Below are 72089 nucleotides of genomic sequence, written 5' to 3' on the forward strand. Positions count from 1 at the left end.
CACTTACTGGGTCTCGGCGGCGGGGAATCGCCCACGTCTTCCATACCCTTCATACGTAGTAAAAGGAGACACAGGAGCTTTTGTCTGCAGGAGGAACCCAGATTTATTCAAATAGCCCGGGCTATGGAACAGAGTCCCAAGCACGTCAGAAACAAAACAGAGGAGGCAGCTGCTTTACTCCGCAGCTTACAAGCCTTTTATACTTTTTCATTCTGGTCTTTTGGCTGTTAGTTCATTGTTCAATCAGGGCAGTGTTTACAGTTGATAACCAGATCCAGACGGCGTTTGTAGAAGGCTCGGTCTTTCAGGTCATTGTTCCCTCAGCTTGATCAAAGCCCGGTCTTTCAAGTCATTGTTTATTCACCCTGATCAAGGCCCAGCAGTCAGACCATTGTCCAGATAACCTGATCACGGTGTCAAGGATGTTTACCAGGCTGGGAGCAGGAGATGGAAAACAAATATTTTACAGAGGGTGTGAGTGTCTCATGGCTTTCTGTTGAACTGCAAGAACAGGGGGGGTTTGGTGTGCGACAGTTCCTGGGCAGAAATGCAGGCTGCAAGATGGCTTTTGTTGTGTTAGTTAGATTTTCCTCAGGCATCAGCAGAAACGACCAGGTGTGTCGTGTGGAAGTGTTTGACACGAGATGACAATGAAAAAACAATGGAGTCCCGGTACAAATTATGCCGATCAGAAGAACACTTTTCCTCAGACCCTCCTTTTGCCATTGAGTGGCAAATACTTTAGGAAATGTCAATGTTCATAAGGCCATCGGTTTCTTGTTGGAGCATCATCATCATATTGGTGTTGTGAATGTTAGAGGGTGGAGGCTTGATGGTATGGACACACATTGTACAGAGCACTGGCAGGCACTGAAAGCACAAACAGCAGGAGACCAGGACAGTTACTCCCAAGGCAAGGAAGATAAGGATCCACCACCCCCACTGGGAAAGGAGGCCCCAGATCCAGCCTGTGAGGGACCAGTTGCCTTCATCCAGATTAATTTCGGAGGAAAGGCGATGCAGACGTTGGATGGCATTGTACACTGTAGGTGCATTGTCTGGGATGTACACGCAGCAGCTGGAGCCGATCAATTTACACACACCGCCACAATCAGAAAGGATGACGTCTAGGCGCAGGCGGTTCTGAAGCGTTATAAGGCGGTCTGCCTGTAGCTCTGCAGTGATGTTGGAGAGGGCACCAGCTGTTACTGTGATGGTGGCTTCAAGGACCCTGGTCAGTCCTCGTGCAGGCCGACTGTTGGCCATGGGGCCCCAGAAAGGAAGGAAACCTTTAAAGAAGTCCCCGGTTTCCTGGCCTGCTGTATCCTTGGCTGATATGACGCCCCTACGTGAGCGGCGCAGAGTGCCCTTCATTGACAGGGGATAACCTCCATGGGTAGAATGCGTTGGTGGAAGGAGGAAGGCCAGATAGCAGGTACCAGACTAGTTACGGGGGAGCCAAGTGTAGGCGGTAGTGCCACAGATGAAATAGGTGTTGGGGGATGCCACCAGCTTCGGACGAGATGTAGAGTTTAAAGCTTTGTGATAACACACTTACTGGTACCAACTTTCTTAGTCCCTGGGCCATGGATGCAGACACGGCCTTGCACATTTATGACATTCACAGTTTCTCGTTCATCAGGCAGTATCCTTCTTGTGTGGAATCTGGAAAACGTTTGTCGATTAGTTGAGTTGAATACTACAATCTCACCGAGTTCATCTGGTGATAATAGCGATGTGGATGAGCTGGTCGGACAAAAAGGAGCATTGACATGGTCAGATCTGTTCTGCCAGAAGTCATCCTGAAATGTTCCAAGGGCAGAATTGGCAGTACCATTGACAGTGTAGGCCTCCTGCATCAACATCCACCATGCAATACAAGACCCAGAGATGGAAAAGGGGTAGGGAATGAATGGGGCTGGGTGTATCATGGAATGCGGTATCAGTCCACAAACCCAGCAGTTGGAAGTGTTCATGATCAGCTGGTGATGATGCAACATTTGGATGAAGGTGTTATTGAAGAACTCTGCACGGCGGGGTAATTCGTGGGCTGGTAGCGTGAAATACTGGTGTTCTGCAGGAGTAGGGGTAGGAGTTGGTGAGGTAACAGGGTGGTAGATCAGTAATAGCCAACCAAGGATAGACAGGATGAGGGAGACAAACAGTGTCACCACGGTGGCCATGAAGCATTTACTATGTCGGGACTAACATATTGTTTCTGGATTCTGGTGTTTTGGACGGCAGCCATTATGCTAAGCCAGGGACCTCTAGTGGCTGTCTGTGATTGGTGGTTGCTTCACTGGGCGCAGGTGCCAAGGGCAATATGGCGTACCTTAGTCTGACACACCAGCACTACTCTCAGCCGGGGAAGATCACAGCCGTACAGCCCATAGGCACTTGAGGAAGTCAAGGGCATGCCTTCCCTTGGGGGCGCAAGTTATATCGGTCAGAAGTAGAGACAGTATGGTCGGGAAACAATTGTTCTTGGTGTTGAGCAGAGTTAAGGGAGGGTTCCACCCTTCCTTTCAGTATGCTGTCACTCTCTGCTTCCGTAGATATAGAATGCAGTCTGGCATCGCTGCATGGGACAAACGTCGGGACTATTTCTGTTTCTGAGTCTCGTTGTCCTTCCCTCACCCACTGATCATAGGGGAGGGGCAGAGGCACACGCCTGCAGTGCGATGAATGCACACAATTCTTCTGACCTTCGATTTTCCCAGCGGTGCGGGTGGCCAGCAACACCTGACGGGGCTGTGTCCAGCGGGGCGCGAGGCTCTTAGTCCGTTGAAAATGTTTCACCAAGACATTTTCACCAGGTTGGATGACGTGTCCTGGGCCCTCGCTTTTGTCAGGTATGGCCTCATGCACCTGGTGATAAAGAGTACGAAAGGTATTATTTAAACTGTACAGATAATCAGTTAATACAGGGTGTTCAACATCAGACAGTTTCTTAGGTCTTGGGACGCCCCATACATTGGCAGGCCTCCCGAACACAATTTCATGGGGAGATAGCCCTATTCTGGTGTGGGCCATTGATCTTGTGGAGAGTAAGCATGGGCGTAAAATCCGTTACGCTCGCGGATTTTTCGTATTTTCGGAGAATCCGCAATCCGCGAACTCTCGCGGATGCGGCGAGAATACGCAAATCCGCGCGAAGCGGATTTTTGGTTTGTGTTCGCACTGCTCGCGCTGCTCGCGGTCCGCGGCGCGGGCAGGAACAATCTCGCACTAGCGAAAGTACAAAAATTAGTAAAGGAAGTGGCCCAGTCTCCAACTTCCTGTTCCTGTCCAGCAAGCTCCTCCCATAGGGGTGGGGTGAAGGAAGTGCCCCAGTCTCCAACTTCCTGTTCCTGTCCAGCAAGCTCCTCCATTTCCTGGCCACTTTGATTTCGATCTTGACTGGGAAGGATTACTTTTTGTGGTTGCTGCTGGATATTTGGATTTGAGGCCTTTTGGATTACTTTTGGATTCGAAATTTGATTTCACAAAGAACACAAAGAAGTAAGTTGATGTTGTTTGTTTGTGGTGATTTTTGTGTGTGTTGCTTTTTTTTCGACTTTTTTTGGGGGGAAAATCTGCAAGTTCGCGAGCTGAGGATGTTTTTGCTTGTGTTCGCACTGCTCGTGTCCCGCGCAGCAACAATCTCGCACTCGCGAAATTGTAAAAATTACAATTCTGCTGCACATGAATTGAAAACCACCAGGCTTATTTATGGGTGCATGCATGATACAACTGTTTTGTTGAATTTTTTTTTAACATGATTCTGGCCAGGGCATGGATGGCATTGGATTGTGCTGATTTTTGTGTGTTTTAGGACTTTTTGGGGTGGTGTTGGGGGCTTGCTATGTGGGTGGGGGCCATTTTATTGTCTGGTCCCGTGTGGGTGGGGGTCTAGGGGCCATTTGTAAGCCAGTTTGTGTGCTTTGTGCCATAGGCCTGCACCCACTGTGCTCTGATGTCATCCATTATGCCCAGGGGGGCCCAGAATCGGTCTGTTTGCGGATTTTGCGGGTTTTTGCCACGTTCGCGCCGTAAAGCAACAATCTCGCACTCGCGAAATTGTAAAAATTGCAATTTTGCACCGGAAAACCACCAGCAGGCAGCATAAGCCTTCTGAAAATTGATGGATGGCATTGGATTGTGGTGATTTGATTTGTGTTGTGTGTTTTCACTTTTTGGAGTAGGGGTTGGGTGCTGGCTATGTTGGTGGTGGCCATTTTGAGGCATGGTCCTGGCCATGTGGATGGGGGGGTCAAGCGGCCATTTTGAAGGCAGGCAGTGAGCTTTGAGACATAGGCCTGCACCCATTGTGCCTTGCTTTCACCCATTGTGCCCAGGCGGAGTCAGGGGTACATGAAAGTACAACCCTCTGTGTGTGTGCTCTCTTGGATCAATGTTAAATTCCTGTTTCCCAAAAATTTAGCAAATCCTAATTTTGAAATTTCCATATTGTGTGGTGTGCACGTGTGTATTCATAAATGCCTACTTGCAAACTGTTTATTCAAGCGCTACATATGCAACATTTATATTTACTGATGTTCCTCTGTCTTCGTTTGCTTTTAGGTGCACAAAACTCTGCATCATCGTTGAGCATCAGTGCCAGGAAGAAGTGCTGCTGCGGCCTGTTGTTCCGACATCTGAAGAAGATGGCTCCAAAAAGAGGTGCCCATAGGTCCTCTTGCAAGAAAGATGTCTCTACTAAGGAGAAGAAGAAGCAAGTGGCACCACTTACCAAGGAGACTGGTGGCTCGCCCACTAAATTTTTTGGGGAAAAACAACAAAAAAAACAAAGGCCCACCATGAGTGCTGCACAGGTAGCCTGTTTAGTTGTTGAATCACCAACGACCAGTGATGTTGGATCATCGCAAGAAAGTAGCAGCACGCCATCAACACAGGTTTTAACTCATCTCACAAGTACTATTCAACAACCAAAGCCGCAACAACAACTGCATGGGCTACTAGTACAAGCAGAAGTACATGCGCAAGGAGCTGTCCAAGAAGGAGCTGTCCGAGAAGGAGCTGTCCGAGAAGGAGCTGTCCGAGAAGGAACTGTCCGAGAAGGAGCTGTCCGAGAAGGAGCTGTCCGAGAAGGAGCTGTCCGAGAAGGAGCTGTCCGAGAAGGAGCTGTCCGAGAAGGAGAAGGCCGAGAAGGAGAAGGCCGAGAAGGAGAGGTCCATGGAGACTTGCAAGTAGAGGTCAGTGAAGATGCCCATGTAGCGGCGCATGGAGCGGTGCAAGTGCCCACAATGGTTGTTCTTCCAGAAGTAGGGGCACAGGAGGAAATTGACTTTGGAGCCGGGGTATCATGTCAGGAAGACGAAGCCACTCCTCCTGATGATTCATTTTCTCCCAGCTCCCCAGCAAGGAAAAGATCAAGGAGGGTGTGTAGAAGTTCCTCTTCAAGCCCCGCTCCATCAGATGATGATCTGGATCTAGATTGGCAACCATCTCTGACGTCTGAGAGGGAGGCACACCATGAGCTGCGAAAGGTATCACATGTTAAAAGGAAGGGCCCCGGAAAGCTCATACTTATGGATCCGAACGTCGGACTTGATGAAGTGGTGCATTCTGATGTTGTTGAACAGGATGACAGCAATGACCTAGTCATCACACATGTCAGTCCAGCCACACCGGCCATGCAGCAGACAGACATTTATACCCTATCCCGACGTCATGCAGAGCGTGACCCTGGCGACGTGGCACTGGTAGCACCACCAACGCAGTCAAGTAGTACCACAAGTTCAACAAAACCTACAGCTCCCATATTTTCTACCCAGAGGGGGACTCCATCCAGCTCGACTCCCTCAAGTAAGGTTGCTGCAATAATTGCACAACCCAGTAGATGTCTGCAAGGCTCATCCACCACTGCTTCATCTGGCATTGGCAGCAGTATCACCTCGTGCGGCAAAACCAGAAGTTTCCAGTCCCCAGTTTGGAACTTTTTTAGTGTCCATGAAAAGTATGATAACATAGCCGTTTGTTGCATTTGTAAGACTAGCGTTAGCCGTGGTAAGACTGGTACCAACTATGGAACCGGAGGCCAGATAGGTCATCTTGAAAGAAAGCACGCTGTCGAATGGTTTCCGCACCTAGCAAACGTCAAGGGAAAGCGATCCCAAAGGGAAAGTGGCCAAAATATACCCATAGTAGGTGTTTCATCTGAAGATGATGGGGAGGTAGAAGAAGCGTCAGACATGTGTCCGGTTGCACCCAGTACCCCTGGCAGCACCACACCCTCCGTAACACATAGCAGGCACACTGAGAGTCTGGGAGACACACCAATGCGGAAAATGTCAACACTGATCAGAAGTGGGTCGAAGAAGGCATCAGCATCATCCCGTAAATTTGTCCAGCGCACCATTTCAGCCATGTTCTCCTCAGATGCGCAATTTCAACGCAACCACCCAACTGTACGCCTGTATAACACTAAGCTGGCAAAAATGCTAGCGGTGGACCTTCTCCCTTTTTCGTTTGTCGAAGGTGTGGGTTTCCTTGAACTCGTGGCAACATTGGCCCCTAAATGGAAGGTTCCTAGCCGGTACTATTTTGCCAGGGTTGCTGTTCCAGCACTACACAAAGAGGTGCTTGAGTTGGTGGGGGCAGCTTTGCAGAAGAGTGCTGTTCACACTATACACTTGACAACAGACATGTGGACCAGTTGCCAAGCCCTTGATTACATGTGCATCACTGCACACTGGGTCTCTTTTTCGGGGGTTATAAAACAGATAAATGCAGGTGGTGACTTGGTCGAGATTTTTAATGGTGCTCGTAAACATGCAACATTAGCCATGTTTGGCATGGAGAAAAGTCATACTGCAGTCAACATTTTAGCTGACTTCAACAAAAAGGTCTTGCAATGGCTGCGCCCAAGACATTGCAAGGTTGGTTATGTTTCTACAGATAATGGCAGTAATGTAGTTAAGGCCATGGCGGACGGTTTCTATTTCAGAGTGCCGTGTTTGGCGCACTGTATCAACCTTGTTGTGCAAAATTTTTTGAAAAAAGAACTTGCAGTCGACAAAACACTGACCATCTGCAGAAGAATATGCACACATTTCAACCATTCTTTTAAGGCCCGGAAGGAGCTGAGGCGCAAGCAAAATGAACGTAGAATGCCAGTGAAAGCACTTATCCAGGAGGTGGCAACACGTTGGAACTCAACCTTCTACATGCTTGAGCGTCTGCATGAGCTGTTTCCAGTAGTCAATGAGTATTTCTACAACATGGGTGGTGATACGACAGAAATGATGCTAGCGGTGGAGCAATGGCAGCTAGTTAAAAGCCTGACAGACATGCTTCGGCCTTTTGAGGTCTTCACGCGTGACGTCAGCAGGGAGGACTGTTCTTTGAGCAAAGCTATCCCACTGTTGCTGAAGCTCGAGCACCAAGTCAAGGTGGTGTCTTCACAATTAAAGGACGTTGGAAAGAACGAAGCACATGAGGTGGCGCAGAGATTATTACAACGCCTAGTTAGCAATGAACGGCTTGTAAATATCAAGAAACAACAGCACTACATTTGTGCTACTATTCTGGATCCACGTTACAAAAAGCCATTGTTTGGCAAAGTAATAATTCCTTTTGAAACATCGGATGTTACAGAGTACAAAGGTTGGCTAGCTCAGTCAGCCATTCGTTTTGAAATAGAGCGGAAGGAAACTGTAGGAGAAGACAGTACTACTAGTGAATCAGCAGGCCATCAGGCGTCCCAAAAAAGCACTTCTGCATCTGTGCCTGTGGCAGAAGTGAGTGACTTTCCCTCTGAGCCGTTAACCACACCAGCAACCGTATCATCTGCACCAGGCGCAGGCGATATGTCTGAAGCGAGTTGGCTAACTCAGCTAGGGTTTCCTGGTCCTAGAAAGGACACAGAAGTGCAAAGTACAGGAATCCGGGAGGACATTCTTTCAATGGTGCAGGCCTATCTGGATGACTCAACAGAGGTCAATATTACTGAGGACCCATTGGCGTATTGGCATGGGAAAAGAAAAATATGGCGAGAGCTCACCAACCTGGCTATCAATTACTTGTCTTGCCCACTCGCAAGCGTGTCCTCAGAACGTGTTTTTAGTTCTGCTGGTGGCATTGTGACTTCCAAAAGGTCCCGCCTCTTGCCCGCAAATGTGGAGCGGCTCACCTTGATAAAGATGAACCAGCACTTCATACCACCAGATTACAGAGTACGAGAATGCACGCAGGAAGAAGAGGACACCGCCCTACCTGAGGAAAGTTCTCCTCAGTTACCAGAAGTAACCCCGACTGATGATTTAGCAGAGTATGAGGACGAGTTCTGCTTCCCTGACAGCGAGTTCTGAAAATGACTCAATCATTCATTAATTGTAATTAGTCCTCCTTATTCACTTTTATTCCTGTGTGTCTGTCTTTCTTTAGCAAGTGCTTCATTACATTCCCAACAAAACTGTAATCAACCAATAAAACAACAAGCCCATCAACAGAACTGTCTTGATTTTGATGCCGCAGCATTCCTCAGGTTCACAACAGTTAGTTGACAAGAACTCAGTCCTGGTCGTCTATCCTGAGTCCTCCTCCTCTAGACTCACCCTATCCATTACCCATAATGCTGATGCCTGGATTCTGCACAATGAAGAAACTTACTTAACGTTGACGAGTCCCCCACTGTGAATTCCAGGTGGAGCCAGCCCTCAAACACAAATTACAGGTAAGATAAGCGTTTGGATGAGAGGTAGTATAATGGAGTATTCGGAGAGGCGAGAGAGTGACAGTGGTACTAGCAGTAAAGTCCTAGGGCTCTTGTCTTGAATTAACAAACTCTGTGACAGGCATTTACTTTGGAAAACATTTGGCCTATTGCACGTGAACGTGTAGGCGTTATTATTGCTCGCTTGCCTGTCTCAGGGGTGCTGTCTCTGGGGCTTCTAGGTTTTTGGGTTGTGTGAGCACCGCTGCCACATTTCTAATGTTGATTGCTTTTGCTTTGCAGAAAATCCACGCCGGGAAACTCCAGTTGTGGCCCTGCTGCAGAACGCTTTACGACTCTGTGAATTCCAGGTGGAGCCAGCCCTCAAACACAAATTACAGGTAAGATAAGCGTTTGGATGGGAGGTAGTATAATGGAGTATTCGGAGAGGCGAGAGAGTGACAGTGGTACTAGCAGTAAAATCCTAGGGCTCTTGTCTTGAATTAACAAACTCTGTGACAGGCATTTACTTTGGAAAACATTTGGCCTATTGCACGTGAACGTGTAGGCGTTATTATTGCTCGCTTGCCTGTCTCAGGGGTGCTGTCTCTGGGGCTTCTAGGTTTTTGGGTTGTGTGAGCACCGCTGCCACATTTCTAATGTTGATTGCTTTTGCTTTGCAGAAAATCCACGCCGGGAAACTCCAGTTGTGGCCCTGCTGCAGAACGCTTTACGACTCTGTGAATTCCAGGTGGAGCCAGCCCTCAAACACAAATTACAGGTAAGATAAGCGTTTGGATGGGAGGTAGTATAATGGAGTATTCGGAGAGGCGAGAGAGTGACAGTGGTACTAGCAGTAAAGTCCTAGGGCTCTTGTCTTGAATTAACAAACTCTGTGACAGGCATTTACTTTGGAAAACATTTGGCCTATTGCACGTGAACGTGTAGGCGTTATTATTGCTCGCTTGCCTGTCTCAGGGGTGCTGTCTCTGGGGCTTCTAGGTTTTTGGGTTGTGTGAGCACCGCTGCCACATTTCTAATGTTGATTGCTTTTGCTTTGCAGAAAATCCACGCCGGGAAACTCCAGTTGTGGCCCTGCTGCAGAACGCTTTACGACTCTGTGAATTCCAGGTGGAGCCAGCCCTCAAACACAAATTACAGGTAAGATAAGCGTTTGGATGGGAGGTAGTATAATGGAGTATTCAGAGAGGCGAGAGAGTGACAGTGGTACTAGCAGTAAAGTCCTAGGGCTCTTGAATTAACCAACTCTGTGACAGGCATTTACTTTGGAAAACATTTGGCCTATTGCACGTGAACCAACACGATGACAGTGTTCAGTTAAATGAAATTACTGCAAAACCACCACCCACCACCAAGCTCAAAAGTAGTAAAAAAAACAGGTATGCTCAGATAAAGTTTGAAAAAGTATATTTATATCCCTAACAAAATAATCTCCCGCAAGACCCTCCCTAACCCCAACAAATAAATAGTCCTTCAAAAGTCCCGCAAAAACCCAACTCCCAATTCCCACCCCCCAAAAGTTTCTAAAAAAGGGGCAAGGGACACTCTAGGGATGCAAGCTGTTAATTTTGGCCTCCAGGGCATCATGCCTTAGGGCCAGGGCATCATACTTCTCCTGGAGGATGGCTTGATCTAGGCGGAGGCCCTCCACCACATTCTGATATTTGTTCCATTTCTGGACCTCCGCCTCTAGGTCGGACACTCTGCGGAGTGCACGGCGCAAGCGACCCTTAACAGTACTGCGAGGTGCAGCTTTTGCTGCTCGGCGGTGGCGTCTTCCAGCACGGCTCCGGTTCGCTGGAGCACTGTGCTTACCGGCAGAACGTGGGGTAACGGAGGAGGATGTAGATGATGTTAGATTTGATGCACTGGAGTGCGTGTCGTCCCCCTCCAGTTCCACCAGCCGCCGATATTCGGCAACAGTTGCTTCCAGCCTCCGTTGCCGGGCCAGTACAGCCAGCATACTCCTCGTTGGTTTGGAGGTTTTAGTATTGCCAACTATATGAAGAAAGAAAGACATAATATGTAACCAATGCTCTTTAAGAATATGATTAACACAAAATAATTCAGCAGGAAGTTGTGTCACAGTACAACTAGCAACTAGCCAGCGCAGTACAAAACTATTCAAGCCAGTATCATGGGCGTCCGCAGGGAGGGGCAAGGGGGGGCGCTTGAATCACCATTTCCCTTCCCACAACTCACTTGTATCCTTGGTTTGATGCTCTTTCATATGAAAGAGATCTGGCAGAAGCCCAGGCGATATGTCTGTTTCCCTCTCTCTCTCTCTCTCTCTGTCTCCCTCTTTATGTCTCCCTGTGTCTCCCTCTACCTCGCTGTCTCTCTCTCTCTGTCTTCCTCCATCACCCTCCCTCTGGCTCCCTCCCTCTCTCTCTCTCCTTCTGTCTTCCTCTCTCTCTGTCTCTGCCTCTATCTGTCTGTCGGTCCCAGCCTGCTGTAATTACCATATTGTAATTTGTCACTGGGTCACCACTGGATACACATCATATCCTATCTAAGAGTCAGATAGTACCATGATCCAGCTTACCTGTACTCGCCACCGCCACTGTCTCCTTCCTCACAGTCTGTACTTCTTGCTCTTGGTCCGACTCCTCTAGCGCCGCCTCCTCCCCAGATTGATCCTCGGACTCCGAGTCAATGATGACCACCACATCCGAGCTGGCCCCGCCACCAGATGTTCCACCTACAAAGTAGATTTAAGAATGTTAGATTACACCACTCCACTAGTATTTGGTCTATGAATGAAAAAATGTGAAAACAACAGAAAAATTAATTGACTGTCTACTCTAGTCTAAAGTAAAAATGTCCCTCCTTCCAGGGAAAGCTGTTGTCTTGCTTCATTTTTTTGTCACAATTGTTGAATGCTTGCTTAATTTTAACACACACTATTTTTCTCTGAACAGACAGAAACTGGACTTCTAAGGACAAGAGCAACATCAACTTCAAACCAGGTGAAAGCTCGGCTCGACCACAAGAAATGTGTTCCAATCCATTACTCATCAACTCAGCACCAAGCACTTTTCCATTTCCAACTAACTTTATTTTAATATATGTGTTTACTTAAACTTTTAATATTAATAAAGCTTTTAAACTTGAATAGACTCTGTGGTTTTTAGTCCTCCAGACTAGAGTGACTGAGCGAAAAGTTTTGCAATTTTTGCAAGGAGGAGTCCGTGCTGCTGACACTACCAGGTTTATTTATACAGTGTGCCAAACACGGCACTCTGAAATATTAGTACTCTCGTCTTTGGTGTCCATAGTTCGGTTTGTGGAGAATTGTCCCTGCAACAGTAGTATTATTGATTTTGCTCCTATCTAAACCCTTTTTCGAAACAATTAAATTAGGAATGCTTGGACAACAATAGGTCCTCTATATTTAAATGAAAACTTACTGGGGCCAGCAAAGGAGCACTCGCCGCCCTGGCCTGCATCCTCCTCCTTTGGAGCCACTGCATCCGATTTTTCGGTCCGCTTGCCCCTGGGCGGACCTGACGTACAACATGAAAGAATTAACAGAAAACATTGATGATTGCTGCTTGCTGATGTCCTTGTCAACCAAATCAAACATTTAGAAAGAACAAGAACCTACTATTTCATCCAAAAAGAGGGCTACAAAGGAAGGACTGCACCTGAGCCTCTACTCTAGGGGCAGATTTACAAGCCCCTTGCAGCTCTTTTGCTCCATTCTTGCGTCAATTTTGTGACGCAGCGCCACAACAAGAGAGGCGCCATGGTGTGGCGTATATTAACAACGTGACGCATATGGGAGATGCATCCCATTCTAAAGCCCTGCGCCATTAGGGAGCATTCCATCGCAAGGGAGGGCGTTCCTGCGCAGGAACGCATGCTAAAAGTGGCTATGGGGAATATATAAAATTTCAATCAGTCATTTAGGACAATGATGCGTCACTGAAACCCTGCGCCTGCATGAAGCAGACTTACGGCTTGACGCAGCATTGCTGGAGCTGCGCCATCGTTGCAACGCAACTCCATCAATGAGCCGCCTTTACGGCACCGATGCGTAACGCTTCGGTGACGTTTTGGGACCATGGTGTGCCGCATTGTAAATACGGCGCACCATGGGTGGTGCTGCCGTGCCGCACACTTTGCAGGGATGCGCAGGTAATTGCTAATCTGACACTTAGGGGCATACTTACGAGTTCTGAGTTGGACACCTCCAGATGTGCACCAGAACAAATGCGTAACGCAAAACTAACCTTGCGTCACGGCAGATGCGCCGCTATTACAATGCGGCAAACCCTGGCGCAAGGGTAGGTAGATGCGTCACGCATCTCGTGACGAAAGAGGGGCGCATCTCTAGAGTCGCGTCGCGGGCGCGATGCAACTATAGCAGTGCTCAGGGCTGCCCAATACTCAACATACCGCATCAGTCCTTACGCCTGCTTCAAGCAAGCAGGCATAAAGAATTGACATAGCAGCGTCGCGGAAGTGCCTGCGTTAAATCTTGTAGATTTCACGCAGGCACTTTTGCGAGGCACACATCTGCCTGACCGGCACCCCCCACCCCCCACCACCACCCCTGCGTGGGAACGCACCCATTGTGGCGCAGGCCCAGGCCTTCACATGGCGCATCTCCTTAGATGCATCACGTTGTACATGACTCGCAGGGATGCGCCACGTTTACGTCGCTGTGCGTCAGGTAAGGCAGTGTAAACGTGGAACAAGGGGCTTGTAAATCTGCCCCTTTGTGTCTAGCATTACGCAGTTCTGTAAAATACACTCATACATTACTCAGCCCAATTAAATGAACACAAAATAGAAAACAAATAAGCAGTGGCACCGGCACAGAGAAGGAGAACAGTGCACCTGAAATGCACAGAAGATTTTGAAATATTAATTTACCTCTCTTATCAATGTAATCACCAGCAGCATTATTGCTCTTTGTAAAAAAATTAAAGCAAACATTTGCAATATAACACAGTCAGACAGAGCAGGAGAAAAAACAGAGTAGTGAGTGATGAAAAAATTGCTACTACTACTCACCAAGCCCGGGGACCTCCACTCCCAGCACGTCTAGCAGGTCACGCTCTCGGTCCAGGATGTCGGTCCAGCGGTGGGTGACTTGATTGTAGGTGCGCTGGACCCCCGTGATCTTAAAAAGGGCCCGGCACACCTGCCCCCACCGCTTCCGTCGCTCCTGGCTGTTGGTGTAACCAGCAGCGATCCTGCCGCCTGCCGCGATGGTCCTGGGGAGACGGCGCTGCACATAAAAAACAAGTGCGCCCACCTCCTCAGGGCTGAAGATCTCCCGGGGCACCACCATTTCCGCTCTCAAGCGACCACACGGGAGCCGGGCACGGGCTGCGGTGGCCTTCTTGGGCAGCTTGACAGCTGTCTTGACCATGTTCTGGGCAGGTGTTAGCAGTAAAGAAGAGACAAAATGAAAAAGAATAAGAGTAGGGAAGAAGGAAATAAAAGTTTAAAAAAGTAGTTGAAAAGTAAACAAAAGTAGCCTAAAACACAAAAATATAGATCTAGAAAAATAGAGGGATAGAAAATAAGTTAAATAGATCAAAAAAATATTAAAACAAGCAAAGGATGGCAGAGATATACAGAGGATAGAAACACCATACCCAGACACATAGGAATGAATGAAAAACAAGATGGCGGCCCGATCACGTGCGCGTAAGTAAGTTCGCACGCGATTTCTCTCGCGAACTCGTGCGAACTTGCATTCGCAAGGCGCGCATTGCGCGAGATTACACATAGCGGGCGGAAACGGAAATACGTCACGCAAACAAAATGGCGGCGCCCATACTCAACCTTGGGGTAACTCGCACGAGTTCGCGGCTTCCAAGGGCGAGTTCGCACTACGCCGCGCCTCGCGAATAGGGCGAAATTACCGAAAAACAAGTTTTGCAAAAGCAAAACGAACGAGCAGGTGCAAAAGTTCGAGCTCATTATTTGTAACCATTTACCTGTAGTGCTTCCTGAAGGGGCCCTCCAGAATCCGGTTGCCTACTTGCAACTATTGTGTGACCCTGCTCTGACAGTCACAGAATAGTTACAAGTATGCCATTGCATCCTGTTAAAAAAAATTATTTACATTGCATTTGCAACAAAAAGGAAAGGGAGCAGACAAGCAGGTGCCAGCCTTCATTAATGTCAGTTGGGGCAGGGCAGGTGTTGTTGTTTGCAAAACTTAAAGCACTTAGCAGGTGTTCACTCACTGGTCAATCAGAGGGTGTTGTGATGACACCGATGGTGGCATGGGTGTGCCAGCCAGAGGGTGGCATGGGTGAACCAGAGTGCCAGTGTTGACAGAGGATGGCAGTGCTTTGCTTTGCCCCAATAATGTACACTGGTGAACTAGAGGGTGATGTGAAGTTTCAAAGTTTATTTATTTATGTTTTGGCTCTCGTAGAGGGCCACATAAAAGAAAAAAGAAAACACTTATAACATGTTCAGGGATAACTACAAATTCAAACATAATATTCCATAAACATATGTTATACAAGTCCATGAATCATCCATTAACAAGAGTACCACAAGAGGCTGACACAAGTTAAATTAGATAACATATTAATAAATATCTAAAAATCCTTTAAAAAATTTAAAAATGTAGAAGCAGAACATTTCATTTAAGGGCGAGTATAAAGATTGTAGGAAGATATTTACATTGGAAATACCCAAGCGGATGCAAATTGGTTTTAGCCATTTAAGGCGCAAAGTGCGAAGTGCCGGACAAATCAACAAAACATGCATACGATCCTGTATACTTAGGTTACAAAAATTGCACATTTTAGATGTTCCATACCATTTGGATAGAAGTACATTTAATGGTAATAGGTCATGACGAATGAGGAACCACAACCTTCTAATGCCATGAGGTATATTCCATAATACGTAGGCTTGGGCTTTCTTGGCAACATATGAGTTAATAAGAAGATCACAACCCCCTTTTCTTTGTATTTCATTCTTATCTAATTGAAAGCCTAGTTCCCAAGATGCCTGTTTTAGCAGGATTTTTAGTTGCACTCGAGAGAGCTGGAACAGAGTACTTTCATCTAGTTTCAGAAGAGTCACCGCTTTTCTGAAATTCTTTACAAGTTGTGAAAACTCTTTAAAGTTGCCTAATAATTCGCTTTTAAGTAGAGCTCTCATCGTCCCCGGTTCTGCTCTGGCAAGTGAGGCCACCCAACGTACCAGAGCACATAATCCCTGCACCCAACTGCTCCTTAGCCCAAACTCAAGTCTGCAAGCTGCCAAAGAGCAATTGGTGTTTAATGAAGCCAAGGATCTTAAGAGTTTCCCTTCAGTATTGTGGCAGAAATCCCAGAGTTTTAACTCAACGAGTTCAATACCATAAAGAAGGGTAGCGGGGATCTTAGCCCTATAAACCTCAAGCATACAAGAGAAATGTCTTTTACCGGTTGCTACGTATAGTGAATTTATGCCTTTACCATGTGCGAGGGCTTTTCGAGAACAATGATCAATATGAGGCCTCTCGCTCAGGTTGGCCGCAATAATTTTTCCCAAGAAGGTGTAGGTTTTGACTACCTCCAACTTTTGACCGCCAATGGTCCACCCAAAATTTTCCGAACGGCACAACTTTTTCCCCCCTAGGCACATGATTTTGCTTTTAGATATATTAATCTTCATAGAGTGGGAAACTGCAAAGGCATGGAGTGCTTGCAACCTATTTTCCAAACCTTTAGGTGTTAAGTCCAAAACAAGAACGTCGTCGGCATACATCAGGCAGGAAATGGAGGCCCCCCCTATCACTGGGGCAATGCCCTCACAGACAGATACGGCTGCAGGTAAATCCTGCGTATATAGGGAGAATAGCAGAGGCGCCAAAAGGCAACCCTGTTTCAGGCCGTTTAAGGAAGGGATACGGTCAGAGAGACCCCTTTCTCCCCCCTGCAACACCCTACACCAAGTATCCGTATGTAATATGCGAACAAGTTCTAACAAGTATGGGGGTACTCCAAGAGTTGATAATTTTCTCCACAGTGTTCTACGATCCACTCTATCGAACGCTGTGGAGAAATCGATAAAAGCTGCATACACAACTCCTCCTCTCACCTGCGTATACTTGTCCAATATCACATGAAGGGTGGTCAGATTGTCTAGAGTGCCGTGCTCCCTACGGAATCCCGTTTGTTCGCGTGGTAAAATATTATTCTCCTCCACCCAGTCCGAAAGTAGATTTAAAAGACACTTCGCAAAAATCTTACCGACTGAGTCGAGGAGAGCAATCAGACGATAATTGCCAGGGATATCCCTTGAGCCCTTCTTAAAGATAGGAACCAAGATACTACCCCTCCAGGATGCTGGAACCTTCTTTGAATCAAAACAGGATTTAAATAGAGGATAAAGTATTTTACTCCAGAGGGTGATGTGATGACACAGAGGGTGACATGGGTGAGCCAGAGGGTGGCATGGGTGACCAAAGAGAGTGCCAGTGGTGACAGAGGGTGGCAGTGATGAAGAAAGCTTAGCAAACAGGCTGGGCACGTAGAAACAACAAGTTCGCAAAACTGGCGACCCGACAAGTAAGTTCGCAATTTGCGAAATTATACAAAACCCTCGCGAACTTGCAGAAACCCGTGCGAACACACACACCCCCAAAAAATACGCAAATCCGCGAGGATTCGCGGATTTCGCGTATTTTCGCAATCCGCAAATACGCAAATCCACAAATTCGCGGATTGCGAATCCGCAAAATCCGCCCATGCCTAGTGGAGAGTAGGGCTAAGGGCAGAGCATCAACCCAAGTGACACCTGTCACGGCTATTTTGGCCATTTAGTTTTTAGGATGCCATTGTACACCCCCACTAGACCTGCTGACTGGGGGTGGTTAGCTGCATGAAATTTTTGTTTTATGCTCAATGCTGTACAGACATATTCCATCATTTGAGCCGTAAAGTGGGTCCCGTTGTCACTCCAGACCAAGCGGGGCAAACCGAATCGTGGGAGGTACTCTTTTAATAGCACTTTGGCGAGAGTGATAGCGGTGCAGTCTTTGATGGGGTAGGCCTCCACCCATCAGCTGAAGGTACAGACCACCACTAGGACATATTTCAAGTTGTTACATCGGTCCATCTGGATGTAATCCATTTGGAGGACTTCAAAATGGAAGGGAGGAGGAGAGAATCCTCCCTTAGGAGTAACTGTGCCTTTTTCTGGGTTATACATTAGGCAATTCATGCATGTTTGAACCAGTTTGTCAGCATATGCTGGTATCTTAGAGTTGTACCATGTAGGTTCCAACAGTTTACATATCTCTTTTGCACTGATGTGAGCAGGACCATGGGCCATTGCAACTACTGGTAGCACGTGACTGTCAGGTAACATCCATTGTCTTTCCATAGTCGTACGGACCCAACAACCATCAATTCCCTCCTTTGCTAATTGCTCCTTCCACACCCTTAGTTCCTCAGTAGTAGTATGGGACTGAATATCAATCACACTCTGTACTGTGTTTTCAACCATGCCCTCATCTGCCACCCACCTAGCGGGACCTCCTACATACATTCTTTCCCTTTTCCTAAGAGCTGTTTGTCTAGCCGTCTGGTCAGCCAGGGTATTGCCTTTTCCAACATCATCTGTCACTTTCTTATGGGCTTTACATTTTATGTTGGCCACCTTTCTGGGGAGTGTCAGGGAGTCTAACAGTCGGTGAATTAGGGGGCCATGTTGAATCTTGGTCCCATGGGAAGTAAGGAAATTCCTTTCTTTCCACAACCTCCCGAAGTTGTGGGCCACCCCAAAGGAATATTGGCTGTCAGTATAAATAATTACCGTCATCCCTTTGCTTAACTCACAAGCTCTAGTGAAGGCCACTAATTCTACTGCTTGAGCAGAGCACTGCGTAATCTGAGCTGTTTCTACTACTCGCCCTAATGTCGTGAGGGCGTAGGCGGCTAAGGTGTTACCATCTGACCCTCTGAGACATGATCCGTTCACATACAGTGTACCTTCTCGTTCTGCTTTCGGGGTGTCCTGTAAGTCAACCCGTCCCTTCGTCTCCTCCTCTGTCCTTAATATGCAGACATTTGAGTCTAAGCGGGCATCCTGAGTATCCAGTGGGAGTAATGTGGCGGGGTTTAGTACAGTGCATCTTTTGATGTTATTGTGGCTGGCAAAGAGTGTCAGTTCATATCCTGTGAGTCGTGCGGTAATGAGGTACTGTGTCTTGGTGTTATTAAGGAGGGTATCTACAGAATGGGGGACCATCAGAGTCAGGGGGGAGTTCATGACGATCCCTGCACTCTGACGGACCATGAGGGTGGCTGCAGCAGTCACCCGTAGGCATCCTGGGAGAGCCCTTGCAACAGGATCTAAGGTGGCTGAAAAATAGGCACATGGCCGATGGTGACCTCTGAACATCTGGGTCAAGACAGCGCATGCACAGCCGTCTGTCTCATTTACAAAAAGAAAAAATTGTTTGTTATAATCACGAGTACCGAGGACTGGAGCAGTACACAGAGCCCTCTTTAAATCTTGGAAGGTGTGCACATGCTCTCTAGTCCAAGGAAAGGAACTGTCTGATATGTCTTTACTATCCCTTGGAGGGAGTTGGGGTTGAGGTCTGAAATTCCCGCGGGCATCGGGACCTGGGGGAGGGTAAGCCTACTGCAGATGTGCCTTAGTCTTAAGATCCCTAAACTTCTTACATTCCATGTCTCTATCTTCATTCTCCCTATTCTCGTGATATTGTGCCATAGCCAAGATACCAGTCATAGTTTGGGCAGACCACGTACTTTCAACTTTCTTAAGCCTTGAGGAGATCTCAGGAAGCAAGTTGCTGACAAACTTATCAACAAATACTGGGCCAGAACCTGGGGTCCGGGAATCCAAACCACTACGTCCCTTGTATTCTGTCTCAAAACGGGTAAAGAAGTCAGCCACATTCTCATCTTTTCGCTGCCTACAGGAGTTTATTTTATCCCAGTTAATGACAGTTTCCGGCAAAAGTGTTTTCATAAACGTCATTATTTTACCGGGCAAAGTCAGGATGGCAGCTTCTGGTTTAGTCCCTCCTACCCTTGCTTCTTCCATAGCCTCTATGTCAGCACATTTACCTCCCAACGCTACTTCATTGTCAGTATGTCAAATTTTGTCCCAAATTTCAGGGGGAAAACTGTACCAAAAAGTAAATCTATATCCTCAAGAACGAGAGTACCTGCAGATATAATCTGACCTAATTCTCTGTAAAATGTAGCCGGATTCTTCCGGGGATCTGGTAATTGTCCTTTCAATTGCATTACTTCTGACCTTTTCCAAGGAACATGAACCCAAAGCCTGCATCAGTGTGCCTCAACAGCCCCTCTGCCATTATTTTGGGCACCGGTAAGTGCGTTAACAAAGACAGGGGCCGCCTCTCTCATTGGCATAGCTGTTTCTAGAGGGGTGTTGGGAAAAGCGGTCTTAAGTAACCCTGGGCGAAGAACTACGCTCCGTTCGCGGAGCTTGCGGAGTTTCGGCAGCTCCGCGTTCCGCGGAGAACGCGTAGCTGTCGATAACTCCGCGATCCGGTGCGTAGCGTAGTTCTCGCGCGCTGAATAACATTATCGCGTGCGCGGCAATGGCTTACCTTCGTTCTGCGTTCGTTTTTTCCTGGTCGCTTGTGCCACCATGTTTGGAAACACTCTCGCACAGTCCCGTGCGACTGTGCGAACGCGATAACGTCATTTTGATGCGAGATAGCGTCATAAGGATGCGCGAGGATGCTTTTTGGTAAGATCGAGTTGCCGAACACGCAGAAACTGCATTCTTGCACAGAATAACTCGCGAGCATGTTAAAACCATAATAAATTACCATTTTGGTTAGGAAAAAAAAGCAAAAAACCTTAAAGTTGTACCTTTGGCTTTATTTTTAGGGGGGAAGGACCCCTCTTTTTGTTTCTACTCTTGTTTTGCAGAGTAAGGAGGAAGGGCTCTTGAGTTTACAACTTCCTGTTCCTGTCCACCAGGCTCCTCCCAGTGCTTTGTCCATGTGGTGCTCACTTTCCTTTGGATTTTGAGCTGGAAGGATCACTTTCTGTCTGTGTTGGCTGCATTACTGATTTACCTTGGATTTAATGAGGACTTTTTGAATTGGAATTCTCTTTTTCAAGTAAGTTTGTGTAATGTATGAGTGATGTAGACTTGTGCTTGTTTGATTTGATTTTTTTTTTAACAACAGTATTCAATCCTGGAATGAAATTATTGATGGAGGCCTGTACTTTCATGAGGTCCCAAATTGTAATTTTTTTCTAACATTGCATTTTGTGGAATTTAAAATGTTTCTAATTTTTAAGCCAATATGTGACCCTAGTACCCCATGTAGTTAGTGTGTAGGCATGCATGAGTTCATTGTATTAACTTTCTGTGGTTGGCCTGGCCATGTGTTGGCGGCCATTTAATGTTTCCAGCCACTTTGCTCTTGCCATAGGCCTCCAACCTTGTGGCCTACTCTGGCAGTAGGCCATAGGTACTACTCATAGGGTCATGAAAGTTAATCAACTGTTTTTGTGGTGTACCCTTAATGTGAAAAACATGGATGGCTTGGATTGATATAGAAAATCTTATTTTTATGTGTGGGGTATTTCTGGTTTTGGGTGTGTTTAAACTTTAAATACTCTGTCAATTTCTGCCATTAGGTAACCCTAGGAATACAGCTTGGGTAGTTTTGGTAACTTCGCACCATGTGAGCACGTGAACTTACATTTTTTGTCTTGTTCGCGCACTCAATGTACTTGCTCGGGAACGCGAACACGACTTTTTATTCCGTTCGCGCTGCCGAACATGCCGATTTAGCATTCTCGCGGACAATATGTCCCGAGTTGCATAAAAGTTTCTCAAAAATGTTGCAGGTCTTTCTTGTGCACCTAAAAATTCCTCATTTATGTTATGTTCTCATTTTGGTAGTACTTTTCTCTTTTTGGAGCATGGACCACTTCCATTTTCTCTCCTCTGTTATTTTTTTTTTTTTTTTGGGGTGGGGTGACCAATTTGGGCGGTGGTGTGGTGTGTCCATTTTCTGAAGCAAAGCATTGTCCCTTTGCCATAGGCATTATTGTCTGTCTTCTCTTTCTTGTCATGTTGTTGTTGGTATTTTTTATAAATGAAAAAGCACCGCTGCAAAGTTAAATGTCCAATAATTCGTTGAAGAGTATTAACTCGTTAGGCCGTTCACATTCATACAGACGCTGAATCGTGAGCAATGATGAAAAGGTATATGGAATTTAATGTTCCTTTAATAGTCCATACAAACACCAGCCAACGCGTTTCGTTCCGTTACCGGAACTTCTTCAGGGCTGTAAATCACAAAAGACATACAAAAACCACCATAAGTGCCACAACAGAAAACCAACATGTATGCGTACATACATACAATAGTGTCTAAAAACAATGCAATTCTACACAAACAGCGACTATGGGTAACCTTTATAACTTTTATAAAAAATCTCTCTTCTAACTGGAAAGAGGATCATTTCTTATGTCCCAATTATTTTTCAACGTATTTACATATCCCATATCGCATATTGTTGACTGTATTCTTAAATTCGCATTAAAATTCATACTTTGATTGTGTGTATCAGCGTCATTCATTTCTATTAGCTTATTCTGTCATTATCAGTTGTGGGAATTTAGCATAAAATACATTAATTTATAAGAAAAAATCAAGTCACTTTGCGGGAGATGGCTTCTCCCCAAGCACATTGCAATTCAAACTTGCAGGTCACGGAAGGACAATTCCTACATGAAGTTATCAATATCGTCATATCAACATTAATATCTGCAAGAGTAGTAAAAGTGCACACTCCAGCACAATTCGTTATCACATAACATTTCTCTAATAGTTTTCACCAAAATAGTTCGTCAGACTGGGAACCCACTGAAAGGAATTAGTTTATATATGTGAACTCAAGCCCACAAAAGACACACACAATGTCTGGCTCATAGCCCAACCCATTCCAATGCTACATATCCTGTATGCTAATCAATAGAGTAGCAACTTGTACTGTGTCTATACATTTTTAACACACGCGAAACACCAAATATTTTGAGTCATTCGACAAGAGTCCTACCTAAATAATTTTCCAGACGCTAGGTGTTTCTGATCCGAAATCCTCATCCATAAGTATATATATATTTTTCTGGGTTCGGATTACCTCGCTATGTTGGACTCATCTTAATGGTCCTATTCCATTCCATTAGGAGAACATATATATCCGATATTGTACCAGGTATTAACCTAAGAGTTGGGATAAAAACAGAAGAAATAGTGGGATATGGGGGATGGGTCTCCACAATTTTATAGGTACATGTCCAGACCAATATCATTGGTATATATGGACAGACGGTCCCATCCGGACATTGGTTGTTTCCAGTGGCATTAGCTGCCCATATTAAAAACGCCTACCTTTTCAATATGTGCAGGGTCCCTTGTCTTCAATTAAGAATGTCTCCCCTTAGCTCAATATTCAATTTTGAAAGGTAATATAGATTTATGGTAGTTGCCTATAAAAAACAGAAATATATGAAAAAAGTGTGTAAATATAATCTTTATATATCCAAAAGAAAAACTAGGATCTGCTAAACCTGTTGATATATTAATATGTTACTAAGTCCACATGTAATTCGTGCAACCTGGTTGTTGGTCTGCACGCATATACACATCCCCTATGCTTCGAAAAAGATAAAGGGGGTAGTTATACGGATGCACGATTTAATTAATAAAAGAAAACGTGTCAAGAATCTAAAACTTGCACTCCTTATCGATTTTAACCATAGAGAGACAATGGACATGGACCCCACCGCCATAGAGCACTTATGCGAGGTGTCTAGTAAGTTGCTCGTTTGGCATGCAGATACAATCCCCTCCAGCAAAGCAAATGCGTATAGATAATTAACGCTTAGCAAAAACGGGGATAAACGAGAGGAAAGGCGAGGTGGGGGAAAGAGTCTCGTCATGCACGAGAAACTATGTTATGGATAATCAAAAATAAAAATTAGCACGTACCCGTATGGTCAATAAACCATCCTCGATGGTAACTTCTCGGATCACCGGCGTCAGTAACAATCCAACTAAGGATAGGCGGCCCGATCGCCCGCCATGAAGTTTAAGCGTGATTCACGTCGATCACGTGTGTGGGGCCGCAATCGTAGCGTATTCTACCTCGGAGGAAGCCACAAACGTGACCGCCATCTTAGCCTAATCTTTAGTTAGCAGTTTGAAACCCACGAATACGTTATCAAACCAGCTTATGTCACTTAGTGTAAGGTAGTAGTTGAAAGGATGACATCCTCACTAAACGGTGAATTAGTAAACATTCCACTCGAATAAAAATCATTTGATGGTTAATTTTTTGACAAACAAAGGGAAAAACGGCAACTGATTTGTGCGTGTTGCTAATTAGCCCCAATGAAAATCTATCAACGAAAAACCCAATGAATGTGAGTGCATCGATGGGTCAAAGAAATAATATAGCATGTCAAGTTGTTTTAAAGTTGCATCCCTTTGAACAAAACACATTTGGAACAACAACCATTCAAGTGCCTTGGCAGAGGGGCGGACCATGTTGTATAACCTCAATAGAGACAAAGTAAGCCTCTCAACATTTGACACATGTTATGCAGGTGGCAACGAAGACTAAACATTATATCTAAATTCGAGCCAGTTCAAGAGCGCAAAAAGTTCAACAGTTAATTTGTGATCATATTACCACAATAACAAATGTGTAAATTATAAAAATTATAATGAAATACTTGTCATAGATAATATCATTAAAAACTCGTTGCATGAGCAACTCATGACTATGGGTTCCAAATAATTTGGGAGAAGGAAGCCAGTAGGGAGGCCCCAGCAACATTGTGTGGTGCACATCAAACATATACAATACCTTTCAGTGTGTATTCATGAAACAGTTGGCGACATAGATAAGACATAGCAGATCATTGTAAGTAGTAGTGCATCTCATCTTCGGTATTGTGTCCTTTTTCCAGACACCTCAAACGACAAATCCAGGATGCTTCCTTCCTCCTCAGGGTAACTTCGCGGTCGCCACCTCTAGGGTGTGGAGGCACATGATCAATACCCTGTACCCATATCTTGCAATTATCTTTATGGTGTTCTCTCATATGATATATCATTGGGTATCTTAGGTCGAAGTTTTTGATGGCCCGTACATGTTCTTGGATCCTCATTTTCAAAGGTCGTATCGTACTACCGACATATATCTTGTCACATCCACAACCAATCACATAAACTACATAGCTGGTATTGCAGTTTATGTAATGCCTTATCTCATATTCACAACTGGTGTTATATTGGAATTTTTTAGATTTATTTTTTCCCAAAGGGCAAATGTTACATCCCCCACAGGTGAAGAAACCCTAGCAACCTGTACCGCAAGAGTACTTCTTGCAATAGCTTACTGCACGCCTCAAGTGCACACCCTAGCTCCACTATTAACAACATACCATATGGAGAAATGGTGCGCATTAGACGGAATTGCAGCACTGACAAGTCATTCAGAGAAAATCTCAACGACACGAAGGTTAGATTCACCAATAGAGGGTATGATACTAAGGTCCTGGAGAAAGCGGAGAAACGAATACTCACTGTGACTCGCAAAAATACCTTGATCAAGAAAGCTAAGCTCTCTAAAAAAACTCAGAAATCGCAGTTGGCATTTGTCACTCAGTACACGCAACATAGCACTGAAGTTTTCAGGGTACTCAGACGTCATTGGAGTCTCCTCACAGAGGTACCCAGTTTGAACAATGAGGTCAATAAGACTCCTAAGGTCACTTTTAGGAGAGGTAAGACTCTACGGGATGTCCTATGTCCGAGTTACCCTGTAACTAGAAAACCTAGTACCTGGATGTCTACCAAGCCTAAGGGTTTCTTCACCTGTGGGGGATGTAACATTTGCCCTTTGGGAAAAAATAAATCTAAAAAATTCCAATATAACACCAGTTGTGAATATGAGATAAGGCATTACATAAACTGCAATACCAGCTATGTAGTTTATGTGATTGGTTGTGGATGTGACAAGATATATGTCGGTAGTACGATACGACCTTTGAAAATGAGGATCCAAGAACATGTACGGGCCATCAAAAACTTCGACCTAAGATACCCAATGATATATCATATGAGAGAACACCATAAAGATAATTGCAAGATATGGGTACAGGGTATTGATCATGTGCCTCCACACCCTAGAGGTGGCGACCGCGAAGTTACCCTGAGGAGGAAGGAAGCATCCTGGATTTGTCGTTTGAGGTGTCTGGAAAAAGGACACAATACCGAAGATGAGATGCACTACTACTTACAATGATCTGCTATGTCTTATCTATGTCGCCAACTGTTTCATGAATACACACTGAAAGGTATTGTATATGTTTGATGTGCACCACACAATGTTGCTGGGGCCTCCCTACTGGCTTCCTTCTCCCAAATTATTTGGAACCCATAGTCATGAGTTGCTCATGCAACGAGTTTTTAATGATATTATCTATGACAAGTATTTCATTATAATTTTTATAATTTACACATTTGTTATTGTGGTAATATGATCACAAATTAACTGTTGAACTTTTTGCGCTCTTGAACTGGCTCGAATTTAGATATAATGTTTAGTCTTCGTTGCCACCTGCATAACATGTGTCAAATGTTGAGAGGCTTACTTTGTCTCTATTGAGGTTATACAACATGGTCCGCCCCTCTGCCAAGGCACTTGAATGGTTGTTGTTCCAAATGTGTTTTGTTCAAAGGGATGCAACTTTAAAACAACTTGACATGCTATATTATTTCTTTGACCCATCGATGCACTCACATTCATTGGGTTTTTCGTTGATAGATTTTCATTGGGGCTAATTAGCAACACGCACAAATCAGTTGCCGTTTTTCCCTTTGTTTGTCAAAAAATTAACCATCAAATGATTTTTATTCGAGTGGAATGTTTACTAATTCACCGTTTAGTGAGGATGTCATCCTTTCAACTACTACCTTACACTAAGTGACATAAGCTGGTTTGATAACGTATTCGTGGGTTTCAAACTGCTAACTAAAGATTAGGCTAAGATGGCGGTCACGTTTGTGGCTTCCTCCGAGGTAGAATACGCTACGATTGCGGCCCCACACACGTGATCGACGTGAATCACGCTTAAACTTCATGGCGGGCGATCGGGCCGCCTATCCTTAGTTGGATTGTTACTGACGCCGGTGATCCGAGAAGTTACCATCGAGGATGGTTTATTGACCATACGGGTACGTGCTAATTTTTATTTTTGATTATCCATAACATAGTTTCTCGTGCATGACGAGACTCTTTCCCCCACCTCGCCTTTCCTCTCGTTTATCCCCGTTTTTGCTAAGCGTTAATTATCTATACGCATTTGCTTTGCTGGAGGGGATTGTATCTGCATGCCAAACGAGCAACTTACTAGACACCTCGCATAAGTGCTCTATGGCGGTGGGGTCCATGTCCATTGTCTCTCTATGGTTAAAATCGATAAGGAGTGCAAGTTTTAGATTCTTGACACGTTTTCTTTTATTAATTAAATCGTGCATCCGTATAACTACCCCCTTTATCTTTTTCGAAGCATAGGGGATGTGTATATGCGTGCAGACCAACAACCAGGTTGCACGAATTACATGTGGACTTAGTAACATATTAATATATCAACAGGTTTAGCAGATCCTAGTTTTTCTTTTGGATATATAAAGATTATATTTACACACTTTTTTCATATATTTCTGTTTTTTATAGGCAACTACCATAAATCTATATTACCTTTCAAAATTGAATATTGAGCTAAGGGGAGACATTCTTAATTGAAGACAAGGGACCCTGCACATATTGAAAAGGTAGGCGTTTTTAATATGGGCAGCTAATGCCACTGGAAACAACCAATGTCCGGATGGGACCGTCTGTCCATATATACCAATGATATTGGTCTGGACATGTACCTATAAAATTGTGGAGACCCATCCCCCATATCCCACTATTTCTTCTGTTTTTATCCCAACTCTTAGGTTAATACCTGGTACAATATCGGATATATATGTTCTCCTAATGGAATGGAATAGGACCATTAAGATGAGTCCAACATAGCGAGGTAATCCGAACCCAGAAAAATATATATATACTTATGGATGAGGATTTCGGATCAGAAACACCTAGCGTCTGGAAAATTATTTAGGTAGGACTCTTGTCGAATGACTCAAAATATTTGGTGTTTCGCGTGTGTTAAAAATGTATAGACACAGTACAAGTTGCTACTCTATTGATTAGCATACAGGATATGTAGCATTGGAATGGGTTGGGCTATGAGCCAGACATTGTGTGTGTCTTTTGTGGGCTTGAGTTCACATATATAAACTAATTCCTTTCAGTGGGTTCCCAGTCTGACGAACTATTTTGGTGAAAACTATTAGAGAAATGTTATGTGATAACGAATTGTGCTGGAGTGTGCACTTTTACTACTCTTGCAGATATTAATGTTGATATGACGATATTGATAACTTCATGTAGGAATTGTCCTTCCGTGACCTGCAAGTTTGAATTGCAATGTGCTTGGGGAGAAGCCATCTCCCGCAAAGTGACTTGATTTTTTCTTATAAATTAATGTATTTTATGCTAAATTCCCACAACTGATAATGACAGAATAAGCTAATAGAAATGAATGACGCTGATACACACAATCAAAGTATGAATTTTAATGCGAATTTAAGAATACAGTCAACAATATGCGATATGGGATATGTAAATACGTTGAAAAATAATTGGGACATAAGAAATGATCCTCTTTCCAGTTAGAAGAGAGATTTTTTATAAAAGTTATAAAGGTTACCCATAGTCGCTGTTTGTGTAGAATTGCATTGTTTTTAGACACTATTGTATGTATGTACGCATACATGTTGGTTTTCTGTTGTGGCACTTATGGTGGTTTTTGTATGTCTTTTGTGATTTACAGCCCTGAAGAAGTTCCGGTAACGGAACGAAACGCGTTGGCTGGTGTTTGTATGGACTATTAAAGGAACATTAAATTCCATATACCTTTTCATCATTGCTCACGATTCAGCGTCTGTATGAATGTGAACGGCCTAACGAGTTAATACTCTTCAACGAATTATTGGACATTTAACTTTGCAGCGGTGCTTTTTCATTTATAAAAAATATAGACTATTTCCAACCTTTTTGGATATGCCCTTGGGGACAGGGGGCATTTGAAAATTGCACGCCAGTACCTTAGAAATCAGTAACACAAATTATATTGGTGATATTAGGATTGGTGCTTGGAACAGGAGTGGTCCACTGTCCGCAGTTCTGTTATATTAAGATTTCATGTTGTTGTTGGTGGCCAGGCCATGTGGTGGCGGCCATTTTGTGTATGCTTCCTTTGTGATTTATTTTGCCATGTTGTTGTTGGTGGCCAGGCCATGTGGTGGAGGCCATTTTGTAAAGTTGTCCATGTTGTTGTTGGTGGCCAGGCCCTATGGTGGTGATCTTTTTGTGTATGCTTCCTTTGTGATTTATTTTGCCATGTTGTTGTTGGTGGCCAGGCCATGTGGTGGAGGCCATTTTGTATATACATCCTTTGTGATTTTGCCATGTTGTTGTTGGTGGCCAGGCCATGTGGTGGCGGCCATTTTGTGTATGCTTCCTTTGTGATATATTTTGCCATGTTGTTGTTGGTGGCCAGGCCATGTGGTGGAGGCCATTTTGTATATACATCCTTTGTGATTTTGCCATGTTGTTGTTGGTGGCCAGGCCATGTGGTGGCGGCCATTTTGTGTATGCTTCCTTTGTGATATATTTTGCCATGTTGTTGTTGGTGGCCAGGCCATGTGGTGGAGGCCATTTTGTGTATACATCCTTTGTGATTTTGCCATGTTGTTGTTGGTGGCCAGGCCCTATGTCGGCGGCCATTTTGTGTGTCCTTCCTTTGTGCTTTTGCCATAGGCATAGGCCTCCAACCTTGTGGCCTACTCTGGCAGTAGGCCATAGGTACTACTCATAGGGTCATGAAAGTTAATCAACTGTTTTTGTGGTGTACCCTTAATGTGAAAATCATGGATGGCTTGGATTGATATAGAAAATCTTATTTTTATGTGTGGGGTATTTCTGGTTTTGGGTGTGTTTAAACTTTAAATACTCTGTCAATTTCTGCCATTAGGTAACCCTAGGAATACAGCTTGGGTAGTTTTGGTAACTTCGCACCATGTGAGCACGTGAACTTACATTTTTTGTCGTGTTCGCGCACTCAATGTACTTGCTCGGGAACGCGAACACGACTTTTTATTCCGTTCGCGCTGCCGAACATGCCGATTTAGCATTCTCGCGGACAATATGTCCCGAGTTGCATAAAAGTTTCTCAAAAATGTTGCAGGTCTTTCTTGTGCACCCAAAAAAACAGAATTTGTCATTTGGTTGTTGTTTTGGGAGCCTGGGCAGGGGTTTCTTTGTATGTGTTTTTGCGGTGTTATGTTTACAACCTCTGTCTTAGCCATGGGCTATTTATTCCTTGCACATTAACCTGTCATGTGCAGCAGGCATCCTCGTTTTTCTGTCCATATTGGTATCTATAGGCCTGCTTCACTTTATTGGTTCTTTCTGGACTTCATGTGGCCTTTGAGCTGTGGTGCTGCTGGACTGGTATTATTAGTCTTCTGTTTTGTCTTTTATACATTGACCTGTGTGTCTTTCAATTGTTCATGTTGCCTTACTGCTTGTTTGACTGATGTTGTTCTGCCTTCTTTACTTGTAGGTGCACAAAAAAGACTGAGGAGGTGCTGGTTGTTTTTTCATCCATCGCTCGTTCTACCGCCAGACGGACTTCCTTCAGTTGTACGCCACGTGTGGTGTGTGACTCATCTGACCAGACATCTCTGCAATTTGTGCTGCTGTGAGCTGACTGACATCAGAAGAAGATGGGCCCTAAGAAAGCTACCAGGTCCTCCACCACAAAGAAAGTTGCTGCGAAGAAGGAACAGCAGAAGGAAGTGTCACTTAAGTCTGGTATGGACCCCAAAACCTTTTTTGGCACCCCAAAAGGTACGCCTGCAGCAGCGGGGTCTGGGGTGCAAGCTGGGACCAGCACATCTGCATTAGTGGGGGCAAGCCAGCATCCCAGGGCCAAGCACATGATGAGGGTCGAAGAGGTAGCCAGCCTTCTGCTTGCGAGCAGTGATACTGAGCCAGAACTAAACTTATCGCTGTCTCAAAGTAGTACACAATCCACGCAAGATGGAAGTGCTCAACAACCACCGCCAGCAGTAGATGTTCAACAACCACAACCACCGCCCGCAATAGGAGTTGTTCACCCACAACCACAACCACTTCCCGCAACAGTTGTTGAACAACCACAACCACCGCCCGCAACAGTTGTTGTTGAAAAACCCCAGCCCGCAATAGTACTTCCTCAAGAACAACAACCACCATCTCCGCACCAAATAGTAGTAGTTGTTCCTCCCGAAGTCGGGGCAGTTCAGGAAGTAGAGCCTCCTTCCGAGCAAGAAGAAGAGGAAGCCACTTCTGTAGGTGATCTATTTCCTTCGAATTCACCAAGGGAAAGGAGGGTTAGTGCATCGAGTTCTTCGCAAAGCATCCCTTCCGATGACCTTGATACGGATTGGCAGCCACAACTATCTGTGCATTCAAAGGAGAGACATCCCAAGAAGACCATGCTAGGAAAAAGGAAGTTTCCAGGCAGGCTTGAACTTATGGAGGTCGATGTAGGTGAGCAGGATACTGCTGGTGATAAAGACGGGTCTGACACTGTCATCATCACAAGCGTTATTCCTGGTGCAGAGGATGTAGAGACAAACATTTTCACCCTATCCAGAAATGCTGCAATGACTGATGAGCAGGTACCACGCATAACTCCTACACACTCAACACCCACAGTAACACCAGCTCCAATTTTTTCAACAGCGAAGGCCCGGCAGCATCCGACATCCAGCAGAAGCGCCACTTCAACAGAAGGAGGTAGTGGCAGTACTAGGACTGAGCTGTCCCATAGTGAAATTCCACAATCCTCCAGTCCATCCGGCATTGGCAGTGGGTCCTCCTCTTCCTATGGCAGGAGACAAAAGTTTACCTCCCCAGTGTGGGACTTCTTTACGGTTCACCCAGTTCAGGAGAACATTGCTGTATGCACCATTTGTCATGCCAATGTTAGTCGTGGTAAGCTTGGTACAAACTATGGGACTGGAGGCCAAACGACCCATTTGAAAAAAACACACGTGATCAGGTGGGAGAACCACCTTGCAAGCTTAAAAAATGTTAGCACTCGTGTTGGTGGGGATACAGTGGTACAAGGTCCACTCATGGTTGATCAGGAGGTAGAAGAAGAGGGAGACGATGACCTTCTATCTAGGAGTGGTACACAATCGACCCCTGTCGCCAGCACTGGAGTGGTAAAGACCACATCCTCCGCATCTGCAACTTCTCAGTGGCACCAGAGTCAGCTGGAAACACCAAGGAGTGCAAAGTCTGCGATGCAAGGTGGTCCGTCTAGCACAACTCAAAGACATGCAAAGCAGCTTACCATTCCTAGCATGTTAAGGCAGGAGGGAAAGTACGAGCGGAACCACCCAGTAGCACGTTTATACAATGCCAAACTTGCAAAAATGTTAGCACTGGACCTTCTCCCATTTTCATTTGTTGAGGCTGTTGGATTTCTGGAATTAGTGGCAACCCTCTGCCCAAAATGGAACGTTCCCAGTCGCTACTATTTTGCCCGAGTGGCTGTTCCAGCACTACACCACGATGTGCTGGAATTGATTGGGAAAGCCTTACAACAGAGTGTTGTCCATTGTATCCACCTGACAACAGACATGTGGAGCAGTTGCGATGCTACAGATTTCATGTGCATCACCGCACACTGGATCTCTTTTGCAGGTGTTAAAGACAAGTTAACTTCAGGCCTCCGTGACGTTGCTGGAATTTTTAATGATACGCGCAGACATGCAACTATAGCCATGTTTGGTATGGACAAAAGTCATACTGCTGAAAACATTTTGTCTGACTTTAATGACAAGGTCTTTGAATGGCTGAAACCAAGAGGCCTTAAGATTGGTTTTGTTTCCACCGACAATGGCAGTAATGTAGTGAAGGCAATGAGAGAAGGACATTATTTCAGGGTACCCTGTTTGGCACACTGCATAAACTTAGTCGTGCAAGACTTTCTGAAAAATGAAGCCAAAGTCAGCAACATAATGGCCATCTGCAGAAGAATATGCACGCACTTTAACCATTCTTTCAAAGGACGGAAGCTGCTACGGGTCATTCAGCAAGAGCATAGGTTGCCAGTCAAAGCACTGATACAGGAGGTCCCAACACGTTGGAACTCAACTTATTTCATGCTTGAGCGTCTCTTTGAGCAGTACATCCCACTGAATGCTTATGTCATGTCAAGAAGATTAGGGGATCCTACTGTTAATCTTAAAGCCCTGACCATTGAGATGTGGCAGTGGGACCTCATTAAATGCATCACAGAGATGCTACAACCCTTTGAGGTCTTCACACGTGCAGTTAGCAGGGAGGACTGTACTATGGGCCAAGCCATCCCATTGTTGTACATGCTTGAGCAACAGGTGAAGGAGGTCTGTGAAACATACGAAGGTGACGAACAAAAAGTTGATGCATATACCTTAGCCAAGGGCTTAGTCAACCGCTTGTGTGAAAATGTAAGGCTCAACAATATTGTGTCAGGTGAACATTACATAACTGCAACAATCTTGGATCCACGGTACAAATTATTTGTCAGCAGTAACGAAGTAATTCCATTTTCAGATGAGGATGTTGACAAGTACAAAACTTCCATAGCTGCGGAAGCTAATGAGTTAGAAACTGAACGGCTGTTACTTAAAGGCCTGCCACTGCCAGCCCAGGCCAGTCCAAGTACTCCTGACGCAAGTTCTTCACAGCGTGAGAGCAGTGCGTCTGCTTTCCAGCAGGCACCAACAGTACCAAAAGCAGCACCTACACGATCTGATTCAGCAGACCCAACCAAAAGCATAACTGCTTTTTTTATACAGAAAGGGATGGGTAAGTCCGTTGCTGTTGCAAAGGGAAAAGAGGACCAGCAAAGCCGAGCACCAATGAACATTGAGCGGATGGTTCAGGCCTATCTGGATGACACAACAGAGGTGTTCATGGAGCAAAGCCCATTGGTCTATTGGTATGAAAGAAGGAGACAGTGGCCAGTGCTGAGCAGGCTGGCGATAAAGTATCTGGCTTGTCCTGTAGCCAGTGTCTCCTCTGAGCGGGTTTTCAGTGCTGCTGGTGCCATTGTCACATCGAAAAGGACTAGTCTCTCCCCCAAAAGCGTGGAGCGGCTGACAATGATAAAAATGAATCAACGCTTCATACCACCAGACTATCAAGTACGTGAATCACCGCCGGATGAAGAAAGCGAGTGTGAAGAAGACGTCCTCACTACTGGGTTACATGACCTACTTCTGTCTGAACGCACAGAGTTTGAGGACGAGCTCCTCTTCCCTGACAACTAGGACAGGTATGTTAAAGGAATGATGCAATGCATTGCATAGGATTGTTTAGCCGACTCTGAGCAAATGTGCATGGAATTAAAGTATACTAGTAGTAACTTCAGACTCACGTGATGGGCAATTTTCCCATGTTATTTAATAATATAAATTATTTATGCACTTGTGACCCTACTACTACAGGTGCAGTCAGTACTTAATTTATCGTTCGTAGTGCATGTTCATGTTGCACAACGTACATTATTTGGTGAAACAGTCCCCCCTCCACCCCCCCAACAAACACAAATGAACTTCAAATGTTTTCTTGTGAAAATAATATCTTTGTTTTATTTTTATATTTTAATAATGATAATAGAAAAATAAAATATATAACTAATGTAACCCCCTGACCCAGAGCTGTCCCTACCCTCCCCTAACCCCAACCAAATTTCAACCCAAATGTACACCCCAACTCCCACATCCCACCCACCAACAAAAGGATTAAAAAAGGGGCAAAAAACAGGGTCCATTTCAAAGCCGGCGGGCTTTCAGGTGTTTGTCCACCAGTATCTTGACACGCTCCTCTAGACCGTCCTCCTGCTTCTTCCGCTCCTCCTCCAACTTCGCTACCCGGCGGAGAATCTTTGCTTTGAAATCACGGCACCTACACTTGCATGCATGTTGTTGTTGTTGTTGTTGTGGGGGGGCCGCCGAAGATGTAACAATGCGGCGGCGGGCGGCTGCCTGACCACGGCGACGTAGTCCTGCAGGCTTGGGGCCCGGGGCATTGGAAGAGGCAGCAGCTGCTGCCGCCGCCTCCTCCTCCTCCTCCTCGGCCTGATCCACCAGCCGGCGGTAGGCCTCTACAATTGCCTGCAGTTTCCGCTGCCGGGCCCGGACTGCCAACTCCTTCCTGGTTGGTTTTTGGGAAGGAGTAACTATAAAGAAAGAAACAGAATTGTTAATCCAAACTCCCCGCAAATCAAGAACACAACATTGATTCAACACATAGTGGGCGGCACAGTAGCACTAGCAAGCAAGCTGAGTACCAGAAATTGTGTTGCGTCTATCTTGAACATTCTACAGCCTCTATTAATTTTTCGGACTTTTTGTCACGGCTTTATGCCTGCCCTATTAGCATGGGTGTACTTCAACGGTCACACACATTAGAACGAACACCTGTCTTTTACATATCTCCTTTTGTTCCGGGAAGGCGGGAACACTCTCAAAGTAACATTAATTAACAGGGGGCAGCTAGTAGCACATGTCTAGTAAAGACTATAATACTTTATACCGCGCAACAAACCTTATTTGGTTTGTGTTTCACCAGCAACGACCCATGCACCCAGTCGTCCCCTCCTTCCCATGCCTTTGGGTTTGCCCAAAACACCGCAGCTGCTGAGACTATCCACTAACCACCGGTATTGGGTGTGTCTCCCAACCACGCTGGCAGCTGTGTTTTCCCCTTTACATGCTTTAACAACAACCCATGCATCCGACTGCTATCAGGCACTTGCATTACTGTAGTGGTAATGCTTAGCATGCTAATGACAAGTAAAGGTAACATCATATATTTTCCAGTAGAGTACAGTGAGAAAGTTTTCCCCTCCCACCAAGTAATGCAGATCACTATTGAATGTAACTTACCATCGCCCGCCGCTGTTGGCTCCCCCCCCACTGCTGCTGGTGTAGGTGCCTCTGTTCCTCCTGTCCCCGCCGGGAGCGCAGAAGCAGCGCCGCTGTCCCCGTCGGCACTGGTTGATGGTAAGGGTTCTGCACCTATAAAAATAAGTACGCCTTTTTAGATGGATGCACAGCCCCCTTTGTACTTGTTCACCAAGAATGGAGTTCTTCAAAACAGTTAAGTCCAACGTACGTAATCAGTATGAGTCCACATTGCATAGTACAGCAGAGTCACTACACATATTATTAGCATTCATTGTTATGGTATGGTACCCAAGCTCATCTCATCTGTCCTGCTACTCTAGTCCTTGGAAATTGGAAGTGAACTATGTAACCTTTGTACATCAATGTATCCAGTTTTGCGCATGTGTTAACTCGCAGCTTGTTGCGCAGTACGAGAAGACGCTCTGGGGCAACACATCATTGTTCAATGCATACACCTGAAGAGGTGGGAAAGTAAAAGGGCCCGTATTTAAGTTTTCTATGTGGATTGTGGGATAGAGTTTGCTTACAGGTTACAACTTCTTTTTAGCATGGCTGCATAAAACTGGCATAAATGTATTTAATACTGTCTAACGTGCACCACTTTTGTCATTATTTTTCGGCAGGTGAGAAGATTGCCTTCTACGAAGCGGACATTTCCATAGCTTACAAAAAAAGAGGAATATCTGACCAGTATACGTTGGTGAGAGGTCTCCGATAGTTGCCACATTTCCCTATTGTGCACTAGTAGCTGTACAAATGTTGATTACTTTATTATGCCTGTTTTAACTCTGGATTTTTTCTGGTGGGCCCTTCAACGTATTGGACGGAAGCACTTAAAAACATTGATGTTACTTACTTACTTCTAACAAAATAAAGCTTTTGAATGACCACTTTGACTCTGAAGTTTATTTTCAGTGTCTGTTGTCTTAGAGACTCACACGAGTGAGTGAGCAAAAGGGGGTTTCTTAGGTAACGGTTTGTGTCCTAAAAGCATTCGGCATCTTGGTATTGGGGTTCAGGAGTGTGATTTGAACAATAGACCAATGACTCAGGCCATATAGGCTGACGTTCGGGGAATTGTGCGTTCCTCAGAGTTCTGTGACTGAGGTGTAAGTAAGGTCCAACCTGCCTATCAGTACCAACAACATCCAATTTTCGTGTGCATAGTTACATAGTTGTGTAATATGTATATAACTCCATAGGAGATAGAAGAATACCCACAAGACTAGTAGTGGTATACTAACGTTTACAAAAATACTAGACAAACATCATTCTGGATGCCTACTTGGTTGCTGTCAATTGACAAAGCACTGCAGACACATTACAGAGGAAAAAACAAGCACTGTTGGACTTACTGGGGACAGCAGCAGGATCCTCAGTAGAGGAGCTCTGTGTAACTGGTGGTTCACCCGCCGACTCGGTCCCTGTATTCTGCTTGCCCCTGGGTTCTGTGGTTCATGTAAAAATTAAAATAATAAACATAGATAAATACATTGAGTGATGTGAAACATAGACATAATTGCAAATCACACTGCTACAGTGGAACAGAGCCGGAGGCAACAAATCCATGCCAGGGGCCGCAACGCAAATATGTATCCATCCTTAGAGTATTATTAAATTAAGGATATCTGTTGGTGCGGTGGCCCCTGAAGTTTGGTGCCCCTGTGCAGTTGCACAGCTTGCACATGCCCCCTAGAGCCGGCCCTGGCTGAGGTAAGAAGAACAAAGTAACGTTAGCATTCTTTGCAAGAAAAGGATTCCATTCATGCAGAAGAGAAGGCCGTGAAAAAAATGCTACAATATGCAAACAACGTACAATTATCCATCCACCGTTATTTCACTGACGGACAAAGGAAGGACAAGACTCTATTAATAGCATTAACTAACTTCAGTTCTCAGCAATAAAGAAAATCTCACATCAATAAACAGCAACAGCTAGCGCCAAGTTGAAACAACACGCAAGAGCCAGTGAAGAACAAGAACACTGTCATACAATGACAGTAGATATACCGGAATACATCGCAAATGTAACTAGGGGCAACAGTCATCGCGTTACTTATTCAGCCAATATTTACAAAGATACAATAACAATATTTATACAACTATATATATATATATATGTATATATATATATATATATATATAATCTATATGTATATATATATATATATATATATATATATATATATATATATATATATATATATATATATATATATATATATATATATATATATATATATATATACACACTTTATTTTTGGGGTAGCCACTCACCAAGACCCACAACCTCCACACCAAGCAGGTCCAACAGGTCCTGCTCCCGGTCCAAAATGTCGGCCCAGCGGTGGGACAGCTGATGGTGGGTACGCCGGATACCGGAGCAGCGGAAGACTGCACGGCGCACCTTCGCCCACCGCCGGAGACGCTCTTCAATGTGCTGGTATCCGGAGCCGGGCCTGCCGCCTGCTGCCAAAGTCAAGGGGAGGTGACGTTGGATAAAAAAGACCAGGGCGGCCAACTCCTCCTCCCCAAAAAGTTGGCGGGGCGTCACTCCTGCCGGGCGCATTCTGCCGCAAGGCAGCCTGGTTTTTTTAGGCACAGCCGCCTTGCCCTTTGAGCCGCCGATTCTGCTGGCACCCTTCACCATGGTTCTGGGTGGAGGGGAGAAGGAAAGTTGAAGACAAAAAGGTTAGGGGAAGAAAGAAGAAAGATAAAAGAAGGAAGTAATATAAAACAAGAGAAAAGTTGCAAAAAAAGTGGTAAAAGTAAAAATAAAATGAGAAATATACACCTAGGCACAGACAGAAATAGGTAAGAAGTAAAGAAAGTTAGAAAAACTGAGGGAAAAGACCAGGATGGAAGAGATAGGAGTGAGATGCTGAAGTAGGCCCAAAACCATAGCCAGAGTGTGAAATCGAAGATGGCTCTGCCCGTCGCGACCGCCGCGGTAAGTTCGCGCGATATTTGACGCGATCACGCACTTTGGCAGTGCGAACGAGAAGATGAGTTCCCGAACATGTCTAACACAACGCGAACACGTTACTTGTGACCCGGAACCGGAAATAAGGGAACGCAAGCGGGCGGGACAAACCTCATTGAGTAACTTAGCGCGCTAGCTATTGCGAGCATGCAGGCAGCGCCCCGAACACGCGCACCGCGCTCCCGAAGACGAAAAACGGCGCGCGAACGGGTCTAGCAAGCTACTACGCATGTCCGCGGAGCTACACGTAGCTCGCGGAGTGCAAGTGCGTCTTCGCGTAGCTTCGCGGAGTGCGGCTACGCGAACTACGCCCAGGGTTAGTCTTAAGCCATTAAAGCAGACATAGTGCCAAACATCCCCTCTCCCTGAACTTCGCCTCTTTTTATTTGCGACCTAAGGTCCATTAATCCGGTGGGTATCTGCAGAAGCACATTCTCAAATCTTTGCATGACCAGGGTACACATGTATTCAGCCCAGGTTGTCTGTTCCATAATCGTCCACTGGGAAAAGGTGGACCATATTTCTTTAAAGGCATAAATATTCCCGTTATTTATCCAATATTCACATTGTTGCCTCTGTAGGTTTTCTTGAAGGGACGAAAAGCTGACTGCAGAGCGCAAGGAGGCCAGTCGGGGGGAATTCAACAATTTATATAAATCCTGCTTAACTGTAGACCATGGGAAAGCAGGAAAAGGGCGTGTAGGGGTATAGCCGCAGGGGTTGGGCGGATACAGACTTGTTGTCATTCCCGCAGCGAGGACCGGGTTAGCGGGCGTGGTCAGTGTCATAGGAAAAATCGGGAGGGATGGTGTGACAGGGAGAACAGTAAGAGGGGCAGTGGGGGCAGGAGTGGGCGGTGGCAGAGGAGACATGCGGGGTGTGAGGCGTCAGGGCAGGGTACACTGGGGCATATGCAGGAGGGCTTTCTAGTATGGTATCAAGCAAGGAATCGCCTTCTTCTCCCCCTTCCATATGGCCCTTTCCTTTCTCCTCACAAGCTGGATACCATTTTTGTACCCGGGCCCCATGCACCCTATCAGCTGTTTCTACTAATTTTGTCATTTGATTGTGTAAATTTTCTCTGGCATGGTCGGCCATTGACATACGTTCTTGTTTTCTTTCTTGAGCCTTCTGCTTTCTAGCTCTCTGCTCCATCTCTTTCATCCAAAATCGGACAGATTCAAACATAGACGAGCACGTTTTTCTTTTCGTTAATTGTTCCTCTAAGTTGGCAAGAACTTGGGAATTAAAGGAGCCATAAAGTGGCCACCGTAATTCCACGTTACTTTGTTTCGTATATTTTACCCAGAATGAGAAAAACATTATGGCAGAAGGGCCATGTTTAACATACATCGTATGGCCAGGGGTCCCTTCTGGAGGTAGCGGACAAGCCGCCTCCAACTGGGAGTACTGTGTACACATATAACACCATAATTTCTTGAACTTACTACTGACTGGCATGCTTAAAAAACGATAACAGACACCATCGGATTTTTAAAAATCACTTCGCTTGCTTGGCTTTTGCAACAGTCAATAACAGCAGAATCATACAGAACAGACACCAGCGGATTTTAAAAAACTCACCTCGCTTGCTTGGCTTTTGCAAAAGTGAATAACAGCTTGGCTTTTGCAGAAGTCAATAACAGAATCATACAGACTTGGTGGGTGATCAGTCCACCCTTACCTTACAGGGGTAGTTCCAGACGGAGGGCTGTGTCTTGCTCCAGAATTTATTTGCTAAGGGACTCCAGCAAGAACGCTGTCATGTGGCCCAGACCGGGTGGGGAGGACCAGCGGGTGAGTGGTTCGGCTTACCGGTTTGCAAGAATCCCTCGGGTAGGGTACCTCCATCAGAGTCTCTCCGTGCACCTCCTCACATCCACCGGGCCTGACCTTCGTGCTCGTGGAGTACCTATTCGGGCGCCATTTGAAGAACCGGAATTACCCACTTACTGGGTCTCGGCGGTGGGGGAATCGCCATAGTCTTCCATACCCTTCATACGTAGTAAAAGGAGACACAGGAGCCTTTGTCTGCAGGAGGAACCCAGATTCATTCAAATAGCCTGGGCTATGGAACAGAGTCCCAAGCTCATCAGAAATAAGACAGAGGAGGCTGCTCCTTTACTCCGCAGCTTACAAGCCTTTTATACTTTTTCATTCTGGTCTTTTGGCTGTTAGTTCATTGTTCAATCAGGGCAGTGTTTGTAGTTGGTAACCAGATCCAGACGACTTTGTAGATGGTGACCTGGTCTAGGCTTGGTACACAAATCATTGTTCACTCGGCTTGATCAAGGCTCAGTCTTCCAAGTCATTGTTCACTCAGCTTGATCAAAGCCCGGTCTTTCAGGTCATTGTTTAATCACCCTGATCAAGGCCCAGCAATCAGACCATTGTCCAGATAACCTTATCACGGTGTCAATGATGTTTACCAGGCTGTGAGCGGGAGATGGAAAACAAATCATTTACACAGGGTGTGAGTGTCTCATGGCTTTCTGTTGAACTGCAAGAACAGGGGGGTTGGGTTTGCGACAGTTTCTGGGCAGAAATGCAGGCTGCAAGATGGCTGTTGTCATGTTAGTTAGATTTTCCTCAGGCATCAGCAGAAACGACCAGGTGGGTCGTGTGGAAGTGTTTGACACGAGATGGCAATGAAAAAACAATGGGGTCCCGGTACAAATGAGGCCGATCAGAAGAACACTTTTCCTCAGGGACTACCCTGAAAAAACTATAACCAAATGTAAGAAGCGGCCAGAAACCAGCCGAGGGACAATCTCTTAGAAAACACCCACAAAAGACCTGAAACTGACCTTGTGACCTGCGTAACAACATTTAACACAGCTTCAAACAGCGTGAAAAAGATCATCAACAAAAACTGGAGAATCATAACCTCAAGTTCCCTCTCCTGGCCTAAACCTAGATTTGCTAACAAACGAACTAGAAACCTTAAGGATATCTTAGTCCACCAAGACCGGCACCAAGAACAAGGGAGGAAGTAACCCCAAGAGTTTGCAACAATCCCCCAGTACAAGGACACTATCCATGTGGTTTATGCTCTGTCTGCAATCTGACAACAGCAACCAAGAGTATACAACTACAACCTGACTTCAAGTGGACAATAAGACACCACACAAATTGCAACACGACACATGCAATTTATATGATCACCTGCCCCTGCAGTCTCCGCTACATAGCGATGACATGCCGTAAAGTCAAACAAAGGATTGGTGAACGTAGAAGCAACGTCAAGTGTAAACAAAACACAAACAAGATGAGCAATCATTATATCGAGGCCAAACACACAGTTGATGACCTGCAATGGGTCATTTTGGAAACTTTGACGACAAAAAATCACAACACAGAAAAAGGTGTTATTTGAGAAGGAACAGAGATGGGTCCATTGCCTTAAAACTCATGAAAAGGGACTCAACGACAATATACCATGGCTGAGCCTCAACAGATAAAAAGTCCAACAAGAATAAATAAAAAGACATACCCACATCAAAACATCAACTTTGAAATTTCATGCCCAAAAACTTTTTCTGAACAATTATTTTGAACAAAGTTAAAGGAATCCAATAGAGAGTTCATTCCTCTGTGCCAATACATATCCTCATTAAAAACATCAATCTCAAAACAATAGGCCTAAACACCAATTTTTGAACAATTCTTTTTGAATAAAGCAAAATTAATCAGGCTAGAGTTAACATCTTTTGTATATTTAATGTACTAGCCTTGCCAACTATTTAGAATACACCCACAGTATAAACAGGAATATTAGATCTTCATTGAGAAAACACAAAAGAAAATGAGTCCCCTCTTCCATTTTTACCATCCAAGTTCCATTAAAACACACTATCCGGAAGAGAACAGGTAACTGGGACGCCAGTGGCAGAGCCAGCACAAGTCGTGCTAGATCGTCAATCAGTTAGCAAGGAGCCTCGACGAAACCTCCGATCAGCAATACCGTAATGTATCATACATTAAATGTATATTTATACTGTTTCTTTCCCCTTTCCCACCCTACCCCTAGCATATTGAAGAGTCCCTGGATGCCACGCTGATTTCCGAAATAAAGGACAACGCGGTATGTGAGTTTGCATTCGGGCGCCACATTGCTTATGAATGGATGGGATCTCGAAGGAGATAGTATGAATGCCGCACCCAGTAACTGCCAATCTTATAATCAACGAGACACACTTTTAACAGTGAATGAAAGGATTGCAAAGTACGCGGTTTTCCATGCGGGCATCATTACAACTTACGAGTGAATGGGATTTCGCATGAGATGATGTGAAAGTACTTGGTAAAAAAACAATTAGCCTTACAATGTCCAATGTGCTGCACCCTGTAATTACTGATATTAAAACCAGCAAGGCATAAACTAGTTGGGAATACTGAAAATTGTTAACACATACCTACCAAGTTGGATAATAGGCATCCACAATTGCACTTCTGCAATATAAGAAACGCTCACAATCCGATTAGTCTCACAGATTACAGGCTGGCTATACTTATCGCTACGCTTTATTTTAGACCACAGATAAGTAACAAAGTTGGCAGATTGAGCACACAACAATTGTCATTGTGCGCTTTTTTCATAGAAGCAATAAAAAAACTGCTAAATCAGACCACACATAAATGGCTGCACATGAAATTAGAAGGACCATTTCGATAAACCACCAACTAAAGCATAGGAGTAAATATAAAAGCAAAGCATATGGAGAAAACATTTTTTCGATCCCTTTGAAGGCAGATATAGAAAGCGCATAACATCATACCAGCTCAGAAAGAACAATGAGAGAAATTTGCCAATTAATTTGTAGAAGGACATTGTCTTGAAATGTAAGAATTGCCATTTTCTAGTTTCTTTTCTGTCGTGATATTGGATCCATAATGAAACTATACCATTAGGTTTCCTCCCCCCTTCCTTCCCCCCTCCCTATTTTTATTTCTTTTAATTTACAGGTACAACTAAGGAATCAGGTTATTATACCTTGATCCTAAGAGAACTTAAGACCCTACAGGTCTTTAACCACAGAGACACACCGATCTCTAGCACTTTTTTTCCTATTTTTCCTTTTTTCTTTTGCACATTAGGTCCTGAAGAAAGCCCACCTGACTCACATGGGCAAACATTAGGGTTGAAATATGTCGACCTTTTTATGGACATTTGAAGTGCGGATGATTCCTAATAAATCCCCATACGCCCGGAACAGATTTTAATACCAACTCTGAAGACAGATGTATTAGTTATTTGTCAATCTGGATATACGATTTCTTTGCAAAGAACCCCCCTCTGTGAGATCCATTACGAAACCCCCCAAATCACTGATCACTACTGCTCTAACCAGGAGTTACCTCCGGGTGGAGGAAGCATGACCACTATCCCAATAATTATGCTGTTACGTCCCTAAGGGGTAAGGCGGAGAACCAAGATATACCGCCACCATTGACCTCCGAACGTGAGTGAGGGTTTTTTATTGGTACAGAGCACGAAAACAATTTTTAAACCCTAGTTACGCAGGACAAGTGATCCACCCCCCATTTGATTTTTGCATAAGCACACTTTTATTCATTAATTTTTGTGGTTCACTCTCATAAAGATTGAGTTTATTATTTGAGTGGGGCCTACACCCCTCTCCAAAATAACCCAGTTTCTTGCATAGTACAAATTGACCTTATCGCCAATATGGATGAGTGACGAAAGCCACTCAATTGCCCTGCCAGTGATTGATAAAAAAGTTACATCCAAAGGCAAAATAGTAGACATTTACCTTTTCATTTGCTTTTCTGTTGTGTGGCTCCAGTCCAGATTTTGATGGACTGTTAGGAGCAAAATAATGATGTTGTGGCAAGTCTTGGGTGGAGCAAAAACACAGAGCCTTAACACGGTTAAAGTAAAAGTATGAGTATCTAATAGTGTAACCATGTGAATGTCAAGGTTATATTTAACTGCAATTAAAAGCCATAAAAAAACTGCTCAAATGAAGCGTTAGCATTCAACAAAACAAGTAGTAGAAATCTTGTAAAATGTGTTAGTCAGTTTGTTAGCATAAGAACATACCTGTGTGTGTAATGGTGTACGTTGCAAGGTCTGCAATCAGTGTTGTCCTGCCACACTTGCAATATCTCCTGCCCCAGATGAAGCAACTGATCTACTCAAAAGAGTGACTGTCTGAAAAGAGTATACAAAAATAATGCAACATGTAGTAATTTAGGGCTTGTGCTAGAGGTAGGTGTGGGTGGTAAACTCTGCTCCACCAGCGGAGTTGTTTTGCCCAAGCATGGAGTTCCAGAAAAACTCTGTGAACTGCTGAATGGCGGAGGTTTTCTGGCATGCTGCTTGTCAATGTTAAGTTGGCGGTGTGAAAAATTGAGTGATAGGACGAGTCCTGTGGTGATTTCTCAACACGGGCAGTCTTTATGTAACCACACAGATTCCTAGTAGTCCACACACCCGTAGTTAGAGGGTGTTCTAGAGAGGTATATATGTGATTTGTGCCTAACAATGCTACTATAAGCAAATTACAGGTACTTGTGAGTGATGGTAGTGAGGGGGTTTAGAATCTTACCTGGCTCTACATTAGTATTGTCAGAACGTGGCAGTCGATACAACAGGCAGGGGTGAATTGTGAGGGGGCAGTCTTCTCGAGGGAGGAGAAGCAAAGTTAGGATCCAGTTGGCTCTACAGGAAGAACTTCAGCCTGCGACCTCTTTCTAATATCCCCTGAGGTGCGTGGCTCCTGCCTCAATGCAATCAGTCACGTCCTGCCGTCAGTCTGCCTTAGGTGTTCAAATGTTGGTGTATGGAGTTGTTTTGTAATGTTTTACTACAAATGTGACTTCAAAGACTGTCTCCTCCTCAGGGAAATGTGTTTTCCTCTTCAGAAGTATGGTTTGTATCCTTAAAGCAGAAAGTGGTGGCTGCCTGTTCTGAATCGGAAGAGATAAAAAGGAAATTCTATAATGTGAGCAGTATGTATGTTGCTTGAAGGGAATGGGTGTTAGGTGTGTATGGTTTTTTCAGGTTTATATAATTATCCTATTCACTTCCAATCAGGGGCCTCTGCCCTGGTTGCCATGGGTGCGTAGGTCATGCACAATATGTGGAATGTAAAATACATCCGCAAAGTTACTTTGAGTAACTTTACAGTTGTAAATTACATTTATTCTGACACCACCCATATACTGGTGGGCGGAAACATGTAATTCAACACTTTGGGTCTCATTACGATGTCAGGCATAAAGCCTCATCCCGACAGTCTGAAGCTCCTTGACTTTGTTGGAGCCCTTCCGACCGACTTGTTCGGTTTACATTCCGACTTCCCGATTGCGATGTTTGCAGTCAGAACGTAAACCGCGCAGTCATTCTGAATCAGTTCCGACTCGTGGAGTATTCCTGTTGGTCGGAACTGCATAGAAGAACCCTATGGACAGCATTTCCGTTCTCGGAATTACGATGTCGATTTCCAACAGCCTTTCTGAGTCGGCCTGTCCGACACAGAAAGTATGTCAGAAAGTGACTTTGAGGGGCCCTCCGAGGGCAAATTAGCCCTCGCAGCTTGAGGTTGAAGGTCGAAGGGGGTACCTGAGGACACAGATGATTGTTCTACCATGGGGTGCCAGCGACAGGGTGCCAGGTTTTCCACACACACCCCATTTCCCCATAGGAGATTGTGTTACGGATGATTGTCTGGCATAACATGAGCTCAAATAGGAAACAATGGGAATCTGACCGAACAGTGGGCCTCATTACGATGGCGGTGAACCCACCATCGGCAGGCTGCCAGTGGCAGGTTCACTGCCATCATAAGGCAGTTAACCACCTGCCAGATTGTGATGGGGGCGGTGTGCTGGAGGGCAGGAAGCCCACCTGCCACAGGTCTGACAGAGGCAATCGTTATGATTGCCTGTCAGACCCGCCCACATCCGCAGAATGGTGGCGATGCCTGGCAGGCACCGTCTGCAAGATTAGGATGCTGCATCCCCACCAGCCTTTCCATGGTGGTTCAAGGGAAGGATGTCCTTTGTGGGCCTGTTGCGGGCCCCCCTTGTGCAGGGGCTGATTGTTTGTGCACTTGTGGGGGACCTATGGTGCCCTCTACATTTCCCTGCACCATGTGGCTGGCACTCCAGGACAGGGAAATGCAAACAGATTTCTTACATTGCGGCAGGTGCTGCACCTAGCAGCACCAGCCGCAATGTTAAACGTGCCATATGCAGCCACTATGGTGGCGGCCGCATTGTCATTTCACTTGTCGGACCGCCGCTTTATAGACGGCTGCTCCTAATCCCCAGGGTGATGGTGGACGTACTGAAGTCTGTCCGCCATCGTAATGACCCTGCTCTTGTCAGTCGCATTGTAATCTGGCTGTCTGTAACGCAAACTGCAAGTTGGTTGGTTCCGATTCTGAGTCAGTGTCGGTTGGAGGCTTTCCTCCTGACATCGTAATGAGGCCCCTAGTAGTAAATTTACACTGGAAAATGGTGATTAGCCTAAAATAAAATATTTATTACAAAGTTTACAAGTACATTAACACATGTATACTTAGCGACGTGAAAGTTTGTCTTTGTGAATAGGCCTAATTTTTTCACCCTGAAAACGAACAGGACGACACGCAGGCAGGAGATGTCGTAACACAGACACCGTTTTTTAAAGTAAACTAGCCGTGAACCAACCAGTTTCGGAAAAATCCTTATATTTAAAAGGAGGATATTGATGGCACGTGTATAGAAGAAAGCCCTGCACTCAGAATTACAGATTGAAGGGCCAAATGGATAACTGAAAAAAGAAATACAAAAACAGAAACAGGAGTGAAGACAATAAACTTCTATAGTCTTTAGAGCTCCCCTCCATAAACAGAATTTATTCCAAACAGATAGCCAGATTGAATGGGGCTATATAATCTGTGATGTCAACATAATACACAAATCCTGTAATTTACAAGGTACATACGCAATATCTAACCGTATCCAGCCTATAGGAGAGTGATCTCTTGGTCTTGACAAAGATGGTTTAAAATTGTGAGCCCATCGAAACGCGTTGACGCACCTCAACTAGTACACAATCCCCCGAGTCTACACTACTTGAACGACAAAAATATATAAATGTGGCCATAGTATATAGTCCAAATGGGGACGTGTAGTTTTCCAAGACTAATTGTGTAGGTTTGGCGAAATACTCTCTTTATGTCTGTTAAATAATTTGTATCTACCTGTGATTTTTTATATGACAATACTGTTTTAATATGTTCAGCTGATTTTCAGCTTTTTATGGTATAATTTTTATGAATTTTGCTAACTGAATAAAATGTCAGATACGCTAATTTACTGGTCCTTGTTATATACTGAGCAATTGCTGTAGTACATCCTTGTAAAGTGAATGGTATGAATGAAATTCTCAAATTCATTGGAGAATTGCTATTGATGGATGACTGATATACCCTTTGGGATTTCTCTATTTTTACACTCATTCTTTCAAAGCCACATGCCTATACTTCTGACACTATGTGCTTCACACGCTAATCCACAGTGACTAGTCCTTTTCTCAACCGGTACCACACAAGACTACAAAAACTTAACAACGGCTGAACTACTAAATCAGATTCATAACTCATGAGTTGTGTTCTTCCTGGGTAACCAATCATTCTTAAGTCCCAAAATCCAAACAGAAAACCAAATTAGATATATACCGACGCAGGGTATAGACAACATTTTGGCGGTAGCAGTATTTTATGGACAATAAGGTAACAGTATTTAATTTCGGCGTGGCCTGTTTAACCTTTATTGGGCCGATATTTGGATAGAGCAAGCAGCTGGGTACTAGGGGTCCGCACAACCAGACTTTTTCACAAACTTTTTTCGCCTATATTGCCCTCCTCAAATGATCTGCTACTAGTAGATCATAAAATAGAAACAACAATTTGTGGATGAGAGGCAACATACAAAAAACAAATCAAATGTGCATGTTTAAGTCGACGAGATAGTTCTTGAGTTAACAGTTTTCTTTTATTTGCCAGATGTGTTCAGTATGCACAGGATCAACAACAGCCAACAGGTTTCGCCCATAGAGCGGGCTTCTCCAGGGCTGTAATAGCATACAATTGCAAATATACTTTGTCACAATAGGGAAGTATCACAAAGATATTGAAAGAAGATAGCAGTAGATGGGAGAGGGCAGTGAGAGTGTGAAGTGTGTAAAATAACGAAGTAGTGGAGGAGCGTGAGCAACCGCAACGGCCCTAGGATGTTGTGGAGGTGCACATGGGTGGACAAGGAAGTCAGAAAGTGATACGGAGCATGAACGGATATCCAAAGATAAGGTGAGAAAAGGTGGACACAACCGTGCTTTGTCTTGTGTAGGTGAGCAACACCCGAGCTTAAACGTGCTAGTTGAATAAAAACAATTTGAATGATAGTGCTCGTGGATACCATAAAAAATGGCGACACAAAGGTGTCGGAGTCTTAAAATGCTACTGCTGGAGATCGTGGGTCACCCGACCAATAATTTCGCCACTTCTGGCTTCGGGCCCATATACTTTACTTTATCATATACATTGATCAGATGACCACACAATCTACTACCAATAATTGTGAGTTCCTTTTCGATTTATTTTCAGTGTACCCAACTTACCATCCACCGTTATGGGTACCTATGACCACGATGGGTCAGGGAGCTAGCTGTAAAAGGAAAGGCAGCAAAATACAAACCCAACTTTTATACTTTATTTTATGAAATGACCACGGACAACTGGAAGTTTTTAAAAGTTTATCTTAAATTCAAGTAAAGGGCAGTCATACAGCGTTATCAAAAGACTGCTAGTGCGACAGGGAACCCGCTAAGTGAGAGGAAAACTAAGATAAGGGGCAAGATGAACACGCTATAAATCTGAGTTACTTAGTCAGTGTTCGAGAGAAACCCCAAGACCATATCAGGAAGTTGCAAACTGCAATACAGAAAATGATTTCTAAAAGGTAGGGTAACATAGGAACACGCTATGAAATCAAATGCAAATGACTTTATGAAATGCAATGGTTGCAGGAGAAAGCATGGAAAATTATCACGTGCAAAGGTATGTCTTTATTGAAGCAAAGACAGAAAAATAGAAAGGTGCAGTTTTAAGAACTCAGAGCGATAATTACCTAGACTGGTGTGAAAACCAACCCTGGCCACGGGTCAGTTAAGGACAGGAAAACCCTCAAGGATGGATAACCCTCAGTGGGACAGCAGGTGCAGAATGGACACCCCAGGACAGGACAGGAAACCCAGATTCGGATCAGGACAGGACCACCAGGATACGACCAGCACCCGCAGTTCGGAAGCAACGCCTGCGCTCCACCCTCTCTGCAGCAATCAGTCAGGACCCCGATTGGGTCAGCGAATTCCCAGAAAAAGTGCTCCGCCAGCACTTAAGGTTCAGTAAAACCTTCAGAGTCTATGGTCAGATTTCGGACAGAGAGCTCCGCAGCACCTCTGTATCAAGTCACCTATTGAGTGCGTTGGGTCAGTGACAGGTCAGCTATACAGACAAGTCGGACAAATTCTCTAGCTAAACCTAGGCTAGTTATACTGTTTTGGGACAGGGTACCACCCCCCAAATGTTGCAAAGTGTCAGAATCCCCAATTTGGATTGGTCCTAAGGTAGGCTTTGGTTAACACACCAATCAGAACAGACTATTCTAAGGCCTAATTTGCATCCTAAGGTGCCGCCTAACAAGATTGGGGTTCCCACGAGAAGTCGCACGGAATACAATGAAAACTTATACATTTGTTACAATATAGTATAATCTAGATGCTTCTGGCTGGGTGAAGGTGCACGTTCTCATGCAGGCTCTGCCAACAACCTTCTTTGGCTTGGTTTCAATGCCATCTTCACCATGACGGATTCTGCGCAGAAGTACCCTCCAAGATGGACTCCCCATCCCCATTCACCCCTCAGTGCCGAAGATACATGAAAAGTAAGTGAAAACAAATTAGTACATAAAAATAAATGAATGTATTACATGTCATGATTTCACATTTTAGGTTCATCATTATAAAAATATACTATGCATTATTGGTAAGTGCAACAAACAATTTCACAAGAGCAGCAGCACAAAGCTTCACCACGTTATAGCCATCTTATTGCTTATTACGCATGCGCACCCTTTCCCTCCAAAACTATCTCTACACGAAGTCACGTGAGTGTGACTGACGCATGCGCAGAAGAGGAAAGTCAAGCAGCGGCCATTTTAAAACACGGATTAATCGTATTAGTAAAACACATAGGCAAGCTTCTCTATCATACATATATATCGGAAATAAAAGATATTAGTAAAACATACAATTCGTTACGAGGTTACAACGGTTTCGAGGTTCATGAATCGAGCAAGTCGCGATGCGAAATCTTGCTCTATCAATCCCCTCTTTGATGATATTTACTATCATCACAAAAAATGGAACCAGATGCCAACTTTCTTTCACACCTTGTACATTTCTATCTCTTCCAACAGGCGATTCAATTCTTCTTTCTCATTTAAAGTAGGGTGAGAATTTTTCACCTTTTTATAAATTGTATTATTCATTTCTTCCAATTCAAGCTCCTCCGCACTTCGTTTCACTCCTCTCGCATTCACTTGGTATTTCTTTCGGTGTTGGCGACATTTGCAACAGACGAATATGAGAAATAGGATAAGACCTATCACTCCAATTGGCATCAGTACCTTTAACAATAAGCTTTTACCTAAACTAGCAAACCAATGACCTATATTGGAGAGACCATCAACCAGTCTCTTCCAGGCACTGTCAACCTCGAGTGGTTTGAGTTCCTTTTCCAAATTAGTAATGTTTTTCACATATCTTTTGAGCTGTACGCTTTTGTCCGGAATGTAAGTGCAACAATGTTGCGCCTTCAACATCCGGCAGACTCCGCCCTCTTTTGCTAATAAGGTGTCAAGAGCAAGTCTGTTTTGCAAAACCATTGATCTGATCGCAACCATTTCAGTATTGACCAGCAGAAATCCATGAGCTGTGTCAGTAGACAGCACATCCACTATAGTGGATAATTTGCAAATTCTGTTAGTGTTCAGAACCACTCCCACTCCAGGTATCAGTGCACTAAAAATACTACCCATTATTTCACCTACGCTTTCTCTTTTGCTACGCACTAAGCCATTAGTGTTTTCACTGCTTCCAGCAATTTCATTCACATGGTATATTTTCGGGAAAACAATGCCAAAGTAGCAGCTTCCATACCAGTGATCCGGCAATTTGAAATAAGCCTTGTCTCCACATATATAATAAATTCCAGGAAACACAGGCTCTGACCCATTTTTGAATCCCCAACCTCCAATTACCTTGTAATTATATTCACATTGACTGGAACCAATGAAAATGTTATTATAATAACTAGTCTTCTCGCGATGAAGACAGAGTTTCCCTTTCTTCTCGAAATCCAGCAACAAAGCAGGCCCTGCCCCGCCATTTGAGGTGCTTTCCATGTTTTCAGCCCATTTAGGTGTTTTCTGCCTTTTGTCATTAGCCTTTCTTTGGAAACTCTCCCTTCTTTTCTCTGCCATGTTTAAAAATATCTTTTCTTGTTCATGTAATGTACAGGTCAAGTTATCTCTGTGTGCTTCAGCTATGTCTATATTGCCTATAGTCAGAAAATAGTCTCCCATATATCGTATTACGTCACTTTTGGTATGTACAGGATTCAGATTTCCACGAATGGGAAGTTCAGAAAAGATCACGTCATTGTTAGAGTAATAGTACTGTAACGGTCCTCTTTTGTAAAATAAGCTTGCTAAAATACTACAGGAAATTCCATAGGTCAGAGGTAGATGATGATATGTCACGCCTTCAGCCACAGAAGTAGGCAGCTTCATGCAGACATAACAATCTTCTATTTCCATAGTTTCTACGTAATGCACTAACAAATTTGCGAAAACATTTAAGTGTGTCTTGTTTCTAACTCCGTGGTAATGTAGTCCTTCCTCATCTGATGCTTCTAAGTCACGTTTTGTCTGTCTGAGTGCTTTCTCACGTTTTTCTACACTTCGTGTTGTCAGTTCTTCAGTGTCGGTAATCTGAGTAGGGTCAATATTAGTATTTTTGCTAACCATAAAGGGAATGAAAACTGTTAATCCTATCCAAATTAATATTACTATAACTATACTACATATACACACTTTGCAGCATGTTTTGCAACAACTGCGGCTAGGTCTACCACTCACGTTTGTATCAGACATTTTGGCTCAGAAGGAAATTTTAACCCCTCTTTGCAGCTCTTCCCAGGTAATTTTATTGCTGAGCAATTTCACGGAGGTTCTTCCTCTTCCTCTGCAGAGTAATCAGTAATCCGTTCTCCGTCGCTTTCGTCAGTAATATCAAGATCCTCAAAGTTTTCCAAGATTAAGTAGGTCCACTCTGGATCCTTGTATTTTTCGTTTTGTCTTTTTATTCTTTCACTCCTTCTCTTGGCGTTATCTTCAGGTATTTCTGCAATTCGGGGACTTTTTCTTATGTCTGCAAGTTTCTCTTGGACTGTTTTTATTCTTAATCTTAGTCTCTTAATATACCTTGGCTCAATGTGCTTCTTTTTCTTGAGTCTTTTAGCTGGCACTGTTATTTGGCTTTCTTCTAATGTCCTTTTATTTTCACTTGTTTGTGGCACTTCAATTTCTGTCTTCTCCCTTTCTGTCTGACTAGTACCAGGTCTTGTATCTATTTCTTCTGCCTGGTTACTAAGCTGGCCTTGTTCAGGTGAGTTTTGATTTTTGCTTTCGAATGTCTCTGTTTCCGTGTCCTGAACACGTTCTTCTAGTTCTGCCTGATCCTGCTCGAGCACTTCGATCCCTTGATTTTCTTCTGCTCGAACTATTACACTATGTCTAGTCTGTCCCTTTTCGATATCAGGAGTCTGTGGAGGAGTATCGATCACTTGTTCTGTCCCTGTCTGACCTTCTTCTTCGTCCTCAGTTTTGATGTGAATCTCAATGATCTGAGGGTCTTCGCCTGTGCCTTGCTTGTCCTCTCTATTCCACTCTCTGTCTTCCCTTATTCGCTCTCTTGTTCTCAGTGGATCTCCAGTAAGATCGACTATGGGTATCCAATCTTCTGGCCAAATCCTCTGTAGCTCGTCATCAGCTACTTTCGGACCAACGTCTGTGGGCTCCTCTGCAGTACTGGTGCTTGGCCATACGTCATCGGCTGCCTCTGGACCAACGCCTAAAAGACCCTCAACGGGACTGGTGCTCGGCCGTCTGATATCAGCTACTTCAGGACCAACGTCTGTAGACCCCTCAGCGGGACGACCTTCAGCTCCAGGCTCCTCGTCTGGTATTACCTTATGGGTATGGCTGGCATGGATCCACTTGGGAACACCTGCACACTTCACTGCTGTCGTCGTTACCAGGATTACTTGGCGCTTTTTCCCCCACCTTGGCGCAAGGCAACTTGAACGAGTATGCTTCTTTATCTTAACCCAGTCACCAGGAACCAATTTGTGAACTGGAGTTGTTGGGTTGGTGACGGCGTCTGCCCCAATCTGGCGAGAGATAGAACGCACTTGGTCACCCAGTTGCTTGCAGTATTCAAGTACCAAATCATCAGAAATGCTTAACAGTTTGTATCCTGGTACCCATGCTTGTCTCATCACTCTTCCCATCAATATCTCATGGGGGCTCAGGCCTGTTCTTCGATCTGGAATGCTTCTGAGTCCCATCAGAACAAGAGGCAAGGCTTTTATCCAGTTCAAGCCGGTAGAATCACATATTTTTGCCAATCTATTTTTTATAGTGCCATTTATTTGTTCTACCACTCCAGAAGCCTCTGGATGATATGCACAGTGCAGCTTTTGTGTGATGCCAAATGCTGTACAAAGCTGGGCCAAAATTTCATTCTGAAAATGAGTACCTCTATCTGAGTCAATAAATACTGGAACCCCGAATCTAGGTATCAACTCTTTTAGTAGGAGCTTAGCTACTGTTATGGCGTCATTCTGTGTGGCAGGGTAAGCTTCCACCCATTTTGAAAATAAGCAGACAATGACAAGGACATATCTTTTTCCCCTCACATCGTGGCATGGTAATGAAATCAATTTGTATTCTCACAAAGGGACCCCCTGATCTCCCAATTTTCATCAGTTCAACTTCTGTTTTCTTGCCAGCGTTGAACTGCTGACATGTCAAGCACCTCTGGCAAAGGGACTCTGCTACCTTCCTGAATTTCTTGTTGTACCAAGTCTGTTGAAATACCAGAACCATGGCGTCCCTCCCAATGTGTGATCCCTCATGTATCAATCGAGCCATTGGGGCAAGCAGGTGTCTTGGTAACACAGGCATACCATTTGGGCCCACCATGACACCATCCTCACGTCTCGGTTTACAACCTTGTTCTTTCCATTTCTCTTTCTCTTCCCAGGGCGTCACATGCTGCCATTCTCTCACTTCATCCCAAGTAGGCACTTCTTCAAACATTCTAAGTTGGCAGCTGTTTCCAACCCCACCCCGATTGGGATTTATTCTCATTTGTTCCATAGCACATTGTTTTGCCACCCGATCAGCAAAATCATTTCCCAAAGATACAGGGTCAAGGCCCTTCTTATGAGCAACACATTTGACCACTGCCAATTCTTTTGGTAATTGGATTGCCTCTAAAAGGTCTTGGACAACCTTTCCATTCCGAATGGGGGTACCTGAGGAAGTCAGGAATTCTCTTTGTAGCCATAATTGGCCAAAGTCATGCACAACCCCGTAACAGTACTGACTATCAGTATACACTGTTACTTTTTTATCTTTTCCCAATTTGCAAGCTCTTATCAGGGCGATCAATTCGGCTACTTGTGCAGACTTTACTCCAAATAGATAAGATGCTTCCTCAATTTTGTATAAAGTGACCACAGCGTAAGCAGCACTTAGGCCTCCTAGTTCATGTCTTAGGCAGGAACCATCCACGAACCATTCTACATCATGCACAGGCAAAGGAGTTTCTTTAATGTCTGGGCGAGGTTTGGTACTGAACTCTGTCAGGTTAATGCAGTCATGCTCATTATCTCCCTTATCTTCCATTACCATTGAGTCAGGGAGTAGAGTGGCAGGGTTTAAAATGTTACATCGGGTAATAACGATATTTGCAGCACCCATGAGAATCCTCTCATATTTAGTCAGCCGACTAGGGGTGAGATACTGAGTTTTTGTACGAGTCAATAGGATCACAACTGCATGTGGAACATATACAGTTACAGGATGTCCCATAAGGATAGACTCACTTTGTTCTAAACTGGTGCAAGTTGCAGCTACTGCTTTCAGACATCCAGGTAATCCAGCAGCCACTGGATCCAAAGTGGCAGAAAAATATGCCACAGGCCTTCTGGTCAACCCATGCTCCTGAGTCAGGACTGACAATGCACAATTGTCACGAGTGTCACAGAATAAGCCAAACTCCTTGGAGTAGTCAGGCATTCCTAAAGCAGGGGCTGTACACAGGCAATTTCGCAACTGTGTGAAAGCTGTTAGGCTCTCGTCATTCCATTCAACTGGGTCCTTTGCTCCTTTCTTTGTCATTTGTATCAAAGGTTTTGCAAGAACTGCAAATCCTACAATCCATTGCCTGCAATAACCTACAACTCCGAGGAACATTCTGATTTCTTGCTGAGTACGGGGTAACTGCATATTTTGAATTATTCTGACTCTCTCTGAGGTGACTTTTCTGATACCTTTTTCTATCTGGTGTCCCAGATATTTCACTGATTTCGAACAGAACTGTAATTTCTCAGGGGCCACTTTATGTCCCTTTTCATTCAGGTGATTCAGTAGGGCAATGGTGTCAACCACGCAATCCCTATGGCTTTTAGACGCCACCAATAGGTCGTCTATGTACTGTACCAAAACAGATTTTCCAGGTAAGACTAAAGTTTCAAGGCATTTTTTCAAGATCTGATTAAAGATAGAGGGGCTTTCTGTGTACCCCTGGGGGACCCTGTTCCAGACATACACGTTACTGTTGAAAGCAAATGAGAAAAGAAATTTGCTATCTGGATGCAATGGGATCGAAAAGAAAGCATGACATAGGTCTATCACAGTGAACCATTCAGCATCCCAGGGGATCTGATACAGAATCACTGCTGGATTCGGGACAATAGGGCAGCAAGGGACCACTATCTTGTTTACCTTTCTCAGGTCCTGCACTACTCTGTACTTGCCATTGGGCTTTTTGATGCCCATAATGGGTGAATTACACGGGCTACTCATTACTTCCTGTATGATGTTTGCTTCTAGCAATTTTTGTACTTCAATGGCAACACCTGCTCTCACTTCGGCACTCATTTTGTAAGGCTTAGTGTTAGGGTAAACTGCATTTTCCTTCATTGTTATCTGTATGGGATCTACGTTTTTCATTAACCCTACATCCTTTCCAGTAAAGTCCCACACTTCTGACTTCACTGTCTGCTGGAGTTCTTCAGGTAAGTCCTGTATAGTCATTCGTTTTATTTCTGAGTCAGGTCTAATTAGCATTAGCTTGTAGATACCGTCTTCATCTGGTGTTTGAATTTCGACTCCCTTTGGTGTGCAAAAGATGGTACAATTCATTTTGCACAGCAAATCACGTCCCAGCAAATTTACCGGACTGGTATCACAGACAACAAATCTGTGCATTTGCTTAAAGTTTCCAATTGAGATCTCCATGGGTTCGGTAACAGGTGTACTAATCAATTGATTAGATACTCCTACTACTTGGATTGCTTCTCCCGAGAGGGGTAGGTTTGGAACGTCCACTGTTCTCACAGTAGAACGGGTAGCACCAGTGTCCAATAGAAAGGTGACATCATTTCCATCAACCTTTCCTTCAATGTATGGCCCTGACTGGTCTACCGGCAAAGAGGCGCCAAGTACGCACTCCTCGTCCTCCCCTCTCAGGCCCCGTCAGTATTGGTCATCACAGAAAAAGGTGTCGCTCAACAAATACTGCGAAGTTGCTGTATTTCTATCCTCATTGCCTCCCCAGACTTCTACATCATCACCCTGTGGTGACTTCCCTTTAAATATAGGCTTTGGCGCTCGAGGCACTTGAATCGTTTTTACCTGTTGCTGGGTCTTTCTTTGCTTTTCATTCTGCGTCTGTGGAATTAAATCAGGTGTTTGGGCATTATCAACTTGTAAATACGGACACTCGTCTCGCCAATGTCCAATTTCTCCGCACTGATGGCAAGGAAATTTCTTTTTGGCTTCCTCTCTACTCATTTTAGGTCGGGGCTTTCCTCTATTCCCTCCCCCAGGACCTTGGTTCTGAGCCACTTTATTTAATTTACTCAGCTGCTTTTCCTGTTGTTCTGCGAGCTTTACTTGAGCCCACATCACTTTCTCCTTCAGGGCCTTTTTCTTTTCTGCCATTTCGTCCTCACGGTACTTTGCGTACCGTAGGACCTCATCTATCTTTTTGGTATGCCAACAGATTTTATTATCCTTTATCCACTGACAAATTTCGGGTCTTAAACCGTTTACAAACCTGTAAATGAAGTGGGTCATGTCCTTCATCTCGATGTTATCTATACCACTGTATGTTTTGAACACCTGCAACAGCCTTTCATAAAACGAGTGCACTGTCTCGTCCCTTTCCTGCGTGGTTCTATCTATTTTGGTCCAATCAGTTTCCTTTGCAGGTACTTTTATTTTCAAATGTTGAATTACCTGTTCATACTTCCTCATCACTTCCTTTGATGGTTCCCCTGTTTTGTCATCTCTCGGGTATTCCTCACTAGGCCAGGCAATGGCTATTTTACACTCAGTCCACAGATCTACAGGGACCACTATGTCGAAGAACCCATCCAGGTCTTTCCATAGGCATTTCTGCACTTTTACGAATCTTTCTACCTGCCGGTACCAATCGACTGGTTTTTCGCGTAATTTTGGGAAGTCATTTGTGAAGGACACAATATCCTGTCGAGACCATGGGACATGTACATATTTTCCCCCTGGTACTTCACGCATAGGGCATAACTGTTCTGGTTTCTCAGCTTCTCTTAGAGCGAATTCGGGAGTTACCTGCCTAGACCTGGCCTCATCTTTCTTCCTAGCCCATCTGGCTTTCCATTTTTCCATGTCTCCCCATTTCTGCAATACTGTCAATAGTTCCTTGACCTGTGCCTTTTTCCCTGACACATTCAGGTTTTCCAAATCTTTGTCTGAAAATTCTGCTCGGTAGGGTTTCTGCAAGGGTTTCGATTTTGAAATGTCTATTCCCATACTAGCAGCAGTATCTGTCAATTTTTCATGAAGTACTCGGACATTGCGGGTAAGACTTTTGCACATAAGCAACAGTTCTTCTTCAGAGTAGGTATTTAATCTATCTAATCCTACGTTTCCTGCCATTAATTCTTCTATTTCTACTCTCAGTTTGTAGAGGTCTAAAGGTTTCGTTTGCGAAGTTTGTTTCTCTAATTCTTGACTCCATCTTTCAATTTCTTCAGGTGTGACCAAAGTGACACTTCTAGTACCTGAAGTCGATTCCATTTGAATCTCCCTCGCATTGAAAGGATTATGTCTTTTCTGCATTCTTTTTCCTGTATTTCTAATGGGCAGATCTAGCAGTGAGACTTCAGACTCACACTCACTCGTCTGTTCATCTACAATTAAGAGTTCTGGTCTGGGCTGTGCTATGACGGGAGTAATGACTGGAGGTTTTGGACTTTCATGCCGATCCCCGTACAATGAAACCAAGGGTCCGATTGTTACTGGGATTGTCAATGCTTCAGGACTGGTATTTAACTGGGTCATTTTCTGAATGATCTCAGCTCTCTGTTTTGCTAGAACCTCCCGCTCCTTTTCTTCCAGTAATCTCTCTATGGATTGGTCATGTAACACCTGCGGGGTTAGTGTGGGAGCATAACTTGGGGCAGTGGGATGAGTCTCACTAGGTCCTTCACCATAATTTGGTCTTGGGAATAAACTTCCTGTACCTAGGGATCTTCTTTCTTCCTCATACTGTGACTGTAATAACGGCATTCCTGAACTTGAGGGTCTCATCTCGCCTCCATAGGGAGGTCGAGAACAAAAATCTCCTTCACGGGAATATCCTGTCTCCCCACTAGCTGACATCCTGGGGTAAATGTTTCTGGTATCCACTGGTCCTAGACTCTCGGTATAGGGAGGAATATGGTAACCCCCTCCTACACTTGCGGACCTAACTTCTTCCTGAGGAGGAAGTCTTCGGGAAATATCTCCTGCACTGGAAGGTCGATGTCCCTCATTATAAGGAGGCGGACTTCTTGTACATAGGTCATCTAACAATTCATCATCTGACTCTCCGATGGGGACCCAATGTTTAGATTTTTCCAACCGTTTCTGTCCCCCAGAAGGATCATCTGCTGGCATCATGGGAAACAATCCCTCCACTATCATATTCTGCCTCCACTGTTTCATCTTTTTAGCTCGTGCTTCCTGTTTCAATTTTGGATAAAATTTAGTTAACCCTTTGTCCATCCGTGGCTTATCCCTTTCGAAAGCCTCGATTTCCCATTCCTCTAGTGCTTCATACTGCGTTAATCTAGTTCTGGGATGTAAATCATTCATTCGGGTTCTCAAATTAAATAGAATTCTGCTGTTAAATGTTCCATCTAACGGAAAAGCCAATACTCCGTCATCTTTCGTGTATTTCACCCAATTCTCCAACCATACACATGTGTTGTACCCTTTATCGAACATCATGAAAGATGCGGGAGTGTTGGGTTGCGGTATGACAACACCTTCTCTAGTTTTAATCGGCTTGTCCTTTTTGAAATAATTCTTCACCTTATTTACAAGAGATACTTTTCTCTTAGTTCCGTACATAATGTCGTTTTAACTCCTTTCCACTGATCGTTCTCAAATCCCATATAATGTGGATCAGGTCTGGTATGCGGTCTATACGAATGCCACATATGATTTTACGAGTGATTTTGTTTACAAAATCACTTCCAATCCGAGTGCGTCTATTATTTTCGTGCGACCAATGAAATGCACGAGTTCAAATAATCTCGACCAATGGGTGCGTGGCCCTTTCGTGAGACAGTTCCCATGCTCCGGTGCTCGCCCCTCCTTTACAATTCCAGCTACGCTAGCAGCCCGCTGCGTCTACCAATCCCAGCGCGGCACGGAGTGACGTCAGAGCAGCTTCGCGACTGACTCCCTCCTTCACAAGGTAACGGAAACTTTCTTTCTTTCTAAAGTGCTTAGTGCTTGGTTATTTTACAATGAATACACATTCGCCACCGTGCTCAAGTGTCTAGACAGGAAAGAATTTGTTTCGCTGCAAGTAAACTACTTCCATTTACTTTTCACTCACTACGAGTAGATCTCTTCTGCCTACCCTTCACACTAGCATTGGAGAACCTGTTACTTCCCTAGACTCATCCACTTCTCCGGGATATATCTGAGACTAAGGTTTCCCTAGCGAACCCCTTTGCTTTCACTCGAGCTCCGATGAACCTGCTACTCTTCCGATGTGACCCTGACTAGGTTACGCCACAATGGGAATTTTGCCAATGAACCTCGTTACTAACATTTATTCAATCATATATTCAGAAAAACCCTAGTTAGTGCTTCCAGTTCTACCTAACCTGCACCAACTTTCCTTAAAACAGGTGACCTCAAAGCGAATGGATTCTATTCACCACTCGCTATTCAATTCCCCGGGGATTCCTAACAACATGCAAGACGTTTTACGCACAAATGGATTAATACATATAACAGTATAATAAGAAGAATAACAATTTTAAAACATTTCATAATTTTTCAAAGTAAACGATTTTCAAGTGAGTGATCAATTTCCCTTGAAGCGCCTACTCTTATAGCAGCATCCGACTTAGCTAGACTAACTAGTCCTACCTAACCTTTAACTATTCCCTAACCATAACTCTGCACCAGAAAATTACTGCTAGAGATCGCGGGTCACCCGACCAATAATTTCGCCACTTCTGGCTTCGGGCCCATATACTTTACTTTATCATATACATTGATCAGATGACCACACAATCTACTACCAATAATTGTGAGTTCCTTTTCGATTTATTTTCAGTGTACCCAACTTACCATCCACCGTTATGGGTACCTATGACCACGATGGGTCAGGGAGCTAGCTGTAAAAGGAAAGGCAGCAAAATACAAACCCAACTTTTATACTTTATTTTATGAAATGACCACGGACAACTGGAAGTTTTTGAAAGTTTATCTTAAATTCAAGTAAAGGGCAGTCATACAGCGTTATCATAAGACTGCTAGTGCGACAGGGAACCCGCTAAGTGAGAGGAAAACTAAGATAAGGGGCAAGATGAACACGCTATAAATCTGAGTTACTTAGTCAGTTTTCGAGAGAAAACCCAAGACCATATCAGGAAGTTGCAAACTGCAATACAGAAAATGATTTCTAAAAGGTAGGGTAACATAGGAACACGCTATGAAATCAAATGCAAATGACTTTATGAAATGCAATGGTTGCAGGAGAAAGCATGGAAAATTATCACGTGCAAAGGTATGTCTTTATTGAAGCAAAGACAGAAAAATAGAAAGGTGCAGTTTTAAGAACTCAGAGCGATAATTACCTAGACTGGTGTGAAAACCAACCCTGGCCACGGGTCAGTGAAGGACAGGAAAACCCTCAAGGAAGGATAACCCTCAGTGGGACAGCAGGTGCAGAATGGACACCCCAGGACAGGACAGGAAACCCAGATTCGGATCAGGACAGGACCACCAGGATACGACCAGCACCCGCAGTTCGGAAGCAACGCCTGCGCTCCACCCTCTCTGCAGCTATCAGTCAGGACCCCGATTGGGTCAGCGAATTCCCAGAAAAAGTGCTCCGCCAGCACTTAAGGTTCAGTAAAACCTTCAGAGTCTATGGTCAGATTTCGGACAGAGAGCTCCGCAGCACCTCTGTATCAAGTCACCTATTGAGTGCGTTGGGTCAGTGACAGGTCAGCTATACAGACAAGTCGGACAAATTCTCTAGCTAAACCTAGGCTAGTTATACTGTTTTGGGACAGGGTACCACCCCCCAAATGTTGCAAAGTGTCAGAATCCCCAATTTGGATTGGTCCTAAGGTAGGCTTTGGTTAACACACCAATCAGAACAGACTATTCTAAGGCCTAATTTGCATCCTAAGGTGCTGCCTAACAAGATTGGGGTTCCCACGAGAAGTCGCACGGAATACAATGAAAACTTATACATTTGTTACAATATAGTATAATCTAGATGCTTCTGGCTGGGTGAAGGTGCACGTTCTCATGCAGGCTCTGCCAACAACCTTCTTTGGCTTGGTTTCAATGCCATCTTCACCATGACGGATTCTGCGCAGAAGTACCCTCCAAGATGGACTCCCCATCCCCATTCACCCCTCAGTGCCGAAGATACATGAAAAGTAAGCGAAAACAAATTAGTACATAAAAATAAATGAATGTATTACATGTCATGATTTCACATTTTAGGTTCATCATTATAAAAATATACTATGCATTATTGGTAAGTGCAACAAACAATTTCACAAGAGCAGCAGCACAAAGCTTCACCACGTTATAGCCATCTTATTGCTTATTACGCATGCGCACCCTTTCCCTCCAAAACTATCTCTACACGAAGTCACGTGAGTGTGACTGACGCATGCGCAGAAGAGGAAAGTCAAGCAGCGGCCATTTTAAAACACGGATTAATCGTATTAGTAAAACACATAGGCAAGCTTCTCTATCATACATATATATCGGAAATAAAAGATATTAGTAAAACATACAATTCGTTACGAGGTTACAACGGTTTCGAGGTTCATGAATCGAGCAAGTCGCGATGTGAAATCTTGCTCTATCACTACGTAACCCATGCCATTAGGTGAGCAGCCCATCTGGCGACTGTTAGAGTAGCTGATCAGTAATGGTTGTAGAGAAGGCATTTATAGGAAAAAATGTCAAGAACACGCATTATAAATTCAATCTGAAAAAATATAGTGATAAGGATAGCTGTCAAACAACCTGGTATTTTCAAGAAGATGTCAATTATGACCCAAAAACAACGTAACATACCTGGTCCCGAGTAGAGAGTGTCCCATGTAAGACAAAATTGTCTATGAGGAAAATACAAGGACCTAGAGAAGAGAAGAATAAGTGATGTAAGAGTGCCTATTGCCAAGTCAATTTAATCTAAGGTAACAGAGGACGTAATTTAGCTCAATTTTAGAAAAACGATTTGTGAAAGACAGACATGTGGCTAAAAGTGGAGCAAGAGAGAAGCGACTAGCGCAGCTGAAAGAGTGACTTCTCGGCGTGGTAAGAAAAAGAAAAATGTGGTTGACTACTTGCAAAGCACTAAGACGGACCACCTAACAGGCATTCCTCTGTTCTACACGTGATACCTAAAGTAACCGGCCGCGGTCCGTTTACCTGGAATAGAAACCGCATCTAAATAAACGTCTATGGCCGACATAATTAGTGAGGTTAGAGGATGAGCGAGTACTCATTAAGAGGCATCGACCTTAGCTTTTTATCTCGCAGCAGTAATCATAAGGTTGGTTTAAGAAAAAACATTTGACAAAAGCGATTTAACTTCTTGAATGTTAATACTATCCCTAGCTCACAGCAATACTCACGAAGGTTTTAACGTAAGAGGTGAGCGTGCTATAAATTAAATCTGACGAGCGGTGCTCAAAAAGGTTGGGCTAGCAAGTGATGTTAATAAGTATATGACATTAAAGAACGCATGTGCAAGAATTAAGACAAACTCCCCAAATAGTCGTGAGTGTGCCGACATCAAAAAGTGGTCTCTAAAAAAGTACGCCAGTAGAGGAATGACATCCAAGTGAAGCAGTAAGAGAGGCACATCAGTAAATACCTGCACGTTGCCCGGTCCGAGTCGGAGCGTAGGAGCCGTGTCCGGTGTACGTCGTGTTGCCAGAGTCGCTGGATCGAAGTACATCCGGGCGCTGGTAAACACGGTTGAAATACCAGCTGAGACCTGGAAGTCATGCGGTTGGTCAGTAAAACACACTGAATATGATCATACTCACTTTCGGGTTCAGTATAAACAGAAAAGCTAGAACGCATCTCTAGCAATAGCGCGAGCGAAAGCCACTGCTAGAGAACGAAGTATAGGGGAATATGCTCAATGCAACAATGAACGTATGTTGCCAAATCTGCTGAGAGCCGCGCCAGATAAGTGGCAAGAGGCCACGGCTTACGCGAAAAAGTCATGAAATTAGTTTATGTTGAATTGCAAGGTGTCATCATCTATAATTACGAAAAAAGATAAGGACGCCAAGATGGTTGTTGAAAACAGAGTAGAGGAGGAGCCTATATTAAAATTTGAATTATAATAAAATGTGGAGTCTTAGGTTTTCGTACTTTAGAGCTAGTGTTCGAGAAATAAGAGGCAACCATGTTGCCGAGGTGGGGAGTTCGAATTTCAAGATAAAGGGTATTCAGAATAAAGGCTAATGCCCGCCACATGCATGATCGCATTATTCCTATTGACCTGAAGAGGAAAAGGGGTTCAAAAGAAAGCATACAGTGTATATTGCTTATGTCATAAATGCTTAGAGACCTGGCACACTTGTAAAAAATATAAAGAAAATGTATGTATAAAAGTAAACAAGGAGCTGTGATATGGCAATAAGGTTTACAGTGCCAGTGTTCGATGAAGAACACCAGATAAGTGGCAATTAAGTTACAGAACCATAAAAAACGTATCGGCTGGGTCACAACAGTTGATGACATTTCATATGGACTTAGTAATGTGGAGAGTGATCTAATAAAAGGTATTGACATTTCAAAATTCTAGGGCCACCTACATACACGGAGACTAAAAGGTATATATATATATATATATATGACGATAGACAGAAGCATCTGGACCTGGAACTAGGAGGACTGGGGCACAGAAAAAATCCAAAGTCCTTGTGTTGGTTGCAATCTAGGGTAGTCAAATAATCTCATATTCACATGAACTGATAGCAAACGGGAATGTGAGAACGCCCTGTGCAGATGGGGGATGGAACTTAGAAGAAGAAGTGCATCTCACTGTCAGTGTTTAACCCCATGCTTGAGCAGCGCAATGTACAGATCCACCTTGCTTCCAGTTGCCTCAGAGCCAATGCCCTGTACCCGCCTCTCTGATTTGGCCCAACACTGTCTATACCATGGAAGCGGAAGCATGATCTGTTTATGCCCTTCTCACATTCATGCGAAACTAGGGCATATGATGTGTCTCTGTTCAGTGCTGCTCTGCGGTGCTCTTGAATGTGTATCTTCAGTTGTCTAGTGGTGCTGCCCACATCTTACCACATCCACAGATGATAATATATACAACAAAACAGGTAAGGCAATTGATAAACTGCCTGCGGCTATGTTCAGTGTTGGTGTTGTATTTGAATCTAAGTCTCTTGTTGCAGCCCAGATGGCAAATATTACAGCCACCACAGGTGTAGAAGCCATTGGGTTTTGTCAGCCAGTTGTTTTGATGTTGTCGGGCACTCTCAGTAAAGTGTAGCTGGGGCAGAGGACATCCCTAGTTGTCTTGCGCCTTTTGAAGGTCATTGATGGCCTGTCACTGATGGTTTGGCTCACCCTGGGTACCCCTTTCAGTAATGCCCAGTGTTTGCTCAATGCCTTAAAGACCTCATGATTCAAAGAGCAGTAGGTAGTAACAAAAGAGAGTCTCTGTGCTTCATTGGTTTTGTTTTGACGTTTGTCTGTCAATCTGTAATTTATTGGGCCGAGGCTGATATTATATTCCATTCAGTTTGGAAACAGTGACATCTATTTTTAGAAGTTAAGACAATACTGACGTGTGGAGCTTCCTATGTAAATGGCTATTATTAATAATGTCATTGATTTTTTTATTAGTAGGTATTTATGATCATTATTCCACTCTAAAATTAAAATTATAAGTGGAAAAAGAATGATATTTATACAAATAGCAGAGGAAATAGTATGTATTTTTTACATTAAAAAAATAATGAAAATCTACGCAATAAAATAACAACAAAAAAATTATTAAAAGGAATTCTACTATTAAGATTACTACTACTACTGCTACTAATACTACTGCCAATAATAATAATATCAATAATAATAATAATAAAATTAAGCATTTGTATTATTGTTGTGATTATTATTATTAGAAGTATTCTTATTCTTAATTGTTCTTATCATTATTATTATTATTGTTGTTGCTGATTTTGTTGTTGTTGTTGTTATTATTGTTATTACAACAGTTGCTCCTGGGCCTTTACAAGGCTCTATTGAATGCACACCAGAATCAATATAGCATCCCCCCTGACCATACCAAGCTTGCGTTGCAGAGAATAACTACAGTGTCATATAAATAATTACTAAAGCAGGGAGTGTTAAGGTATCATGTTATTGTTGCCTAAATAATATACTCCCTCTGTGAAATCACCCATTTGCCCTCGCAAAGCTCCGGTTCACGGTTTAGATGTTGTTTTCCATGCTGGACAAGGAGGGCACTCCAAAGAGGCACGTTGCCGTTTTCTGTGATTCTGAACTCACTGATCAAATAAACGGATCCAATTACTAAGAAAATGTAAAACAAACAAAGCGGAAACATGACTAGTTTCGAAAGTTGCTTAGCCTGCCATTTTATACATATTTGTAAATGGTCACCTGAAGAATGTGCTGTTCTCTTAAAGGATGTGCAGGTCCTGAATGTCACGAGGGGGCCCTTTTAATGATTGGCTGCAAAACTCGGGACGAATTGCTACAGAGAAGGGTGATCGTTCGGTGCGCAGTATGCGTCCATTATAGTTTTCCCAACCAGAAATGGAGGAATTACCCGTCATTTGCTCATAACTATTAATGTTATCGGGTGGGTAAAATTATATTTTGAGCTAGTAAATAGGTCTAAAATCTGACATTTTCTTAACATAAATTAAAATGATTTGTGAATCCGGTAGGAGGTTGTAAATTCCTACATGTGTAAGTGTACGCATTTGCATTGTGATAGTTATCTTTGTACTCTGGTCCATATTTAGCCTAAAGAGACACGGACAAAAATTCTTCAATGCAGCTAGGGAAGAGGGGAAGAGGGAAATTCAGATACATTTCTTGAAAATTAAGAAGCATTGCACACACTAAACGAAATGTATTTAACATCTATCTCCAACTGACCCAGGCAGCCAGTCTCTAATGAGACAGAAATGCACAATTGTAAATTACGATTGCTTAGTAAAATTGTTGCTAAGGTCGATTTGCGAGGTAGCAGAAATGCAAACTCTAAAAAAAACAACGAACCAGAAAATAATCTCGTAGTGCAGGTATTAGCTGTAAATATTCTGCTCTGTGGGAACAATGGCGCCCCAAGGTCGAGTGCGTCAGGAGAGAGTTGGTTCTTTCGAGCCCCTCTGCACCTAACAATGGACAGGCAGGGGCGTCGCTTCCATTGGTGCACTAGGTGCAGTGGCACCGGAGCCCACAGGCCTAAGGAGCCCACCCACCCTGACCCTTGCTCTATTTGCGGGGCACATTTCCTTCCTTGCACCGGGGCCTTTGACACACAGGGTCCGCCGCTGCAGACAGGCGAGTACTGGATGTTCACCTCTCCCTCGGTTTTCCTTCCCGGACATCCATTAGTCTCTGCAGCTGTCAGTCGGGCCCATTAGTTGTAATAGGCTTGCACCCAGACAAATAGTTTGAACAAAGCTAAACAGGACATAAACATCCCGAGAGTTAATGCTACAACTGTATCCCTGCGCGGTTCAGATCATTGATCGGGAGGCGTATCAATGGCTGCGGGGGCTGCGGTCGTAAAATGCTGAGACTGATTGATGCGCCAGCCGTGCAGTAAACATGAGCGGCGATCAGTTAGAGGATAGCCGCCGCCTTGGATAGGAAGTCTTGCCCCCTGGCTGACCTCCAGTTCTCCTTCCAGGTGGCTGTAGTGTCATAACGCTGGCAGCTGTTGCACCTATCTACGCAGAAGGCCAGGGCTCCACTGTTGCTTCTTGGTGGTCGTGCCATGTTGGGTATTGGGCGCGAGGGCAGAGCAACAACAACTGACAACCCTTATTGTGAAAAAGCCTGCTTTAATGAGGCAGGTGCACATCACATAGTCATAACCCTAGGCCAATGTCTTTACATACGTCCTGGCTCCTAATTATCAATGCCTCAGCACCCCCCCCCCGCACCCCTCAATCGAACTACCTATCACTGTATCCAAAACTAACCAACATGAATTAAATTAACTTCCTCTAACTTGTTTCTGCTTTCTTACTGTATGAAAATGTCTTCCCCTCTCCCCTTGAACTGATTCACCCACCCCAACAACATTGAAACTGCTTGCAGACCTGTGTGTGTGAAACCTTTATGTCAACCACCAGTCAGAGGAGTCCCTGTAGGGGTTCTTCTCTCTCCCCAGCCTACAACCTCTTTCCTACCCTCATTAATGATACGCTGATATCGAGCCCTCCCTGCAACTACAACCACAACCCCAAACACTCCGCCAACATTTTATGAACCTGCAACAGATACAATTCCATGCCCATCTTAGAAAAGTAGACACCGTTGTTCCGAAAAACTGAGGTAAATTGTAGCACAACTCCTGATAGACCAACTGACCTAGCCATTCCTCGCTACAAAAATGTAATATTTCCCCGTATTTTATTTTTTCTGGTCCTGTCTATGGCAGCTGGCCGATCTGCCCCTCCTCTGCTGCCTCATAGGCATCAACTCATTACAAGCTATGTTTGTCCCTGACCACAGTGTTTTCACCCCTTTCAAATCCACCTTTATAGCCTCGATCAATGTCAGACCACTAAATCATTCACTCCCAAATGGATCAGTAAAACAGTCAAACAACCATTTCTTCCCAAAACTCTGTTCAGATTCGCTAACAATTCTTTCAAATGCGTGCCTGCTTTTCCTTACCATTGTACCCACACATTCTGATAGTGAAATCTCAGCAGACATCCATAAGTCCTGGCCCCTGCTTGCCTCTACATCCATTTCAGAAATTAATGTCCCATGATCCACACTGTCATATGCCTTCAGTCCGGGCCCGCAATGGAACCTACAACAGACAAGAAACATTTAACACATTGTGCCTGGCACCTCACCACCCAGCTGTCTTACGTAGGACCTGTAACAGTTGGAAGACCACCTCCCAAACTGCCTTATCCTTGCCCCTGACCAACCTCTTGTATATGCGTCCATGGCTGCTCCAATCCAGAACAAATGCATTCCATATTCCACTGCTGGCAGTCCTACCTGCAGTAACGCTTTCCTTAGCAAAGCCAGAAATTGAAAAGCTGTAACCCATGAACATCTGGATGTCTGAAAAACGTCCCTTCTCCTACCAAGGTAGTGCTTCGGCTCCTACCGCCTAACATATCTGACACAAACAACTCACTGGATAGGCCCTCAGACCAAACCCTAGACCCCTTTGCTGTTTGATCCACAATAGACGTCCTGAGGTGTAAAACAACCCTGTTGCATCCAACCTGTACATCATCCCAGACCAAACCCATTTTCCCTCTTCTCACCAGCAACTCAGATACTCAAAAAGCATCCAACACATGAGTAGCGTAAACAAACCAACTTCCCCAGGATCATTGTAACCTGAAGTCAGCACAGACATAAGCCTGCGAAACTCAGACCATAACAAGGGGCAACGCTTTCTACCCCCATTTCACTTCTCCCTCACCCAACCTTTCCTCATCATCATCCCCAATTCACACACTGGTGTGGTGTTACCCCACAGCAATTTACCTGCAAACACAATGCCGGACAACTTACCCGCAATAGTAACCTGTGACCAACCTTTCTCAATTATATCCATGATTAAACAGACCACAGCATCAGTCCAGCGCCAGGCCTCCTGCATGCCCATCTGCATGCGTAGATTCCAGAAACTCCAACCACGTCTGCCTCTTAGTGGATTGGCCAGAGAGCCCACTACCAGCTGCGGCAACCTTGCACGCCTATCTGACAGGTTGTTAGGATCCGGCCTCTTCCCCTGATCTGCTGCCAATGCAGGTTCATGGAACCTCTGCCACTGCAAACGAGATAATACGCCTGCAATGTAATTCTGAAAACCTGATATGTTTTGTGCCCTGAATGTAATGTTATGTCTCCAGCAACCCAGAACAAATACTCTCATCGACTTCAAAACATGAACGTCCCTGACTGACTGTCAGTTGATTGTCTGCCCCACAGTCTTATTGTCAACATTGAAAAGCACCTCTTGTTAGCAAATTCCTCTCTCCATAGGACCTGAGCCTCCACCAAGTGAAAAATTCCAAGAATGCTATGCTCCTCCATCGCCCTTTTTAGTCCTCCTACCATTGCCCACGCTCCACAGTCCCTCCCAGTACAGACTATACCCACAACCACCTGCCACATCTGGATGTAACTGAATATTCCATTCGTCCAGTACTCCCAAACCTTTCAGGGGAATCCCATTGAACGGGTCCAGGAAAACATGCCACATTCTCAAATTCTCCTTCATACCTGCTCTCAGACAAAGTCTGTGGTGGGGTAACATCGCCCAAATGGAGCCTATCCAAGCCACATGCAGAATGTGCTTCATGCTGAAGAACCGGTTAAGCTCACTTACTGGGTCTCGGCGGCGGGGGAACCGCCCAAGTCTTCCATACCTTCCATACTTAGTAAAAGGAGACACAGGAGCCTTCATCTGAAGGAGGAACCCAGATTTATTCAATAGCCCGGGCTATGGAACAGAGTCCTAAGCTAGTCAGAGACAAGACAGAGGAGGCTGCTGCTTCACTCTGCAGCTCACAAGCCTTTTATACTTTTTCATCCCAGTCTTTTGGCTGTTAGTTTATTGTTTAATCAGGGCAATGTTTGCAGTTGATAACCAGATCCAGACGATGTTTGTAGATGGTGACATGGTCAAGGCTTGGTACACAAATCATTGTTCACTCGGATTTGATCAAGGCTCAGTCTTTCAGGTCATTGTTCAATTGCCCTGATCAAAGCCTGGTCTTTCAAGTCATTGTTTAATCACCCTGATCAAGGGCCAGCAGTCAGACCATTTTCCAGATAACCTGATCACGGTGTCAAGGATGTTTACCAGGCTGGAAGCAGGAGATGGAAAATAAATCATTTGCTCAGGATGTGAGTGTCTTGTGGCTTTCAGTTGAACTGCAAAGAACAGGGGGGGTTGGGTGTGCGACAGTTCCTGGGCAGAAATGCAGGCTGCAAGATGGTTTTTGTCGTGTCAGTTAGAATTTCCTCAGGCATCAGCAGAAATGACCAGGTGCGTGATGTGGAAGTGTTTGACACGAGGTGGCAATGAAAAAGCAATGGAGTCCTGGTAC

General features: G+C 44.3%; 1 protein-coding gene and 2 long non-coding RNA genes across 3 annotated transcripts; 2 read left to right on the forward strand and 1 right to left on the reverse strand.

Moving 5' to 3' along the window:
• Positions 1-21736: 21736 nt before the first annotated feature.
• On the reverse strand, positions 21737-23739 carry LOC144824757 (uncharacterized). Its single transcript, XR_013609101.1, has 4 exons — positions 23673-23739; positions 23073-23170; positions 22738-22904; positions 21737-21963 (listed from the first exon to the last, which is right to left on the reverse strand). It is a non-coding gene; the product is annotated as an uncharacterized LOC144824757 (long non-coding RNA).
• A 3121-nt stretch (positions 23740-26860) lies between these two features.
• On the forward strand, positions 26861-28763 carry LOC144824758 (uncharacterized). Its single transcript, XR_013609102.1, has 4 exons — positions 26861-26927; positions 27430-27527; positions 27696-27862; positions 28637-28763. It is a non-coding gene; the product is annotated as an uncharacterized LOC144824758 (long non-coding RNA).
• Positions 28764-32360: 3597 nt separating this feature from the next.
• LOC144824760 (zinc finger BED domain-containing protein 6-like) lies at positions 32361-36707 on the forward strand. Its single transcript, XM_078683768.1, has 2 exons — positions 32361-34183; positions 36443-36707. Exon 1 carries the CDS (start codon positions 32502-32504, stop codon positions 34176-34178), a length of 1677 nt encoding a protein of 558 aa, XP_078539894.1. The 5' UTR covers positions 32361-32501; the 3' UTR covers positions 34179-34183; positions 36443-36707.
• Positions 36708-72089: the final 35382 nt, after the last annotated feature.

The sequence above is a fragment of the Lissotriton helveticus genome, chromosome 3_1 (genome assembly GCF_964261635.1).
Source record: "Lissotriton helveticus chromosome 3_1, aLisHel1.1, whole genome shotgun sequence".
Classification (NCBI taxonomy): Eukaryota; Metazoa; Chordata; class Amphibia; order Caudata; family Salamandridae; genus Lissotriton; species Lissotriton helveticus.

Excerpts from the sequence above, each read along its gene's own strand:
- LOC144824760 (XM_078683768.1), top strand. The coding sequence starts at position 32,502 with ATGTGGAGCAGTTGCGATGCTACAGATTTCATGTGCATCACCGCACAC.